Source organism: Bos javanicus, chromosome 13 (assembly GCF_032452875.1).
Source record: "Bos javanicus breed banteng chromosome 13, ARS-OSU_banteng_1.0, whole genome shotgun sequence".
Taxonomy (NCBI): Eukaryota; Metazoa; Chordata; class Mammalia; order Artiodactyla; family Bovidae; genus Bos; species Bos javanicus.
The window spans coordinates 63,646,009-63,717,838 of NC_083880.1; the positions used below are offsets into that span (position 1 = coordinate 63,646,009).

Consider the following 71,830-nt stretch of genomic DNA (forward strand, 5'->3'; position numbering starts at 1 on the left):
GATTCTGCCTGCCTAGAGACAGCCCCTTGTAGGAGCTTCAGCCCCAAGTGTTTTTCCATTTTCTCCCCTGGTGCATCTCTGTCTTCTCCACCTCATCAAGACTCTTGGAATTGCCAGAGAGCACCCCTGTTCAAATGGGCTAAAGGCAAAAAAGGAAACTGTTGTCACAGCACTGAGACGTCCAGAGGGTGGATCTAGTCGGTGTCAAGCATGGCTAGACCCATGCCCTGTGGAAAAAGTGTCACTGTGTCTCAATTCTGTGCTGGTGTCAACCCCAGGCAGGCTGCCCCTCACGGGGGCAAAGTAGCAACTCCAGACTCGCATTCCTGCCAAGCCTGGCAGCACTCCTGAAGACAGCGCCTCCGCTCCATTTTCAGCACAGGTGGGTCTCTTTTACAGTAGCCTCCACTCTGCAACAGGCACTGGGCGGGAGGGGCTGAAAATCCTACAACGCCTGGTACTGCAGCCTAGCCAATAGGCATCACCCGGGAACTTGTTAGAAATGCAAATTATATTGAATCTATAAATTGCTTTGGGTAGTATACTCATTTTCACTATATTGATTCTTCCAATCCATGAACATGGTATATTTTTCCATCTATTAGTGTCCTCTTTGATTTCTTTCACCAGTGTTTTATAGTTTTCTATATATAGGTCTTTAGTTTCTGCCGGGGACCAGCCCCGGCTGAACCAGGGTATTCGAAGGAGAGACGGCGTAGGCGAAGATCAGGAAACAATTGCTTAATTAAACGTTAATTAAGGATATAAAGAGTAATAGAATGAGGATAGCTCAGTAAAATTCAGTGAAGAAAAGAGGCTGAAATAAGGATAGCTCAGTGAGGAAATTTAGTGGAGAAAAGCGGTTGAAATAAGGATAGCTCAGTAGGAAAATTCACTGAAGAAAAGAGACTGAATAAAATTCCAAAGCAGGGAATTAATGTCACCTACGAAGGCCGCAGGCGTCCTCCCGTTCTCCCGAAGGAGAGGAGACACTAAGGCCTCCCCGGTCGGATCTTAGAAGCCCAGGCAAAATTAGTAGGCTTGACAAGCTTCCCTGCCTCAGAGGAAAAATTCAGCTAGAAGGTGAAAGAAAGAACGACATGGGGACACCAAATTCCGGTGAACAAAAGGAGATACTTTATTTTCCAAAGCAGTTTTATACCTTAAGTTGTGCATAGAGGATAATGGGGGAAGGGGTAGAGGCATGCAAAGACAGCAGTTCCTGATCCTTATCGAAGTCAGGCTTTCAAACTTATCATATGCAAAAGTTTAGGTGATTTACATCATCTTCTGGCCAGGAAGCCTGTTAACATTTTAAGAAACTTATTTTTCTCTAAAGGTGATTATTTTAAAGTCAGGCACCAGCCTCCAAAAAGCATTGGAGAAAGTTGCATTCCTATAGGGCAAAGGTGAGGTGGGCTCAATCAAGAAAAGAATTAACTCAAGGGTCCAAGATTACAAACATTGAGGCGACTGCTTACATTTCTATACACCCATTATATCAATCAATACACTGCCAAGGACACAGTAGGTAAGGGATATGGAGACTTAGCAGCAAACATTGGCCCAACAAGTGAAAAACCCTTCACCAATACAATTTCTAATCAATCTTTTAACTACTCAAAGGAATCTGTGTTTAGACAGTTTAGAACATCTCCTGCCTCTCACAGTTGGGAGGCTCTGAACAATCACATGTTGCCGGAAAAAACCTATTCAGGCAGGCTAGAGGACTTCCAAAGGAGTTTGTAGGTTGAAACACTGTCACACCCAAGAATTATTAACTGGAGCTGTAAGCTAACTCTTTTTCAGAGAGAGGTAGTGGGGGACAGCCCCCCGTAAAGTCAGAGGTGTAGGTGACAGCACAAAGCAGAAAGTAGGCAGACTCTGGTTTTGGGGGTAGATTGCTCGAGAATTTCCAGGGAGACTCCTGAGGCTTGATCCCGCCTTTGCGTATGCCGAGCCTCCTTCCTCATGACCTTTGTCATGGGCGGAGTTCCTCACGCTGGCTACCGGCAGTGATAGAATTCCAGTTGAGCTATTTCAGATCCTGAAAAGTGCTGCACTCAATATGCAATATGCACTCAATATGCAATATGCCGGCTCCCGGCAAGTTTCTTTAGGTAGATATATTCCTAAGTATTTTATTCTTTCCGTTGCAATGGTGAATGGAATTGTTTCCTTAATTTCTCTCTCAGTTTTCTCATTATTAGTGTATAGGAATGCAAGGGATTTCTGTGTGTTGATTTTATATCCTGCAACTTTACTATAATCATTGATTAGTTCTAGTAATTTTCTGGTGGAGTCTTTATCAAGCTACCAACGGTATTCTTCACAGAGCTAGAACAAATAATTTCACAATTTGTATGGAAATACAAAAAACCTCGAATAGCCAAAGCTATCTTGAGAAAGAAGAATGGAACTGGAGGAATCAACCTACCTGACTTCAGGCACTACTACAAAGCCACAGTTATCAAGACAGTATGGTACTGGCACAAAGACAGAAATATTGATCAATGGAACAAAATAGAAAGCCCAGAGATAAATCCATGCACATATGGACACCTTATCTTTGACAAAGGAGGCAAGAATATACAATGGATTAAAGACAATCTCTTTAACAAGTGGTGCTGGGAAAACTGGTCAACCACTTGTAAAAGAATGAAACTAGAACACTTTCTAACACCATACACAAAAATAAACTCAAAATGGATTAAAGATCTCAACGTAAGACCAGAAACTATAAAACTCCTAGAGGAGAACATAGGCAAAACACTCTCTGACATACATCACAGCAGGATCCTCTATGACCCACCTCCCAGAATATTGGAAATAAAAGCAAAAATAAACAAATGGGACCTAATTAAACTTAAAAGCTTCTGCACAACAAAGGAAACTATTAGCAAGGTGAAAAGGCAGCCTTCAGAATGGGAGAAAATAATAGCAAATGAAGCAATGGACAAACAACTAATCTCAAAAATATACAAACAACTCCTACAGCTCAACTCCAGAAAAATAAATGACCCAATCAAAAAATGGGTCAAAGAACTAAATAGACATTTCTCCAAAGAAGACATACAGATGGCTAACAAACACATGAAAAGATGCTCAACATCACTCATTATCAGAGAAATGCAAATCAAAACCACTATGAGATACCATTTCATGCCAGTCAGAATGGCTGCGATCCATAAGTCTACAAGCAATAAATGCTGGAGAGGGTGTGGAGAAAAGGGAACTCTCTTACACTGTTGGTGGGAATGCAAACTAGTACAGCCACTATGGAGAACAGTGTGGAGATTCCTTAAAAAACTGGAAATAGAACTGCCTTATGATCCAGCAATCCCACTGCTGGGCATACACACCGAGGAAACCAGAAGGGAAAGAGACACATGTACCCCAATGTTCATCGCAGCACTGTTTATAATAGCCAGGACATGGAAGCAACCTAGATGCCCATCAGCAGATGAATGGATAAGAAAGCTGTGGTACATATACACAATGGAGTATTACTCAGCCATTAAAAAGAATACATTTGAATCAGTTCTAATGAGGTGGATGAAACGGGAACCTATTATAAATGGATAAGAAAGCTGTGGTACATATACACAATGGAGTATTACTCAGCCATTAAAGAGAATACATTTGAATCAGTTCTAATGAGATGGATGAAACTGGAGCCTATTATACAGAGTGAAGTAAGCCAGAAAGAAAAACACCAATACAGTATACTAACGCATATATATGGAATTTAGAAAGATGGTAACAATAACCCTGTGTACAAGACAGCAAAAGAGACACTGATGTATAGATCAGTCTTATGGACTCTGTGGGAGAGGGAGAGGGTGGGGAGATTTGGGAGAATAGCAGTGAAACATGTAAAATATCATGTATGAAACGAGTCACCAGTCCAGGTTTGATGCACGATACTGGATGCTTGGGGCTGGTGCACTGGGACGGCCCAGAGGGAGGGTATGGGGAGGGAGGAGGGAGGAGGGTTCAGGATGGGAAACACAGGTATACCTGTGGTGGATTGATTTCGATATTTGGCAAAACTAATACAATACTGTAAAGTTTAAAAATAAAATAAAATTAAAAAAAAAAAAGAAAAAAAAGAAATGCAAATTATAGGTCCCCATCTCCTTGAATCAGAAGCTCAAGGTGGGCCCAGCAATCTGTGCTTTATTCAGCTCTCCAGGTGATTCTGAGGTGCTGAACTACTGGATTAGTGAGGATCCATATGAGCCAGCAGTTAGTAGAAGAGCCAGCATGTTCCCCAGAGACACACTTGCTGAAGCAGGACATTCCGTTGGACGCACTGTTGGGGTATGTTCCCACCTACTTCTGTGTTTTTCTCCCTTCTAATAGGGTATGTATGAGAACTGTGGGTGGGGGCAATCACACTACCAGAGTACTAAGCAGTGTGAATTTAGGTACCAATTATTTACGATAGTTGTCAGGAAAAGCCCACTGCCCAGCACCTGGGGACTTTTGGGACCACCTGGGAGGGTGTAACTCCTCCAACCAGGGAGGAAGCCCGCAGACCACAAGGAGTCTGGCTCCAAGCAGCCCAGGGTAACCTTCTTGGGTCACTCACGTTGGACAATTTTTTGTATTGCACCACACCAGATTTCCAGTAAAAATCCTGAAATCCTCCGGTTGAGTCTGGACCAACTTGAGCTATGTGCCTATCCCCGAGCCCATTCGGAGAGTGTATTGATGAGGTACTTAACTGAAGCTGACTGACGAGACCTAATTGTATAAGTGGACCTGGCTGCCTCCATCACTTCAAGCAGATCTCCTAGCTTTGTCTTCTGGGGTAGTCCTGAGCAGGTGTCGGGGACGAGAATCTGGATTCCTGAGGTTTCCTGAAACCTCGGGGCCCCAAAGTGGAGCTGACCCCTGCCTGCTACCTCTTCTAGTTCTCCTGGTGTATTGCTGATCCTACCAACTACACCAGTTGTCTTGCTATATCTCACTATTGGCTGAACCCAAGGTAGGCAAAGCGCAAGCAGGGGAACTGAAGAAAACTTAAGGAATCCTAAGAACTACAGACACGTTTATTCTCTCCTTACTGGCACAGCAGCCATAGCAGCAGACACATTGTATTCTCTCCTCTTGTGGTAGACACAGCCATAACGCAGCCATAATGTAGTCAACAAGGGCTGTTCAGGTGGAGCTTGTATGTTATGTTTGCAGAACAAAAGTGGCCCATGGCCAAGCAGGTACATCATAACATGCATGAGCAGTGCTGTAAGTGGTCTCAGCTGTTACATAACTATGTCTTTACAAAACGTGGAGAGCAAAAGGCCCTGGGGCGAGAGAGCCTGACCACCGCCATCTTGGCTAACTTGCTTTCCCTACACGTGGCACAAGCCAACCTGCACAACCCCACCGGTTGTTTTAGTCCCTGCTACCTCAGGCCCTCCAAGCTCGTTACTTGTCCCCAGCAGTACTTGAAAAGGGATCCCTGCCCTTCTAGCCTAGCAAGGCCCTCCCACCACAACCCGCCACATGGATGTGGTTAAGGGGCTTGGTATGTAGGAAAGAGCTCTGGCATAGAGGCAAACAGGACACCAAGGCCTGCAGGGGAAGGCTGGATGTCACTTACGCCCTCGGGGCCTGCATTTCTCCATTTACAGATGCTGGATTGGGCTCTGTAGATGCCCTAAAGTCCTGCTGTTTTAAGATCCTATGATTTTCCTTAAGTATCTAATTCTCCAAACAGTCTAAATTTCCTGCCTTCAAAACAGCTCCTTCCTCACTCACTGGTACCTGACACAGCCCTAAAAACTTGACAGAAAACTCTTTAGGGGACATCTTGATGGTCCAGTGCTTAAAACTCCACACTCCCCATGAGGAGGTGTTTGATCCCCCGTCAGAGAACCAAGATCCCACATGCTGCCCGGCCCTGGCCAAAAAAAAAGAAACTCTGTATATACATGTTATCCTTGACCTTCAAAACAACCATGTGAGATAGTTATTTCTGTTCCTGCCCAAAGTCACATGATAAGTTAACAGCAGACCCAGGTCTCCTCCCTTCAAAACCCTGTAAACTTGTACAAAATCCCCTAGGTCTTAATCTCCCTTCACACTTTCCTGTGGCAGGGCAGGGGTCAGACCAGATACTATAGCACCCTTGCTGCTGCTGCTAAGTCGCTTCAGTCGTGTCCGACTCTGCGACCCCATAGATGGCAGCCCACTAGGCTCCCCCATCCCTGGGATTCTCCAGGCAAGAGTACTGGAGTGGGTTCCCATTTCCTTCTCCAATAGGACCCTTGACCAATTCCTTATCTCCCCAAGAAGCCTCAGGAGTGGAGATGGGGGCGGCGGGGGGGGGGGGGGGGGTGCAGTAAGACACCCATCAACTTTCATTGTGAGTATCTGGTCAGTGTCACACATGTGACAGATTAGCAGACCTGAGATCAGAGGTAGGGTTGAGACCAGATGTGAAAGGAGAGGGTTTTTTTTTTTTTTAAAAAAGGGGGTTCTGAGAACTGGCAGGACACCTCCAAAGAGCAAAGGAAAAGGCCAGGGTAACAGAAACCAGAACCCCTAGGGGACCAGATGTGGGGGACTGCATGGGATCCCAAAGGAGGGAACATCTTGAAAGGTATCAATGTTTCCTGAGCCTGGGTACAGATATGCTCTAGAGAAGGGGGCATGTCTGCACACAGGCAGGAGCTCTGTGGAGGATTTAAGGTGCTGAACCTCTCTAGCTCAGATGAACAGCAGCCTCTCTCTTTTCTACTAAGAGCTTGGATTCTGGTCCTACTGAGTACAAAAGCCAGCTCACCCTCTCAAAGCCTGTTTCCTGAACTGTAAAATGGGAATTCAAGACTCTACAAGGTTATCATGAGGAATAAATAAGTGCTTACTGAGAGGAATGGCTGGTATACAACTAGATGTAAAAGAAATGGCAGAAGGCAGTAGTGGGTCTAGGTCAGTTTTGACCACTGATGTCATGATCAGCTGAGAGGTGGTTCCTGTGTCATTTGTTGCTAATAGTTGAAGTACCAAAATTTTAAAATTATTTACAGCAGAGTCATAGCATATATTCATGTAAACTAAAGCAACGTTTAAAAAAACTTAAACCGTTTTTAAAAACTAAGTTTAAAAAAAACTATGATCATGGCATCCAGCCCCATCACTTCATGGCAAATAAAAGGAAAAAAACAGAAGGAAAAGAAGTGGAAACAGTGACAGACTTTATTTTCTTGGGCTCCAATATCACTGGACAGTGACTGAAGTCATGAAATTAAAAGACGCTTGCTTCCTGGAAGGCAAGCTATCACAAACCTAGACAGCATATTAAAAAGCAGAGATAGCACTTTGCCAACAAAGGTCTGTGTAGTCAAAGCTATGATTTTTCCACTAATCATGTATGGATGTCAGAGTTGGACAATAAAGAAATCTGAGTGCAAAAGAATTGATGCTTTTGAATTGTGGTGCTGGAAGACTCTTAAGAGTCCCTTGGACTGCAAGGAGATCAAACCAGTCAATTCTAAAGGAAATTGACCCTGAATATTCATTGGAAGAACTGATGCTGAAGCTGAAGCTCCAATACTTTGGCAACCTGATGCAAAGAGCCAACTCACTGGAAAAGACCCTGATGCTGGCAAAGACTGAAGGCATAAGGAAAAGAGGGAGGGCAGCAGAAGATGAGATGCTTAGATAGTATCACCGACTCAATGGACATGAATGAATGGACTCAAATGAATTTGAGCAAACTCCTGGAGATAGTGAAGGACAGGGAAGCTTGGCGTGCTGCAGTCCATGGGGTCGCAGAGTCAGACGCGACTTATCAACTGAACAATGCAACGTCAACTACACATATGGAGTTTAAAAAAAAAAAGTGAGAATTAACTGAGCATGACACCTCGATGAGCATCCAAACTCAAGTAAGCATGAGCAAGGTCTATTGATCCTCTAGTTTTCAGCATGAAGTCTGTCAAACCACGGGCCACTGAATATGACTCAAGGGTTTTGCTTGACACCATATACTTTTAAAAAATTAGAGCAAACTAGGCTTTCTTTCTTGGAGAAGGCAATGGCCACCTACTCCAGTACTTTTGCCTGGAAAATCCCATGGACAGAGGAGCTGGTGGGCTGCAGTCCATGGGGTTGCAAGGGTCGGACACGACTGAGTGACTTCACTTTCACTTTTCCCTTTCATGCATTGGAGAAAGAAATGGCAACCCACTCGTGTTCTTGCCTGGAGAATCCCAGGGATGGAGGAGCCTGGTGGGCTGCCGTCTGTAGGGTTGCAGAGTCGGACACGACTGAAGTGACTTAGCAGCAGCAGCAGGCTTTCTTTCTATCAATCAGATGCATCTGCACTCAAATAACAGAAGAGGTGGGATTACAATGCCAGATACAGCCAAGGGCATGCCAAGCGTAATGCTATGTACATATGGTTGGGAAAGCTGATCTGTGAGGCAGGATTGGCCTCAATCTCCATCTCATGTTCTCCTGTGTATTCAACTCTCACCTCTGAAGGAAGAAATACTAGAGACAGCTCCAAACCCAACCACTACCTTCTGTCAAAATGTCATGCCTTGGGTGGAGCAACCTTCACTTAAACACTCCCCATTTGTCTCACCCAAGTGCCTGGCCCAGGACTCAGACCATCCCAAGGTGGAGTCCAGGTAGCACCACTTACTGTGTGATCGTGGGTCAGGCCATTTGGCCTCTTGAATTTCTCTACTAATTAATACCACTTCATAGCCAGAGGCTGAGAGTAAAAAAAAAAACAAGTCACAAGTATGAATGTTCAGTCAAGTGGGGTCATTTTCAGGGATCTGTGCAGCTCAATGATTAAAACCAAAGTTTCATCCTAGTGTTCAAGGTTTTCCCTGTCTCCCAGGCCACCTGTCTAGCCCTCTATCTCCTAGCTGCCCCTATTTTGCAGCCACACCCATGCCCCTAACTTGTTCTTAAGTTGTCCTTCTGCCCAAAATGCTCTTGCTTTCAATTCCTATTACAAATCTTTAGTTCTTTCAAAATCCATTTCAAGCATCATCTTTTTTCTCCTGCCCTTCAGTGCTGCCAGGCACTGAACTCTAAAGCTGAGTAGAAGGGAAGTGCCCAAGAGCTGGCAAAGTTGTTTGCATGCCCACCTTCTCCTTCTAGCTGGAGATTCCCACATGCGGGGGTTAGGTCTCAAATATCCCAAAGGCCTTCCATGCAGTCCATGACCCTTTAATAGGCTCTAGTTACTTTTCCAGGTGGGTTCTTGTTTCTCTGACTTCTGGGACCACAATAGGGGTTCAGTAAATGACCATTTAGGTCCCACTCCCCTTCCTATGATTTGAGTCCTGATGAGGCCACTTGTAATTGTGGACTTTAGGAAAGACACGTAACCTCTGTAAGTCTTCATTCTCATCTATAAAATTAGAATAATATTACTAAGCTCTTTGTGAGGACAGTGAAAATAAACTACAAAACACCTAATGGCAGGTGCTCAATAAATAACAGTCCCCAACAGAGTACTGGAGCAATCCTAAGTGGAAACGAGGAGAAAAAGAAAGTATAAATTGGAACAGAAGAAATAAATACCGAGATTACAATAAATATAAATAGGCAAAACTCACCTATTAAATGAGTCTTAGTGCTACTGCTACTGCTAAGTCACTTCAGTCGTGTCCGACTCTGTGTGACCCCATAGACAGCAGCCCACCAAGCTCCCCTATCCCTGGGATTCTCCAGGCAAGAGTACTGGAGTGGGTTGCCATTTCCTTCTCCAATGCATGAAAGTGAAAAGTGAAAGGGAAGTCACTCAGTCGTATCCGACTCTTGGCAACCCCATGGACTGCAGCCCAACAGGCTCCTCCATCCATGGGATTTTCCAGGCAAGAGTACTGGAGTGGGGTGCCATCGCCTTCTCCAAATGACTTTTAGGTTGGGTAAAAAAAGCAGGCTATTTGCAAAAGACACACCCAAAGATATAAGAGTTCTCTCATTCTACCCATTCTTTCAGCCCAAGGGTTTGCCTGCAGCTCTTATCACCCCACACTGCAACAAGCCGTCTATTACAGCACATCATACCCCTTGGCTCACACCACACATTGTTGGCAATGGATTTTCTATAAAATAAAGGCTCAAAATTATTTTAGGCACCCAAATTTTTATTAACCCACCTTCTCGCTCTCTTTTAACATTATAAACCAAATTAACCTCTTTTTGGCCCAGAGCTATGCTGGGAACCATCAATGTGCTTTTAGGTTTCTCTGGCCCCTCTTAACCGCTGGCTGTCATTCCTCTTGTCTTTTCTTGCTTAACAATATATTCCAACCCCTGTAAAATAGGAACTAAAAGTACCAACCTCATTGTTCTGAGGTTTAAGAGAATGCTAAGCACTAACCCAGGCTCTCCGGAGCATTCAAACACCCACAGTTCCCTCACACCCTTTGACAGAGATCCTTCTCATCTGTCATGGGCTGAGGAACCAATGAACCTGTAAACCAAGAACATGAGTCTAAAGTCCACAGGCCAAGTGAAGGCCTGGATGGTAAAGTGCAGGGGCTTTCTGACCACCACTGCCAACTTCCAGCCTAAGGAAGGACTGAGTGAGCAGTTGCTGAACCCCTGAGCTCATGGTTCCCTGTGGGTAACCCCCATGCACCTCCATTATGGCCCGGGCTAGAGGGGACACTTCTCAATTCCCCCTGTCACACTTGGAACAGCATGAGGGATGCAGCAGAGGCCCAAGACTGAGTGGCGAGCCCCAGGGAGTCAATGGGGGACATTATCAGACCAATCTTAAAGGTGGTGCCATTTGCTCTTGGGGAGGAGAGGTGGGACCCAGCCAAGGACAGCAGCTGGAAGGCAAAGGGCAGGTCTGGTTCTCAGTAGCGGTAGTGATCAGGCTTGAACGGGCCTTCACGGGACACGCCCAGGTACTGGGCCTGCTTCTCAGTCAGCTTGGTCAGCTTCACATTCAGCTTGCCCAGGTGGGCTTCAGCCACTGCTTCATCCAGCTGGGGAGAAACACAGGAAAAGCTGGAATCAGTGCCATGCTCTGGGACCCCTAACCTCCATCTTCTCGCTGCCCAAAGAGGCGGGAACGGTTCTATTGTGACATCTGTCGAGTGTTAAGCGTATTACTTCATCCTGTCCTCACAGTGGATGTGTGTGGGTTTGGGCTGCTCAGCTCTTCTTCAAGGGGGAATCAAACTACACCTTCCCCTCCAGGCAGCCCTGGTGGGCCCATCAATTACATCTCCTCCTTCACCCTCCATCAACCTAAGCAGCTAACCAAAATGCTTCCTGGAATTTATCAATGAACAGGACATACTTTCATGACAGGGGCTCTCAGGATTCCTAAACAGGGAGGCCATCGGCCTCCAATAGCAAGTCTATTTGACAAGTGAAGTGAATGCAGGGAGAACAAAAGGGCCAAGAAACAGACAAAGCAGAGCTCCGATGCCAATGAATCCCCGCATCCAATGTCTGAATCTGACACTCTGCCATTATAGAACCAACAGCATCCCTTTTCGGATTACACTGGTTGTGGTTGTTTTAATGTACTTCCTGAGCAGTGGTGACCACAGCCGTCTTCCAAATATATCCTTAAAAATATGTCTATAAATTCATAAAACACCTTCCTCCTTCAAGAGGTGGAGCCTACGTCCTCACCCCTCAAGTGGCTCATTTCTAATGAACAGAATGAAGCAGAAATGATGATGCGTGACTTGAAAACTGGGAGCTAAAAGGTACTTCAGCTTCCTCCTTTGCGCTGTCCCCAGATTTGGGGGAAGCCAGCTGCCATCTCACGAGGAAACTTAAGCAGCTCTATGGAGACACTCATGTGGCAAGGAACCTCCCGCCCACGTAATGTGAAGTGGCTCTTCCAGCTCCAGTCAAGCCTTCAGATGACTGCAGCCCTGCCTGGGTGACTTCTTGACTCAAGTCCCATCCCACCATCCCATAATGGCACAACCCAGATCCCGGTGGCTTCCCTGGTAGCTCAGCTAGTAAAGAATCCACCTGCAATGTGGGAGACCCAGGTTTGATCCCTGGGTTGGGAAGTTTCCCTGGAGAAGGGAATGGCTACCCTCCAGTATTCTGGCCTGGAGAATTCCGTGGACTATAGAGTCCATGGTGTCGCCAAGAGTCAGACACGACTGAGCGACTTTCACTTCACAGCCCAGACAGCTTTATGTTCCCAAGTGGTTTCACATTCACTGTTTCATTAGAGGCAAACATCCCTAAGGAGGAGGCCAGGGTTTATTTTTCTATTTAACAAATGAAGAAACTGGGGAGAGGCAGGCAAAGGCAGGAGCAGCGTCTAGCCCTAAGGCCACAGCCGTTCTAGAAGCAGAATGAAGGTCTCCAATGACCCGAGGACACAATGAATCCTCCCTTCGCTTGGCCTGGCCTGCACCCCACACTGGAGGGCACCCTACACCTGGAGGGCAGCGTGTCGTAATGGTTAACAACCCGGACAGACAGGGCTGATCTACTCTTGGTCCAGTATTTTACAGCTGTGGGGGCAAGTCACTCTCTGAACCTTAAGTTCCCTCATCTGTAGGCCGGATCTCTCATAGTTCTTACAAAGATGAGTGATATTCAAGAGGGCATGGTGCAGGCACCTTAATAAATGGGGGTGCTGCTCATGCTGTCATTATGGTTAACCAAGATACATAATCCCTTCCCCACACACTGCACGTGAGTGTGAAGCATGTCCCCAATCCATGCCATGGCAGCGATGGAGAAAGGAGAGAAGGATGGGGCCAGGTGCTGGGGTAGGAGGTGAGCTCTTTACCTTTTCACTTCCAACCCTGCTCTCATCTCAGAGGCCTGCGCCTTTTCTCACTACAGCCCTGTTTCCTCCAATTAAGATAAGGGTTCAAATAAGGCTTTTTAAACCCTCCAACAAGCATGGGGACCTGGCAGGCTGCACAGGACAGGACAGCCCCTTGAGGCCCTCACAGGTGAAACATCTGGTCAGACAAGACAGTACCTGAGGAAGCCTAAGGGGAGAGGAGTTGGCTGGCTCGGGGGACAGACACCCCAGCCTCTTCCTACTTCTCATTAGTTGGCAGAACCAGCTTCTCAAAGGGTGGGAGGAGAGATATGAAGTCTCCATCACAGCCTCACCAGTAGTCAAAGGTTGGAAGCAAGAAGTACTCTTACCACTTAGCTGAGAGGGACACTTGAGGCCCAATCAGGATAAGTAGCAAAACCAAATTTGCCCATGATGCTAAAGAGTCAGCACTAAGACACAGCATTCTGACCCCTGAGGGAGGGCAGCGCTTGGGGTGTTAGGACGAGCACTGCATTGGATGTCAGATGACCTCACTGTCATGGTTACCCTGACCTCACGCTCGCAGAATGTCAGGGGCCATGCTCAGCGTGTTAGCAGCATCACCCACTTCCAGGGCCACAATTGTGCAGCCTCTAGGCTGCATTTGGCTTACAAACAAGTCCAAGTTAACCCACCCAGCTATATTTAAAATTGAATATTTCACACAAAAATATTGATATCTGGCTTCCTCTGAAATGTCAGGAGCCTTGACCCAAAGGGCCCAGGTTGATAACAGGCAGCCAGCCCCTTCCACTGGGGCACATGTTCTTTGCTCAGTCCCCTCCAGCCCATTTATCCTTAGTGGACATGTGTGTTTGTGACCTGTGACCTAAGGAAGTCCTCACAATCCTTACAGAGGTACTATTACCTTCACGTTACAGAGAAGGAAATAGAGGCTCAGAAGTTAAGTAACCTGGTTACACAGGCTGATATTCAAACCTGGATGTGTCTCTCTCCAAAGCCCATGCTCTTCTCACCACCCAGCCCGGCTACTCAAGTTATTCCCTGCGTTGAGCCTCACTTTCCTCCTCTGTTAAATGGAGAGAATGACTTCTGCCCTGAGGGGGACGCTGTTAAGATCCTCAAGAGTGGAGGCAAGCACCGTATGAACTCAGGCAAGCCCTGCTTGGGGAGCCCGGGTCACGTGACCCTTGGCCAGGGGTGCAGGTAGGAACCCACCTTCTTGGGCAGGAAGTGGACTCCGACGGGGTACTTGTCTGGGTGGGTCCAGAGCTCGATCTGCGCCAGGACCTGGTTGGTGAAGGAGTTGCTCATCACAAAGCTAGGATGGCCCATGGCACAGCCCAGGTTGACCAGCCGGCCCTCGGCCAGCAGAATGATGCGGCGTCCGTTCTTCAACAAGTAGCGATCCACCTGCAAGCGGGCAGAGCAGCGGTAAGGACTGGCAGGCGCTGCTCCCAGTGTCCACCCCATCCTCATCCCATCCTCCTGCCCAGCAGGCCTCCCTGTCTCCAGCAGTGCCCACAAAGGGCCTAGACTGCCCTAGAACAACCTCCAGCATAGGGACTGGGACACACAATGAATTATAAAAGCGACTATTTATTAAACAACTCTGAGCTGCAGACCTCATACATCTACTGTGAGAATTTAAAGAGCTCACATGTGCAAGCACTTAGTTTAAGTACTGCCTATTAGCTAATGGTACTGTTAATATTATCACTGGCACAGGCCCTGGGCTAAGAACACACATGTAACTGTGTGTGTGTATACGATATATAAAAATTACATTTAATTCTACTAACAATCGTTTAAATTAGGTATTATCCCCATTTCACAGATAAAGAAACTGAGGTTTAAAGGGTTAAGTTCCTTGTCCAGAGCCAGACATTACAAAGTGGCTGTAATTTGAGCCTGGACAGTCTGAGGACAGATCCCAGGTTCTCAATCAGCATGCTTAGTAAAAAGCTAATTGTAGAATTTCCCTAGTGGTCCAGTAGGTAAGAATCTGCCTGTCAATGCAGGGTACCCGGGTTTGATCCCTGGTCCAGGAAGATCCCACATGCCTCAGAGCAACTAAGCCTGTGTGTCACAACTACTGAGCCTGCGCTCGAGAGGCAGTGTTCCGCAAGAGAAGCCGCCACAATGAGAAGCCTGTGTACTGCTGCATGCTGCTACCTGCAGAAGCGAAGACCCAGAGTAGCCAAAAATAAAATCCATCAGTAAGACAGATGCGGTGGTACTCAACCTCGGCTGCACCTCAGAATCCTCCAGGGAGCTTTAAAAAAGGAGGACCCTTGGCCTCCCTCCAAGATTCCAGTTTAGCAGCCTGAAACCTCTTCCTCCCATCCCACTGCCCAGGTCACCAGAGCCTCGTCATCTGTCCTCCTTGGCGGCCACCCCACAGGCACACCCCCCTAGGCGCTCCATCTGCCGAGCCTGCTGGCAGGGCTGGGGCTCCTCACCTGGGGCTTGATGTTCACCTTCTCCACAGCGTTCTCGTTCAGCCACTTGACATCGATCTCCACGTCAAAGTGCCCAATGTTACACACAATGGCATCATCCTTCATCTGTTCAAAGTGCCTGTGGGGGAGCCTCAGTCCGTGAGAGAGGGTCAGCGACCAAGGGCAGCCCCACGCCTGCCCCCTCCTTCACTCCCTAGGACCCCCACACCACACCGGCACCTACTGGCCAAGAATGATGTCAGTACAGCCCGTGGTGGTGACAAAGATGTTGCCCTCCTGACAGGCCTCATCCATGGTGGTCACCTCGTAGCCTGTGTAGAGACAGCCCCCATGGGTCAGCCAGCGTGGCCATGCCCCTCCTCTGGCCCCAGCAGCTGACGGCCAACCCCCGCTCTATCATACCCTCCATGGCAGCTTGAAGTGCGTTGATGGGGTCAATCTCCGTGATGATGACGCGGGCCCCAAATCCCCTCAGGGCCTGGGCACAGCCCTTGCCCACGTCGCCATAGCCTGCAACCACCGCCACCTTGCCCGCAATCATGACATCTGTGGCCCGCTTGATGCCATCTATGAGGGACTCCCGGCAGCCATAGAGGTTGTCAAACTTGCTCTGAGAGGAGAGGGAGTAAGGCAGGGATGGGGGCAGGCAAAGCCCTGGGGCCTCAGACCCACTCTCAGCATCTCAGCCTGCTGGGCCTTGGGCTGATCACCTCCTGGGACTTCTCCCCACCAGCTAGTGTGTTCACGTGCCCCTTGCCCCTGCTCAGCCCCATGACTTTCTCCCCAATCTTTCTCAGCCAGTCCAGAAGGCTTCCTGAGGATCAACTATGAGACCACCCAAAGAATCTGCTTCACTTCAAACCTCCCAATGCCTAGCTCTGAGGATCACTGCGTAATCCTTTGTCTCTTTAATACACTCATCACTCTGTCTACAACCCCTTTCCCCACCAAGTGAGGGCTAAATTCCTCACGGCAGCCTCCCTGGGGGCCTTCTTCAGGGCCTACTCCTGAGCTGCTCTGGAAACCAACAGCAGAAGCCATTGCTGCTCCCCAGGCTCACCTTGGTGACAGAGTCATTGACATTGATGGCCGGCACCTTCAGGATCCCTTTGGCCATCATCTTGTATAGGTTGTGGACCCCCGTTGTGGTCTCTTCAGAGATGCCTCGGATGCCTGAACAAGAGGGGAGGGGACAGATTTCAGGCCAGGAAGGAGTGGCCTCTGGGATGGGACTCTAAGAGCCTAAGAGAGCCCACAACTGAACTCACCTGAATGCCTCACCTTTGCCTTCTAAAGATGCTCCTCTTTCTGGGTTCCCATCTCTGGAACCTATACCACAGTCCACCTAATCACCCGGGCCAGCACGAGGGAGGAGTCGCCACCTTCACTAGGTCTCATGATTCTACCTCCCAACAACTCACAGACTCTTCATCCCCACTGCCCACATCCCTGCCACAACGCGTCCTCTACATAGCAGCCACACTTAACATGTATATTTTCAGAGACGTCTTTCAGTACCATCCAATTACTTCCCTTTGCTCTCAGCATCAAGCCCAGCTCTCTCGCTGAGTTTATTATAAAGTCTTTACACATCTGATCTTCACTAAGGCTCCAGTGAAGGAAGTTCCCATGCTGGCTAACTTTCTGTTTCCTGAAAGGTCATCCTTTCCTACCTCAGGGCCTTGGCACTCACTATAACATTCCCTACTTCCCTCCCCACCCTGCTTTTAACAAAGCTTCCCAGCTGTTCTCAGCCCTAGCCTTATGCTCGCCCTTGGGCCATCATCTCAGCCAGCCTTCCCCCAGCTGCCCCAGCCCAGAAGATGGGCCCCAGCACACTTACAGGAGCCTGCGGATATCCCATCTTCCACAAAATCTGCTGCTTGAGGCACCAGGAGTCCTGCCAGGCCTGCTGCTCTCATGTGGACAAGCAAGAGCCATTTAAACCACCAGCACCCAGCCCACCGACCTGCCCTACTCACCTGACAGGAGCTGCGGGTACTTGGTGTGGATGAGGTTGGTGAGGTCACCACCGTCGTCCAGAATCATGTTGAGGGGCCCGTCCTTGAAGTACAGCGTCTGTTCAATGCACCACAGGTACTCCTCATCCGTTTCGCCCTTCCAGGCGTACACTGGAGAGTGAGTGGCATGTCAGGGCTGGCCCTCCACAATGGCCCCTGCTCCAGGGACCCACCTAGGTAGACTCAAGACTATCTTCTTCCTAATTTCCATCCCCAACCACCTCCAGCCTCTCTGAGGACTCAGCAGTGCTAAGGACACAACTTGGAGCCAGAGGTATCAGAGTGTGAATCCTGGTTCTGCACTGACCAGCTGTGTGACTTTCGGCAAATCACTTCACCTCTGAGTCTCACTTTCATTGTCGATGGTAGTATAGATTAAGTGAGACGGGAGCCAAACACAGACCCCCTATATATAAGTATCTGGAAAGAATTCTTTCCTTTCTCACTCTTTCTTTTCCTACCCTCGTCTGTCTGGGCCCCCAGCTCACAGTGACCAGGGTTCCTACCCACTGTGCCTCCTTCTGGGAGGCAGGTGTGACGGGAGGAGGGACACATTAGGTGGACTCAAGAGACAAGCTCCAGGGTCCATTCTGCACTGAAAGGACCTGATGGGCCCACAGTCTCTGTAATACGTTATCCTAGGCGACGTCTGGCCAGCATCTACTAACAGCAGCTACCGTGTATGGAGCACTTTCTCTGTGTCAGGCAATACTCTAACTGCTTCTTGCCCCCATCTCATCTGTCCTCACAGAAACCCTGTGAGGCTGGCATTACCATCATCATCGCCTACAGATGCCCAGAGAAGCGGCTGAGATGTGCCCAGGTCACTCATCATGACACTCTGCTGTTGCTGTTTTTGGCCGCACAGCATGTGGGATCCTAGTTCCCCAACCAGGGATCAAATCCATGCCCCCTGCACCAGAAGCCCCGAGTCTTAACCACTGGGCCACCAGAGAAGTCCCAGCATGGCACTGCTGAGCAAGCAACAGAGTCCCGTGCTCCTGACTGCCAGCTCAGGCTCCTCCCATCATGTGGTACAACCGCGACACAGGTGCGGGGCTCCCAGGAACCTCCTGTGAGCAAAGGACACCTGCCAAGCAAGGCCAGCTTCCCCTCCCTCAAACTGGGGCAGATAATGGTCTTGAAAACAAGGCCTTTCCAGAAAGCGGCCATGGAGTCCAAACTAGGCTGAGGAGCTGGGGACACGCCGACCCTTGGTCAGTCGATGGAGAGGTCTTCCCCAACTCTTTACCTTCCCCCCGCAGCTGGTTAGAAGGAACTGTGAATGAATGTCCTATTTTATCATCGTCAGACCGAACCACTTCCCTCCCCAAGCCCAGGCAGACTTGTTTCTGTTTCTCCAGCAGCCTGTGAGAAAGTCCTTCCTCTTTGGTTGTGGTCCTTCCCCAGTACCTAGACCATCAGATACTATGCAGTGGATCTCTGGGACTCTTTTTCTGTCCAGTACCCCTCCCTGCTTCTTTTTAAGGAACTTTTTGTTTTAAGGAACTTTTTAAGGAACATCCTCTTTTTAAGGAACTTCCCCCTCTTCAACACCATGTGATTCCCAATCACTGACTTGAATAGGGCAAGTAAGTGCCTTCAGTAGGATCTGAGATGACAGCTGGACAAAACGGCTCTTTCCAATGGGTCTCTAGGCAAGGATTCTGTGGCCATGACTCTTCCCTACTGTAGGGAGGTCTGCAGCAGTAAAAGTGAAGTGATGCAAACAGAGAAAATCAGAGCCCCTTCCTGTGTTCCTGTATCCCCCAGCAAGGACTCACCTGGAATGCCAGCCTTGGCAATGGCAGCTGCTGCATGGTCCTGGGTGGAGAAGATATTGCAGCTGGACCACCGCACCTGAAAGAGCCAGCAAGACAGGGCTGGTCACAGCCAGGTCAGAAGACCAGGGTCACTAGGCAGGGCTAAGAAAAGGCCCTGAATCTAGGGATGAGAGGCCTGGGATCTACACCCAACTGGCTCTGCAACCATAGGCTGGGGACCCTGGTGAGTGGATGGGAGCCAGAGCAGTGACAAGGCCTAACATATGTGAAAACAAGGCTCTGCCATATGGAGGGGGAAGGGCTCCACAAGGAAGCAAGGAGACAAGTGAAGAAGCTGTTGTTAGCGTTAAAACAAGATATGCAAGTATAGCATTGGAGGGGATAAATATTATTCTGAAGGATTTGTTGGGAGGGTTAGTTTGTTGGAGTAAGAGACAAAAAGAAGAGTCAGGGATGACCCCAGATTCTTGAACAGAGAGAACCTGTAAGGCAGAAGCCTGTAATTGCTTACATGGGGAAGACACCAAGAAGTGTAGGAAATCATGAGTTTGTTTACACATGTTGAGGTTGCAATGTCAATCAATCAGATCTCCAAGTGGAGATGGTACATCAGTTGCTGGATATGATGTACTATATCATATAAATATTATGTTATGACATAACCACATAAACAATATTTAAAACCATAAAATCAGACCACTTAAGAGAGGGAGTGTAGAAAAGAAAGAGGTAGGCCAAGGACTGACACTGTTGGACTCACTAGTTGTTTCTGGCTGCCCCGCACCACCACCAACCCCGCCCCCCATAAAACATCGTCAGAGAACTTGGAGGAGCTGCAATCATTGGTACACATGACCCAGGCTGAACCAATCAGAGAGCACCATCTTTCCAGCAGCCATGATTGGCCAAGGGCAGGCACGTGACCCCACGAGGGCCTATAGGAGCCAGACCCTTAGATGATTCGGTAGGGCTATGGGCTTGAGTCTTTCCTGCTAGAGCTTCCCCAGTCAGGAGAATGTGAATTGAGGGTGACCAGACGCCATTTCCCAGTAAGAGCAAATCAGCAGAACAGTCACCACAAATGGTAGTGAGGGGCGCCCGTGACAAGGCTGGAGCTGGAACCCCTGCTGGGCCTGAGGGGACACAAGACTATAGAGTTCCCGGCTCCGCAAGAACTGCTGCTTCAGGCCTCACCTCAGCACCCAGGGCAACGAGGGTCTCAATGAGGACGGCGGTCTCCACGGTCATGTGCAGGCAGCCAGCAATGCGAGCGCCCTTCAGAGGCTTGGAGGCCGAGTACATTTCTCGCATGTGCATCAGGCCCGGCATCTCATTCTCTGCCAGGTCCAGGGCCTTGCGTCCCCAAGCGGCCAGGCTGATGTCAGCTGCAGGGGCAGGATGGACGAAGTTCATGAGCTACCTCATCCCATCAACCATGAAGCAAGCACCCACCACTCCGCACTCATCCCCTGTGGACTCGAAACACTAGGCTGGCTGCAATCTCACTGATTCAAGGATTTCCTGGAGCAGGGCAGTCAAAAGGTCCCTGCCTAATCGCAGCCTACGCATAGCCTTGTGGGAGAACATTTAATTAAAAAATCCCACAGGAACATAAGGACTTCTCTGGTGACTCAAATGGTAAAGAATCTGCCTGCAATGCAGGAGACCCAGGTTCAATCCCTGTGTTGGGAAGATCCTCTGGAGAAGGGAATGGCAATCCACTCCAGTATTCTTGCCTGGAGAATCCCATGGATAGAGGAGCCTGGCTGGCTACAGTCCATGGTGTGGCAAAAAGTCGGACACAACTGAGTGACTAAGACAAACACACAGAGGAACATGATTACAACACAGGTAAATGCTCCCTTGAAAAATAAATAGCTGTCAGCCTATACCTGCTTCTTACTACCCTTTCTGTTTGCCACCTAAAATTCCCGAAAGATTTTAGCTCCTGGTTCCCCATCTTCCTAATCACCACTCTTGGTGACTTCAACATTCCTAAGTGATACAACCTAACACCTTGGACTCAGCACCATTCTTTGATCTCCTTGTAGATAGAGAAATATTTCTCCACCCCTGTCATTTCTTCCCACCTGGAGGGAACTCATCTGTGTAACTAACAGCTCTTGGCCTCTCTCTGCCCCAGGGGAGGTGAAGCAACCTGTTTAATTAGTAAACTTAGAAGGAAAAAATGGGGCATGCACAGTTCAGGTCTCCCCTCTTTTGCAAGCAAGCAACAACCAACCTGCCTGCGGGGAGCGCATTCTTCCAGAGAGATCTACCCAAACCCACCTTGCCTGTAACTGGCGGGTTAACTGCTCAATTTGGGCGTTTGGTTAGCATGATCATTGGACTTTGACACTAGTCTACATCTTCGGGCTTCAATGGACGCTATTAGTTATCCCTTGATACCTACAGGGGATTGGTTCTGGGAACTTCTATGGATGCCAAAATTCTCAGATGCTCAATTGCCTTATATAAAATGGCATGGAGGTTCAGTCACTAAGTCGTGTCCAACTCTTGCTACCCCATGGACTGTAGCCCACTAGGCTCCTCTGTCCATGGGATTTCCCAGGCAAGAATACTAGAGTAAGTTGCCACTGCCTTCTCCAGAGGATCTTCCCATCCCAGGGGTTGAACCCACATCTCCTGCATTGGCAGGCGGATTCTTTACTGCTGAGCCACCAGGGAATCCTATATGCTCCATTAGATTACTCAGTATCCCATATCCTCTTACCTCTTTGACGACTTCACTACTCCACTGAAACTGCTCTTCTTAAGGTCTCCGTAAGGCCCCATAGCCATTGGTCAATTATCTATGTTTACGTTTCTCCCTGCAGCACCAACAGCACTAAGTAGTCTCTTTTTCTGAATCCCTTTCTTTCTGTGGTTTCCCTTCCACTTTCCTGGTTCCTCTTCCTGTAACAGACTCTCAAAGTTTGGAGGTTCTCACGGCTCTGTCATCTCCCTCCTCTCCTACCAGATGAGCTCATCCCGCTTTATGGCTTGAAATACCTTTTCTACAGCAGTGTCTGCCACCTGTTCATCTCCAGCCCAGACTTCTCCCCTGAACCTGAGACTCATAATTCAACTGCCTACTCAGCATCTTGGTTGTCCATCTAGATAACGTGTCAAGTTTGAGCCCTTATGACTCCCTTTTCTCACCCCCAAACTTGTTACTCCCCCAGTATCCTCATTTTAGGAAATGAAACCACCATTCAACCAGCTGCTCTAGCCAAAAACTTATGGTTTCTTGATTCCTCTTTTCCCCTCTCACCCTCTTCCAACCCATCAGCACTGTTGTCTCAACATCCCAAATATGAGCAATCCAACAGCATCTCACCACCCTGGATCACTGAAGCAGCCTCCTCACTGGTCTCTCTGCTGTTCTCCCCATGTTAGGGAAATGAAGATGGAGGTCGTCTTGTTCAGGCTTCAGAAGCAGGAGAGTAGCCCTCTGACTGACTTCTGACCCTGCATGGACTATGTGCCTGCTTTGGTTACCGGCAAGTCAAGCCACACCTTAGGTTAAGAGAGGGAGTGGGTCTTGGAATTTCCTGAGCCCCTGGACGCCCGGCCAAACCCCTATGCTGACCCCCAGACCCTTGTTTCACAAAAGGAAACAAACAGCATTGTAAAAGGGAAAACAAGAGCTGCATTTTTGCGTGCAAACTGACAATATCAGCTTGCAGCCTGGGATTACAGGCAGGAGCCCCCAAAACTGCAATCTGAAGTCTCACCTGTGGGGTGGACCACTGCCCGGGACCCTTTTCCCAATTGAGACTCCAAATTGCTGGTACTCGGGATGTCCCAGCACTGTTCAAGTTTGGACATAGGTTGTCAGCCCAATTTGGTGATGTATATGCTATTACCCCTCTCTATCATTTCTATTTCTTTGCTTTTAACAACTAATTGTTTGTGTATTAACAAGTGGATTTTTTTGTTAATGAATCCTTTGAACCTAAAATGAAAGTAAAACACCCCAAAGGCGAGGTCTTCAAGTGGCTATTTGGGATGCTGCCTGATTCAAGAATCACCTAATAAGAGTTAGATCTTTAAAAAACAAATAATACCCCACAAAAGTCAGAGAAACAAACTTAAAAATTTTTAAATGTATCACCTCCATTCTTCTGCTAAAGTGAAAAAGCCAGCCAGCCTCCAATGGCTTCCCCTAACCGACTCTTCACATGGCCACAGTGCCGTGCCCAGGTGTCTGCTCACCCTTCTTGCCCACCTCGCCACCCTTTTCTCCGCCTCACTAGTTGCTCAACCATGCGAACCTCCTTACTGTCTTCATATTCCCGCCTCAGGGCTTTAACCCAAGCAGCTCTCTCAGCCTGGAAGGCTCCTCCCATCACCTGATACAGTACCTGGCACACAGTAGGTGCTTAGGAAAGAAGGAAGAACTTGGTATACTGCTGCTGGAGGAACTGAGAGCATGCCAGGGTGACTCTAGTAGAGGGAGTAAGATGATGAGTCAGGATTTTATTCCTGTAGAGTTTTAAGGGGAGTCCCATGACCAGACTTGTCTTTTGAGAAGGCTTCTTTGGTTGCTGCAAGTATCTATGAAGCAAGAGACTCACGGAGACCTGTGAGGAGGGAGCCCAGGACTGGGGTGGTGGCTGTGGAGACAGAGAAGTGGGCAGGTCTCCTCACTTAGAAAACAGATTGTATCTCTAGTACTCAGCTGGGTTGGGCACAGAGTAGGGGTTGGCCATGTTTACTGACCATCCTTGTTGTTAAGACTGAATGAGAGAAGGTCCACGAAAGGGGCAGGCAGTAGATGGGTCACCAAAAAAAAAAAAATCTGAACCTAGTCCAACTGCAATATTTACAATGAGGAAAGGCTCAGAGAAATGTTTGCCGCGGGTCTGACAGCCAGTCAAGAGTAGGGGTGGGACTGGTGGCCAGGCAGAGCTGGTACAGCCAGAGGCTCCTGGGAGGGGCCCAGTAGTGGACAACAGTTCCTGTCCTATCCTAAGCTGCACCTCCTCTGCCACCCCCTGTCCCTCTAGCGAAAAGAACTCTTTCACTGCCCTCGGGATACAGCTGTGCCAGCCCTGGTGTTTTCATGGGTCCCTCAACTCCAAGAGCACAGGAGGGCCTGGCACTCTAAGCTCTGGGGTTTTTGGTGCCCAGGGGAGCTGAGGACTTGCAGAGGCTGCAGTAACACCTGTCCTAGGACAAGCCAAGAACATGAGCAAAACCCTGAGTGTTTCTTCATCTGCGAAGTGGGAATAATCCTAACCTTCCTTGAGCCCAAGGATTAAAGATACCATATGGGCAATGTCTGGCACAGCACGCCCTCCCTGATGGAGGCTTCCTTTCAACCCTACTTAGCCAAGTTCCTCCACTTCCGAATGTAGCCTTATCTCCTCCCACACAATGCAAAGCCCTCAACCCTTAACCCACCCATCTCTCCATAGTAATAACAAGCCTCTTTTCCAGCTCAGCCACTGGACCTTGCTTAATCTTTCTGGGCTTCAGTTTCATCCACACAACAGGGACAATAACCTACTCTGGCCCGCTGCTTGATAAACTACTATTGGTAAGTTACTATTTTCCAGAGAGTTTTTGGAAGTTTTTTCCTTTTACGGCTTCAGTTTCTTCCTCTGTATAATGGGATAAAGTCCACCCCTAAAGATCATTCTGTAAACAAATGCAAATCCCCAAATACATAAGAAGTGCTCCATAAATGTTGATGCTTTTCTCCAGGTTGAATGGTGTGCTGGATTTACTTTAAAAATTGCTAGCCAGACTGAACCGGTTTCTGCTGAAAGGTCATTAGGATTATTCCAAATGTGTTCACTTATACACAGTGGTGAAAAGATGAGCATGGCCTGGTGCATCTATTCCACCACCTCCCAGTTATAAGTTTGGGCAAGTTACCTTTTTTTCCTGTGTCTCAGTAAATCCATAAAATGAGAAAGTAACAGTCCCTACCCTAAAAAGTCATTAGAATAAAATGAATTAATCTATAAGAAAGGTACAAGTGGTGCCCATGCCACAGTAAACGTTAACGATCAGTGTATCAGCTTCAATACATAGGACGGCAGGAAGGATTTTTCTAACCACTCCAAAAGTTCGAGATTCTATGTAGGACTGTTCTTGCTGGCCAAGCGAGTGACCCCAGAGGTTGAGTAACAAGCCAAAGGTCCCCGGTGAGTGGACTTGCCCGGCCTCGGGCTCAGTCTCCAGGCCCCTCCCCCACGCGCCCTTCGGGGCCCCAGTACCCTCGCCGTCCCCGTGGGAGGCTCAACGAGGGGTGGGCACTTGCCCGGGACCATCCAGTTGGCCAAGAAGCCGGTCCAGGCCCAGGAGGCAGGATCCAGGCTCCCTAGCGTTGGTCCCGGCAGGTGCCATTGGTCCGAGGCCATGGCCAGGTGCACGCTGCCCCCTGCCCCAGGCGACTCTGCGCGGAACACGCCGCCGCTCCGCAGTCCGTGCCGCTGCACCCTGCCTCGCGGGGCACGCCGGAACTTGTAGTTCGCGGCCGCACGCCAAGACATGCTAGCTGCGGCGGGGGAACTCCAACCCCCAGGCGGCCACGCGGGGCCAAGACCGCGCTGTGCCAGCGATTCAAGAGGGTCCTTCTGAGCGCCCCAGGTCGGCCCCGCGGCCGCCGCCCCAACAGGTCCCCAGCGGGTGGGGAGCGGATGCGGCTGGTTGCACGTCCTGTAACTCACCGACTTTGTAAGGCAGCTTGTCCGACATATTGGCAGCGTTTCCGCACGGACTAATGCACACAGGCGAAAGGGGCCGGGCCTAAGGCTGGGAAGAGGCGCGGGCTGGGCGGCGCCGGGTAGGGACCTGCGCCTGGCGCCGACGCCTTTAAATATCTCCCCCGTCTTGCATATTCATGAGTCCCGAGCGAGCTGAGCTGTCGGGGCGGGGTCCAACGGACAGGGGCGGGACCGGAATGGACTTTGGTTCCTGCTGAGAGCCGTTTTTATCCCAAGCGGTCCTTCCACATCCCGCACTGGGTAGCAAAGGGATCTCGGAGAGAGGCCTAAGAACAAACTCCATGCTTTCCTTCGTTCAACCAGTGAAACCCATGTCATAACCGGGGGAAATTGAAATTCCAACCAGCTCTCTTTCCTGAACCTGTTTCTTCTGTAAACTGGGCAGTTGATACCTACCATACAGATTATAAGTAAAGCTGCAACATGTCAAGTTTCTAGCACATGTAGGCCTTCCACCCTCCTGCCACTATCCTGAATTTAGTTAAATTTGCATACGTATTTATACTTTTACTGCTGCTGCTACTGCTGCTAAGTCGCTTCAGTCGTGTCCAACTCTGTGCGACCCCATAGATGGCAGCCCACCAGGCTCCGCCATCCCTGGGATTCTCCAGGCAAGAACACTGGAGTGGGTTGCCATTTCCTTCTCCAATGCATGAAAGTGAAAAGTGAAAGTGAAGTCGCTCAGTCGTGTCCGACTCTTAGTGACCCCATGGACTGCAGCCTACCAGGCTCTGCCATGGGATTTTCCAGGCAAGAGTACTGGAGTGGGGTGCCATTGCCTTCTCCGATACTTTTACTACGTATGTAGAAATTATTAAATGCTTCTTAGAATATTTTCTGTTTAAAACCTTCATGTAAATGGTAACGTACTGTACTTATCCTTCAGCAATTTGCTTTTTTCTGTTGATATTATATTTTTAAGAGTAATGCATAGACTTAGAATGTATTCATTTTTGCTGTTGCATAGTATTTCATTGTCTACATCCCATGATTAATTTATCTGTTCTATTTGCTGACATTCAGTTGTGTATCATTCTGCCATTATTGCATAAATGGAAAAATAAACATTGTCTTTTAGTGCACCTGAGTAGGTGTCTGAGGCATAAGTGTACTTAGGGATGAAGTTTCTGAGTTAAAGGCATGTTTTTAACTTTCCTAGGTCTTGCCAAACTGTTTTCCAAAGTAATTTATCCCCTCATCACAGTGTCTGACGGGGCTTGTCACATCCCTGTCACCACTTGTCAGACTGACAAAAATATTTATCAAATTGATGGCTGTGAAACTCTCCTTGTGGATTTAATGGCCACGTGAAGACCCTTTATCATCTTTATAGGAACCCCCTTCCCCAACCTCCACCCAGCTGCTCTCTCATACTTTTTTCAGAGTTGACCCATTCTGAGTCTGTGCTTTCTCACCTCCCACTCAGTCCTCAGCTGTCTGGTCTCCACCCCCAGGTCTCTGCTGAAACTGCTCCAGCCAGGTCAGTAGGGAAGCCAGACCAAGGTGCCTCAGCCTGCATCCCAACCCACCTTCTTGCTGCACACAATGTGCCCTTGGCTTTCACTTTCCTGACTCCTCACCCACTCTCCGCAGGGTGCCTTCTCTGGTCTAAGCAACTTCCTCTCCTTTTCTCCAAGAATTAATGTTCCTTTTTTCTCTTATTTGGCTCCATCTGCCAGCCCCATCTCACCCACACTTAACTTGTTGTGACCACCCATATCCAGGTAATCCAAGTGTACATGGAATAAAACACTGCCTTACTCCAAACGTGGTCTGTTACCCTTCTCAATTATCACATGCCCTTTCTCCCCATCCCTGGAGTTAACCACTGCAGTGATTAATGTCTTTATCATTCTCTTGCTTTTTTAAAATGGATTTTACAACTTATATGACTGTCCTAAACAACACATTGTTTAGTTTTGACTGTATTTTGTCTTTGTCTAAATGAAATCATACAATGTGTTTATTCTTTTGCAACTTACTTTCTCTTTCAACATTGCTTTTGAGGGTCATTCATGTAGATATTATAGCTCTTATAATATCTTATTTATCTTATCTTATAATATCACTTATTTTCATTTATTATATCTTATAATCACTTATTATATCTTATAATATCACTTATTTTCATTTCTGTTTAATCCACTTATTTATTCATTCTATTGTTGATGGATATTGGGTTGTTTCAGTTTTTTTGCGATTGCAAAGAATACTGCTTTAATATTCTTGGGTGTGTAGATAGATACAGATATAATTTGGGAGTCAAATTTCTTAAACAAATATGCTTAGGTTCAACTTAACTAGGTAATGTTAAACTGTTTCCCAAAGTGGTTGCATCAGTCTGTACTCCCACCAGCAGTGGATAAATACTCTTGTTTTATGCCCTTATCAGCCTACCAATTTTTTTTGCCTATTTGGCAGGTATGAAGTGGTATCTCATTGTGGTTTTAATTTGCATTTCTTTGACTACCGTGACTAATGAGGTTGAGCATCTATTCATATGTTATAACCCATCTGAGAGTCTTTGTTTGTAAAAGTTCCGTTCATGTCTTTGCCTGTTTAAAACTAGGTGGTTTGTTTTTCTTTTCAACTAATAGAAATTCTTTACATATTCTGGGTATTAGTCCTTTGCTAATTATATGTGCTGCAGATATCTTCTCCAGATTTGTGGTTTGTGTTCTCACCCTTTCTCTGTTGTTGTTTTTTTTTTGATAACTAGAAAATCTTAAGAGTTTTGTGTTTGTTTTGCTATACTGCTCCGTATGTGGGCTCTTAGTTCCCTCGCCAGGGATCAAACTCCTGCGGTAGAAGTGCAGAGTCTTAACCACTGTCAGGGAAGTTCCAGATATTCTTAGCGTCAGCCGAGTGTGTGCTGCTTGGTTTTTGTCTCGTCACAACAAAGATTTGGAGTGACAGACATTAAAGCCCCCTCGGCCTGTCACAGCTCTCGGGTCTTGGACAGACTGTGTTATAGCTCTCCGGTCTCGAACGGACCGTGTTATAGCTCTTAGACAAATCAGTGTTACAGCTCAGTGTTACAGCTGTATTTTATTTAGAAGATAGCAGGAAAATCCATCTTTGAGGCGTGAGGGCACGTCGATCCAAAGACGCAAAGAGAAGAGCGCCCCAGCGCGCAGGGGAGGGAGAGGGAGGGAGGGAGGGAGAGGGGAGAGGGGAGAGGGGAGAGGGGGAGGGGGAGAGGGGGGAGGGGGAGGGAGAGAGGGAGGGAGGGAGGGGGAGAGGGAGAGAGAGGGAGAGAGCCCTTTGGCTCCTCTTTTTATATGTTTTTTCTTCCCCCTAGGCCTGCCCTATGCAAATTGGGCTTAGTCAGGAGTGCTGTTCTACCTGAAGTCCTCACTCCGGTCCTCGGTCCTGGGGTCCTCAGACCTTCCTTTGACCTTCCTCTGTTCTATTTTCCTGGGCTTTTCTCTTCCTTGTCTTTTAGCCACTGCCATTTTGGACTCCTTTTCCCTATTTTAACTACCTAACCTTAGTTGTAATGTATTCAAATTTGTCAGTCTTTTCTGTAGTGTTAATGGCAGTTTTTGTCTTGTTTTAGAAAACCTATATACCCCCAAAGTCATAAAGAATTTCTTCTGTATTGTTAGCCCAAAGTTTTATAGTTCAAATATGTATGTGGTGTGCGGGAGGAATTCTATTTCATTTTTTTTTCCCGAATGAATAAGCAGTTGTCCCAGCACCACTTAGGCAACAGTGCATCCTTCTTCCAGTGACCTATAGAGCCATCTCTGTCATCCATTGTGTCCATAAATATACCGGGTTATTCCTATCTCTCTATTTTGATGCAATGATCTGTGTATGCACTGTTGAAATTACTAAAAATTTTTAATAAATCTCATTCTTTTCAAGAGTATCTTGTGGAAGTTCCCTGGTAACTTAGTGATTAGGATTTTGGGGTTTCCCTGCCATGGCCTGAGTTCAGTCCATGATTAGGGAACTGAGGTCTCACAAGCTGCAAAGCACAACCAGAAAAGAAAGAATATCTTACACTGTCTTGGATGTTTGCACATCTATATAATTTTAGAGTTACTTTGTCAAGTCTTGGGAAAATTTTTTTTTGAATTTTTACTGCAGTTGTATTAATCTATAAATTATTTGGACTTCCCTGGTGGCTCTGATGGTAAAGAATCTACCTGCAATACAGGACACCCAGGTTCAGTCTCTGGGTCAGGAAGATCCTCTGGAGAAGGGAGTGGCTACTCACTCCAGTATTCTTGCCTGGGAAATCCCATGGACAGAGGAGCCTGGCAGGCTACAGTCCATGAGGTCACAAAGAGTTGGACAGGACTGAGCAACTAACACTTTCACTTTCTACCCAGTAATGCCCATTTTATCATCACCAGTAAAGCTAAGGGAATGTCCTGGCAGTCCAGTGATTAAGACTCCACACTGCCACTGCCGAGGCTCAGGTTCAGTCCCTGCTTGGGGAACTAAAATCCCATAAGCCACGTAGTGCAGCCAAAAGGGGGGGAAAAAATATATATATACACACACACACACACACACACACACACACACACAGGGCTGTAAAATTTGTTTCTCCCTCTCTATCTCATGACCAACAACCTGATTCCAACCCTCATCACCTCCCATCTGGATCAGTGCACCAACCTCATCAGTGGTTTTTAAGCATCCAGCCTAGCTGTGTCCCATTCATCTTCTAGCCAGAGTGATTTTATATGTATACATATATATAATTTTATATATAAAATTTTAGCTTATATCTTTATTTTGTATATTTATGTAATTTATATATATTATATTTATATATACTTATATATATATATTTGGCCATGCCACGTGGCTTGTGGATCTTAGTTCCCTGACCAGGGATCAAACCCAGGTCCACGGCAGTGAAAGCACCGAGTCCTAACCACTGGACCACTAGGAAATTTCCCAAAGTGATCTCTTGAAACTACAAATATGTCCATACCTTCCTTCTGCTTACAACTATTAATTGGCTTCCAGTTGCCTAAAGGAGGGGTCTCTAAAGTGTCTTTAATGAATGAATTAATTAACTTTTGGTTTTGCTGGATCTTCATTGCTGCATGGGCTTTCTCTAGTTGCAGCGAGTGGGGGCTACTCTTCGTTGTGGTCACAGGCTTCTCATTGCAGTGGCTTCTCTTGTCACAGAGCAAAGACTTTAGAGCGTGGGCTCAGTAGTTGTGGCACACGGGCTTAGTTGCTCTGTGGCATGTGGAATCTTCCTGGACCACAGACGGAACCCCTGTCTCCTGCATCGGCAGGCAGATTCTTATCCACTGCAACACCAGGGACGTCCTCTAAAGTGTCTTTTTGATCAATATTTTTTTCCTCAGATTCTATTACATTTTTTACAACATGACTGACCAGGAGAGGGGTTCACGAGAGGGGCTGTCAGCTTCAGCCTTTTCTGTCTGTTCACTGTTGTAACTTCAGTATTATCTGGAACTGCCATTTCTTTGCAGGAATATTTTGAAGCCTCCCACCATTTTGAAGCATTGAGTTAGGTTAATATAGGAAATCTGGTACATGATACTTATGTTTGCTTAGCCTGACAGAGGGGGTTTCCCTGGTGGCTCGATAGTAAAGAATCCGCCTGTAAGGCAGGAGACCTAGGTTTGATCCCTGGGTTGGGAAGGTCCCCTGGAAGAGGGCATGGCAACCTACTCCAGTATTCTTGCCTGGAGAATCCCCATGGACATAGGAGGCCTGGGGGGCTACAGTTTCTGGGGTCACAGAGTCCAACACAACTGAGCTACTAAACACAGCACAGCCTGACAGAAACACACACTACACCCAAGACCATACTGCAGAATACTGAAACGGGGGCTAAGAGCCCCACTGCCCACCCCCCAACATGTGAACCCCCTTCCATCAGGAAATCTCTGCTACCTCACTTGACAAAGGTCACACAAACAGACCAGGTGAGGGAAACGGTGTCAATTAATGACAAAAACCCATCCTAAGTGTCTGTCCTGCTTTGGGAGATGTCAGTTAAGGACACATTTGCTCATGTAGTATATTAAGTTCATTTGAACAAAACTTTTGGAGATTGCTGGCCTCAGGAGAAGGTCCAAGCACCTTTGCCTGGCCTTCAAGGCCCTCCCTGTGTGACCCCTGCCTGTGCACCTCACCTTGTCTCTTTGGCCCCAACAGCATCACAGTTCTCACTACAGCCACTCAAAACTTATAGATGGTTCTCCCACACCCACTGTGTTCTGTTCTGCCCCCAATATTCTCCGCTCTGTCTCTGGATGCTCCCTGATCCCAGACTTCCTGTCAAAGTCCCACTTGGCCTTTAAAGCCCAACCGTTCCTCGGCCCCCCTCCCCAGGCAGGAATAGACGCCTCCTCTGTGCTCCCACAAACCCCCTCATGCAGCTCTACCTCTGTCCTTTCCACATTGTTTCATGCCATCTTTGAGGGGAAGGGCAGACCTCTTTCTCTTTTAGCCCCAAGATCCAGCATAGCCCTGGTTAGTTTTTTATATATATTTATTTGGCTGCATTGGATGAGGGCAGGGACTGGATCTGGCTTTATTATGTAGCTGCATCCTCAAAAGCTAGCTAACTTGATCAATACTTAGTGAATGACTAAATGAAGGACCTCAACTTCTGGTTTTATTTTATTTAAAAAAAATATGTATTTATTTTATATAGCAGCCAGGTCTTAGATGCAGCACGTGGGATCTAGTTCCTCGACCAGGGATTGAACTGAGTCCTTAGTTGTGGCACGAATCTTAACTGTGTCATGCAAAATCCTTTGTCGCAACATATGGGCTCCTCTCTAGTTGTGGTGCACAGGCTCCAGAGTGCTCAGGCTCAGGTATGTGGGATCTTAGTTCCCCACCCAGGCATAGCATCTGTGCTGCCTGCATTTGAAGCACAGAGTCTTAACCACTGGACCACCAGGGAAGTACCGGCCCTGCAGCTGCTAAGTCACTTCAGTCGTGTTCGACTCTGTGTGACCCCATAGATGGCAGCCCACTGGGGTTACCTCCGTCCCTGGGATTCTCCAGGCAAGAACACTGGAGTGGGTTGCCATTTCCTTCTCCAATGCATGGAAGTGGAAAGTGAAAGTGAAGTTGCTCAGCTGTGTCCGACTCTTAGTGACCCCGTGGACTATATGCAGCCTACCAGGCTCCTCCGTCCATGGGATTTTCCAGGCAAGAGTACTGGTTAATCTTAAAAAATAATAATATAAATATTAATAAAACCAGAAATTGAGGCTTCCCTGGTGGTTCAGTGGCTGGTACTCCATGCTCCCTGTGCAGGAGACCCAGGTTCGATCCCTGGTCAAAAAGCTAGATCTCACATGGTGCAACTTAAGACCTGGCTGCTATATAAAATCAATAAATATTTTTAAAAAAATCAAACCAGAAGTTGAGGTCCTTCATTTAGTCATTCTCTAAGTATTGATCCTGTTAGTCAGCTTCTGAGGATGCAGCTACATGATAAAGCCAGACCCAGCCCCTGCCCTCACGGCATTTGCATTCTAGTGGGCAAGAGGTGGAAAACAACAAAGAAATGAGCAAACAATTTCAGGTAAGGATTTGTTTGTCCTGCCCAAAGACTTTTGCACATGCTATTCCTTGTGCTTAGAAACTTCTTCCTGACTCTTTACATGACAATTACTCTTCCTGTAAATCAGGTGTGCCAAAGTGTAGCTTTCTTTATTATTCTCTTTCTGTGTCTCATGGCTTCTGAAGTCCCTTCCAGCCTGAGACACTGTGTTTCCCATTACAACAGTGTTGTCAGCCCTACTTTGGTCCCTTGGGCTCCCATGGAAATCATCCTCAGGAATTCCCTGGCAGTCCAGTGGTTAGGACTCTGTGCTTTCACTGCAGGAGCCACGGGTTTGATCCCAAATCAGAGTGTTGTAGCCTCGTGTTCTGGAAAACAAACTCACTCAGAAGGACAATGCAGATAGTGGAGTGCAGTTTATTACACCAGCGGGCCCAAGGCAGTCTCCTCTTAGCCAAGGACCCCGACCAGCATTTGTGAAAATCTTTTATACCCCATGTGTACGTGTCTGAACCCACCACCCCAAATTCCTTGAGACTTACATAAACCAAGGAAAATACAATCCCAGTAACCCCATCATTCACGTGCTATGTGCTCATGTGCTCCAACAGTCAAACAATTAGCCAATAATCAATAAACCCGAGGTCACACTCCGATAGATACAGAAAAATTTATGGCGTGTCTGGAGGAAGGGGTGATTAGTGTATGTTTTCTCTTAGGCGATGAGTAACCTAGGTACAATCTTCAAGGTTCCCCTGTCTGGAGGGGGTCTTATCCTTCTGTTGTTGTTTTCACAGGCACTAAACACAGAGTTCAGAGTCCATTGGAAAGGTAGCCGAGCATGATCAGCATGAACAGGCCTAAGATGGAGTCCAGGCCCTATGAATTCCTTCTTCATTACCCGCTCTTGATGCTCTTAACTCATATTATGAGTATCATTCATAGGGATATATTGCACCCTGGCTCTCCGACTGCCAATTTGGGAGAATGACATCAACCTTCGGGTTACAAAGTTCATAATACATTGTAAAATTCAGGGTCCACAAAGCAGAACTATCAAGGCAACTATAACAGTGGTAAATATAGTTTTCCACCAATCGCCCTTCACCCAAGATAGGACCGAAGTCCAGAAAGGAATGTTTTCATTTGACATTGCTTTTACCTAGTTTTTCATGTCATTTAAATCAGTCGATACATTGCCAGATAAGTCAGGAATGTATACACAACATTCAACCTTAATTATAGCACAGGTCCCTCCTTGAGCAGCTGTATGTCCAAAGCCATTCTATTATGAATTACTGCTTTTCTCATTTGAATTTGCTCTTCATTTAAGGCTTGGATGGCTTTTGTTCTATCTAGGAGGACCTGTTTTGTGAAATTAGTCAAAGCCTCTGCTTTAATCATAATATCTGTTGTCCCTATAGAGGGTACGAATAAGGCAGCAATATACTCATACGATTGAAACACGGATCTTGTCCACCTAGCATATAAATAAGGTAGATATACTGCAGCTTGTTGTAGGTTAGGCTTTTGTTACACTGGCATTTATATCAAATGTAACCCCATGACCCGAGTCTATTGACTGTAGGTCTTACACCAAGAGAGCAAGGAGAGGTTATGATTGATAAGAGAGAGGAAAACCTCTTTTTGTCATCCCAGAAAAGAGCAGAGTGGTTTAAAATCTCCTTGGCAGAGCGGTGACACCCACCAAGGAAGTCCATCCATCACTGACAGAGGCATAGCCCTACATACCCAGCAGTTGGAAGTGTTGTGGAAGTCTGTGTAGGAATGTGCCCATGAGATGAAAACATTATCCTGAGTTGAAACAGAAGTTAAATTCAAAGTCACGTCGCTGAGGCCAAGCAGTAGGAGTTGATTGTGCGGCTTCATCCTGAAGGGGCTCGTCCAGGATCTTCTTTTCCTTCTTCTTAAGGATGGTCTTAGTCTCTTGAGGGTCAGCGGGGTCCCTCTGTGCAGTCCACTCAGTGTTTTTTGGGTCTGCGTGGTATGTTCTCTTCACCCTCGTATGATGGATCCAAGGGACAATACCTGCAACTTTAACTGCAGTAGGGGTAGTTAGAATAACATGAGGGCCCTTTCACCAGGGGGCTAGCAAATCATATTTCCAATCTTTGACCCATACTTGGTCACCAAGCGTAAACTCATGAATCTGTTCCCCAAGGAGGAACAGCACCCTTTCTTGTACAAACTTAGTTACCCGATTTATTACCTTACCCGGTTCCATCTGCTGTGAAATCATATCCCTCCTTACCTGAGGCAAATTTGTTGACACCTGTTTTATTATGGGAGGGGGCCTCCCATACACAATTTCATATGGAGAATAGCCTTGGGACTGTGGGGTCATCCTGAGTCTGAGCAGAGCCATCAGAAGCAAGTCCACCCAGGAGCAGTCAGTCTCTATGATCCACTTGGAGAGTCTCTTTAGTGTCCAGCTGGTTCATTTCACCATCTCAGAACTCTGGGCCTATATGCAGTGTGCAGTTTCCATTTGATATTTAAAGTTTTGCTTACTTGTTGTAAAAGCCGGGTCATTGTCTGAACCAATGCTGGTAGGAAGTCCAAATCTGGGAACTATTTCCCTAAGCAGGCACCAGGCTACTTATGCTCTTTCAGCCCAGGTAGGAAAATCTTCTACCTATCCTGAGAACGTACATACCATGACCAGCAGGTAATAGTAGTGTTGGTGAGGTTTCTTTTCAGTGAAGTCCACTCCCAGGTGTTCAAAGGGCAGCGTGCCTTTCAGCTAAATACCCGGAGGTTTTTGTCTGATACCCGAGAGGCAGCATTAACCTGTGAGCAGGCAGCATGGCCTAGGTGGGTCGCTTGGTGTGTTTGGCTTACCAGATTGTGTGCCAGCTCCTTCGGTACTGATAATTTGCCACTTGGCAATTCCCACCATCCCTTTTCAGTCTTGATGGCCCCTTCCACTTTGGCTAACCTGACAGGCATTGTCCTTGTTTTATGAGGCTAGTGCCATCAGTATATAGGACCCAACTAGGGTCTGGACTCTTGTGTCCTTCTTTAAAACAAACCCCAGATACCTTGCCTCCTCCTTGCAGATCTGGGCCTTCTTCTTCAACACCCGGTAACCTGCTTCCATCAGCAGCTGGAGCAGTGCTTTTGTTCCTTTCCAGCATTTTTCCTTGGTCTCGGCAGCCAGCAGCAGGTCATCCGCATATTGTAGGAGCCAACATCCATACTCTTCCAGATGGAATGAGTTCAGGTCAGAAGCCAAAGCTTCCCCAAAGATGGCTGGGGAGTTCTTAAACCCTTATGGGGGAGTCCAGATGAGCTGTTGTTTGGTGCCCCCAACTGTATCTTTCCATTCAAAGGCAAAGATGGGTTGTGACGCTGGGGCGAGGCGTACACAGAAGAAGGCATCCTTGAGATCTGGGTGAGTATAAACTTTAGTCCTCAGCAGGAGGAGGTTAAGTAAGGTATAGGGGGTTGGAACAGTGGGGTGTAAAGTCACAGTAGCCTGGTTGACTAGCCTGAGATCCTGTACAGGCCTATAGTCCTGTCCTCCTTTCTTTTTGACTGGCAGGATCGGCGTATTCCAAGCCAACTGGCACTCTACTAGAATGCCCACTTGTTTCAATCTATTGATGTGGGGCAGTATGCTGGCCCAGGCCTCTATCGGTAGCAGGTACTGGCGCTTTCTAACCAGGATGGTGCCTGGTTTGAGTTCTGTTATCACTGGGGCTTGATGTTTAGCCAGCCTGGGGGGGAGTGGGGTTTGTCTTCCACCCAAACCTCAGGGAATAATTGAGTTAGCTCTCTCTCATGCTCTTCTGGCCCACCCAGTTCTTCCTTCGGAGGCTCATGCAACCTCCACTCATCTTGGGGTGGTATTGACAGAGAGAGAGCAAATAAGTCATAGTGTCCATCCGGAAGGTGGGCCTCCCCTCAAGGGAGAAAGTCACTTGTGCTCCTAGTTTGGAGAGCAAGTCTCTTCCCAACATGGGTACTGGGCACTCAGGAATGTAGAGGAATTCATGAATCACTTGATGCCCACCCCATCTGACATTTTCTGGGCTGGCAGAACGATTTAATCATCTCTTCTCCCGATATCCCAGTTACAGCGGTAGTCTTTTTGGACAGTGGTGCCACAGGCTTTGTTACTACCGACAGTTCTGCTCCTGTATCCACCATAAAGTCAATGTTTTGGTCCCCCACTTTTAAGGTTACCATGGGTTCTCGGGGACCTGATATCTCTGAGCCCTGGAAGCCCTATTTAATTTCCAAGCCAGCAAGTCCCACAACTGCGGGAGCTTCCTCTTCCTTCCTTGCCTTAGGGCATTCATTCTTCCAGTGACCAAAAGCTTGGCACCAGGCACACTGGTTTGGCTGTAACGGGGCCGGGGCCTCCTTTGGGACTGGTTGAAGGGCAGAGGAGGTTTTCCGGAAGGCCCGAGATAGACTTTCCCAGAGCAGCAGCTAGCATTGTAAATCTCTTGTCTGTTCTCTTTCGTTCCCTCCGGCTCTGTGGCAGAGTGCAGTCTCTGCTTAATTCCAACGTCTCCCTCCCCTTCTTGTCAGTACTCACCGGGAGAGGCGGGTATAGTTTGGGCGGTTCAGCTGGAGCCGGATCCTAGAAGTGTTGGCCAGAGGCTTCTGTCACCGGGATCGGAGCCTGCCAAAACGGCGGCTCTAAGAACTCCGGGAGAGCTGGCGGAAGAGCAATGGCTGCTGCAGGAACTTCACTTGGCCCTGGATTGGGCATTAAGGCCGCCTCCGGTCCTGGTGGAGCACTGGGAGGCAGGCGCGTCATTATCCAGTATGGGGGAGGGGTCAGGTCATCCCCGTCCAAATCCTGTAGAATTTCCTTTTTTTTAATCATCAATTTTTGTGCCATTAATATTTTTCTCTTTCCCTTCTGAATACAGAACCTTGTCCAAGTAGGAGAGTCTTTTGAACTAACCCTAGCCATGAATCAATATACGGATGTTGATCCAGGTGTCCTGGCTCTCCTGTGACTACTGTATAGACTGCTTCCACTATTTGTAAGTTCATGGTGTTCTCTGGTGACCATCCTACTCCCATAGGGGGCCATTCAACCTCACAGAGTGTGTGGAGGTGGTTAGGCTTCATCTTCACCCCATAGTCTCTTCCAAATCCCTTCTTTAAAATTTTTAATCATGCACTCCAATACAGTTACCTTAGATTCACTTCCCCCATCTTGCTTACCTTCTCAGACCTTCTAACTTTTCCTTTTCGTTCTGTCTTTGAAGTTCTCAGTACCCTATGTACTTCTGATATTTCCACTCAATGACACTTAAATTGCCATTCTGCCTCCTTCCTAATTGGGGTAAGAAGAGCCTTACCTGCCAGATCCCAGAGGGAGAAGGGGGATCGGCTGTCTTCACCTGCCGGTCAGCACAGCTGAACCAGAACACCACGTGGTCCAAGACTGTTTCTTCCTTTAAGTCTGTTCTGCCTTGGTGGGCTTGATCAGGTGCGGATGAAAACACAGGTGGGTTAAATATCCCATGTCCCAGGCCATCTCCGGAAAAGCCAATTCATACTCACTTATGTATCCCCCTCCTTCTAGCCTAACAATTCTGAGGGGGTCAAGAATTTTACAGCAGACGGGACACCTCCTGGGAGAGGGCAGAATACAAGCAAACAAGGACCAATTTCCTATCCTAAAATCCCCTGGCGATCGCTTGGTAATAATTTTCCCTGAGATGGCGTGGACACACCTCCTAAAATGACCTTCACAAATTTCCTTCCTAAACCCTAGCACGCTTGTCGACCTGTGTACCAAGCAATCGCTGCTGCCTGCCTATTCCAGGCTCCTGTGGGTCCGTGCCCCTTCTCTAGTCCCTCCCAGCGGGGTGATCAGGCCCCCTTTTCCACCCTGCTAGGTGGGTTCCTCCTCACCTGAGCGCTCAGTTCCCCTGCTGCCGTCCACTACCTGCTAACATGAAAGGTCTGGGCATTGAGAAGCAGAATCCTTCCAGAAGGGCAAGGTTCCTTTCCCCCCTCTAGAAGATTCAAGCTGCAAGGCCTCAGGGTAGTCCCAAATGGGACTTGTCTCCTTGAAGTGAGGAGTTTCCTGGTCAGTGAACCAAATGTTGTAGCCACGCGTTCCAGGAAACAAACTCACTCAGAAGGACAATGCAGATAGTGAAGTGCGGTTTATTACACCGGCGGGCCCAAGGCAGAGTCTCCTCTTAGCCAAGGACCCCAACCAGTTTTTGTGAAAACCTTATATACCCTAATTGTACTTGCTCAAACCCACCTCCCCAAATTCCTTGAAACTAATCTGGACAAGGTGAAAGAGAGATATGATCAAAGGTAACCCATGATTCATGTGTTACAAGACTAGATGAACAGTGGACATTTATCAATAGGACTGTGGTCATATCCCAATAAACATAATGGAATTTACCACTTTGTTCTGTTACAGAGTTAATTAGCATATTCTTTTAGGCAACAGAGAGTCCAAGTACAAGACCTGAGGGTCTTTTATTGGGGGGGGGGGGTGTCTGGTTTTCCATTGGTATGCCACTTCTATAGACACGGGGCACAAAGTTCAGAGTAGCCTAATGGTCGCAGCCTGGCCTAAGATGGAGTCCAGCTCTGTCTGTTTCCTCCTTCAGAATGAAGTGTGTTTCTGTTACCCATAGCTGTCTACATAACTTTTGATGCCCAGCGCAAAATGAAAATGCAAGGCCCTTGTTCGAAAAAAACTCTGTCAGGGAGGGGAAATTGTGGTCTAGTGGTTAGGACTCCGTGGTCTTGCTGCTGAGGACCTGGTTGAGGAGCTAAGATCCCACAAGGTTTGTGGAGCAGTCAAAAAAACTGTCTTAAGCACTGCGGGGAGGGGGGATTGCCATCAAAGATGTGCTGTGCTGTGCTGTGCTTAGTCGCTCAGTCATGTCTGACTCTTTGAGACCCCACGGACTGTAGCCTGCCAGGCTCTTCTGCCCATGGGGCTTCTCCAGGCAAGAATACTGGAGTGGGTTGCCATGCCCTTCTCCAAGGGATCTTCCAAACCCAGGGATCAAACCCAAGTCTCCTGCTTTGCAGGTTGATTCTTTACGAGCTGAGCTACCAAGGAAGCCCAACAAAGATACTAAAATATAGATACAGAGCTTCCCTTCTCTTCCACAGTCTCTGTCTTGACTTATGTTTTTGTTAATTAATGTCACCCTAAGTGAAATAAATATTTTTAAATTTTACCATTCTTTATATTGTACAATGCCAGTTTTAAAGGCAAATAAAAGAGCATTTAGTTCATATGTAGAATCACAGTTTGTGTTACATAGCTTGTATATGTGATAAGGACAGAGTAAAGGGACAAAGTAGGTGATTAAAGAGTTAATACCACTAAGGGAGTGTAAGTAGAAAATTTATGGGAGACCCTCATAAGTTAATGATTACTCAGTAAAGCAGGTTTGTTTAGCAAGAAAACCATGCAACAGAATCATCTCCCAAAACAATAAGACAATGGTGGCCCAAGCCCCACCTCCTGCTCAGTGAGCTCAGTTAGGACACACTGTCTGCACACATGAAAAACAATTTATGGATCTAGCTGGACCATGTAGGGACAAGAAAACTCTCCTGCCCAACCTGGAGGAGAAGCTGAAGATGGAAGCATGACATCTACTACTCAAGAAAGACAAAGAAGATCTTCTCCCCATCCCCACTTTTCCTTTGGTTATAAAACTGTAGCCCACTCTTTCACCCACCCACTTATAAACCTCACAAGCTCCTATTCTAATCATTTTGCCTCTCACTGAGTTCTTTCTGTGCTGAGACATAAAGGGCTATCATACTGGAGCTCTTCAGAGCCCCTGAAGTGCCACCAAATATGCTTATGTGTTTTGTTCTAACCAGAAAGAGGAAACACTGCACAAAAGCCACTTCATTGGGGACTTCCCTGGTGATCCAAACTTGACACTTTCGCTGACACTAGCTGTGTTCAACGCTGGTGGGGGAACTATGATCCTGCAAGCTGTACAATGCTGCTAAAGAAAAAAAGCCACTTCATTTTACTTTTTGATATGTGCATATTTTATCAACACCCCGCCCTCAGCTTACTGGTAAGTGAGTGAGGAGGGACTGAAAGGAAAAGGAAGTATGTATTTCCCCATCTTTCCTTCTACATTGTCAGTATGTTTGGCTAATACAGAGTAAGTAACACGAGAAAGATGTGGTAAGGTCCTTGGTTGTTAAGGTTTTCCTGTGTTCAAATCAAGTTCTGGTTTGTACTGGTTCATAGTCTCTTTGAGTCTTGCTGAAATCCACACATCATGCGCCACTGGAATTGTGTCCATGGGACTTTGAGACCATGATTTTCATGCAGAAATATACTGTATTATACCATTCATTTGAGGGGAATAGGGGGGAATTATTTACCCATTAGCATCCACCTGCAATACAGGAGACCTGGGTTGGATCCCTGGGTTGGGACGATCCCCTGGAGAAGGAAATGGCAAACTACTCCAGTATCATAAAATTCATCATTTTAAAATGTACAAGTCATTTTGGTATAGCCACCAACATTGTGCAACCATCACCATGATCTAATTCCAGAACATTTCATCGCCTCGTAACTGTAAGTCACTTCAGTCGTGTCCGACTCTGTGTGACCCCATAGACGGCAGCCCACTAGGCTCCCCCATCCCTGGGATTCTCCAGGCAAGAACACTGGAGTGGGTTGCCATTTCCTTCTCCAATGCATGAAAGGGAAAAGTGAAAGTGAAGTCGCTCAGTCGCGTCCGACCCTTAGTGACCTCATGGACTGCAGCCTACCAGGCTCCTCCGTCCATGGGATTTTCCAGGCAAGAGTACTGGAGTGGGGTGCCATTGCCTTCTCCGTCACCTCGTAAAGAAACCCTTTATCTACCCTCTAGCAGTCAAAGTTCCTATTCTTCCCTCCCACCAGACCCTAGCAACCACTAACCAATATGTTTTTGATTTTAATAAGTTTATCTGTTCTGGACATGTCATATAGATGCAATCATATAATATGTGACCTTTTTTTCATTTTTAGTTGAGGGGTATTGTGTCTAAAGTGATATGCACAGAACTGAAGTATTATCTAGATGAATTTTGACATAGGCATACACCCACGCAAGAAAAGAAAGTATGTTTGAGGATAATTTTTTAAAAGTGCGCATAGATGGGACTTCCCTGGTGGTCCAGTGGTTAAGAATCTGCCTTCCAATGCAGGGGATGCAGGTTTGATCCCTCGTTGGGGAACTGAGATCCCATATGCCTTCTGCAACTAAAGAAGCCTGCACACCGCAACTGGCACCTCAGCAAAGACCAACACAGTCAAAAATTTTTAAAAATAAAATAAAATGCACACAGAGTGGATAAATCACAGCACTCTCATGGAGTAGTATGCCTTTTCCATTTTTCATTATTAGAAGTACAGCAAGTTGTTCGTTCATGCAGAACTTCCCATGTATTTTGGATAATTTCCTTGGGAAAAAAATTCTAGCATTTGGAATAACTGGACCAAAGGAGAGAAGCATTTTTAAAGATTCTCCTGATTTTATTGCCATGATGTTTTCTAAAAGTTATCTGCAGTTTCTGAGTTTGTCACTGCATGTTTATTATTTTTTATATTCTTTGTTTTCTTTTTTGCTGATTTAGTAAGTGAAAATGATAAATAATTTACATGTACATTTCTTTGTCATTGGAACAGAAGTTTCCTGCTCCAGAATAAACCTAGTGGGAACCTCCCACTGAAAGTTTATAACTGCACATTTGATTCTGTGCAGTACAATGTGAGATACTTTATACAATATGTGACTTTATATGTGTTTCTTCAGAGTTAATTTCCACACCCCCTGACTGTCACATCTCTCTGGTAGAGTTGAGTGCCACCTGCTCCTTTGTCTCTCATGCCTCTTACCTGATCTTTAACACTCCTGCTGTGAACCTTGCGGAGGCGTATCACCTCTCTGAGCCTCAGTTTTCTTGACTGTAAAATGGGAATCATAGTAATCATAAAAATCATCATAATAAATAAATTTAGAGAGTTAGTGCTAATCAAAAAATACTTAACCCACATAAGTACAATGCTATCATTATAAAGCACTGTTTAGTCCACTTTCTCACATTGAAAAGTTAGTAATTTTTTAATAACTTTTTTTATTAAACATGCACTTTTTGAAATGTAGACAACAGAAAAAGATTTTAAAAAGCTATAATTCAAAGATCATTACTATTCCCATTTTGGTTCAATTTCCTTCTGGTCTCTTCACTTAGGTGTAGCATGCATGCTAAGTCGCTTCAGTGTCCAACTCTGGGAGACGCCATACCAGGCTCCTCTGTCCATGGGATTCTCCAGGCAAGAATACTGGAGTGGGTTGCCACGCCCTCCTTCAGGGGATCTTCTCGACCCAGGGATCAAACCCATGTCTCCTGCGGCTCCTGCATTGTAGGTGGATTCTTTACTGGTGAGCCACCCAGAAAGCCCATAATTAAGTACACATGTTTTAGATATTTGAGATCATACTGTATAGAGACTTTCTTATACTTCTTTTTTTCCACTTAACATCACATGAGTTGGCTGCATAAAGCTCTCAGCGTGTGCCAGGTTGTATTCAAAGTCCTTTGTAAACCGTAACTCATTTAATCCTCATAACAATATTAAGTAGTTTTTCTGCAAATGAGGAAACTGGCACCAGGAAGTTACATAACTAGGCCATAGTTACACAGCTAATAAGTAAAGGAGCTAGAATTTGAACTCAAGTAGTTGAACTCCCGAGAAGGAAATGGCAACCCACTCCAGTATTCTTGCCTAGAGGACCCCGTGGACAGAGGAGCCTGGTGGGCTGCTATTCATAGGGTCGCACAGTCAGACATGACTGAAGTGACTTAGCATGCATACATGCATTGGAGAAGGAAATGGCAACCACTCCAGTATTCTTGCCTGGAGAATCCCAGGGGCAGAGGAGCCTGGTGGGCTGCTGTCTATGGGGTCGCACGGAGTAGGACATGACTGAAGCGACTTACCAGCAACAGCAGCAGTTGAACTCCAGAATCTGCTCTTAATTCTTATCTTATACAGTTTCTCTTGCTACAGAGTATTCCAATTTATGGAAGTACCACAATTTATATAACCCAACCGCTCTTGCTTCAGTGTCAGTATTAAAAACAACACATTGGGACTTCCCTGGTGGCCCAGTGGATGGAAATGTGCCTTCCAACGCAGGGGACGCAAGTGCCATCCCTGCTCAGGGAACTAAGATTCCACATGCCACAGAGCAACTAAGCCTGTGAGCCACAACTGCTGAGCTCATGAGCCATAACTAGAGAGTCTGCGTGCCACGAAGAAAAGATCCCTCATGACTAACACCTGACACAGCCAAATATATAAAATAAATTTAAATAAATAAACAACCTATTAATGTGTCCTCCTCTGATACACTATGGCTTCAGATAAATTTATAGAAATAGAATTACTTGTTTAAGAAATACCAATATTTGTCAAAGTCTTGATACAATTTGCCAAATTAATTATCTTCCAGAAATTTGGTTCCTGTTCTCTATACTCTCCAAAATTGAGTATAATTGTATATTTCAAATGTATTCTAATTTATTGGTTGAAAAACTTTGCCATATTCTCTCCAACAAGCAGCAATATCATTTTTAAATGAAACTTCTCATTTTGAGATAAATACAGGTTCACATGTAGTTTTAAGAAGTAGTACCAAAAAATTCCACAGTCCCTTTGCTTGGTTTCCCACAGTGGTAACATCTTGCAAAACAATGTACAAAATCACAACCAGGATATCGACAGTGATACAGTCAAGATATAGAATGTTTCCATCACCATAAGAATCCTTCATGCCACACCCACTCTATCCTATTCCTACCTGCTTCTGAGCCCCTGGCAACCACTAATCCATGTCTATAGATCCACGTCTATAATTTTGTCATTTCAAGATTGTTATATAGATGGAATCATACTATGTAGCCTGTTGGAATTGGCTTTCCCACTCAGCATGGTTCTCTGGAGATTCACCCGAGTTACTACGTCTGTCCATAATTCATTGCTTTTTACCCCTGAGTAGGATGCACAATTTTGTTTAATCAGTCACCTACTGAAAGACATCTGGGTTATTTCCAGTTTTTGAATATCACAAATAAAGCTGTTATGAATATTTGTGTATAGGTTTTCATGAAAATGGAAGTTTTCATTTTTTTAGGCATAAATGCTCAGAAGTGCAATTATTAGGTTGCATGGTAACTTTTAATTTCATGAGAATAAATTGCCAGACTGTTTTCCAGAGAGGCTGTACCACTTTATTTGCCCACCACCACTGAAGGAATGATTCAGTTTCTCCACATCCTTGCCGCCACTTGGTGGTGTCCCTATTTTTTATTTTAGCCATCCATTCTGATAGATGTATAGTAATACTTCCTGTGGTTTTTAACTTGCATTCCCCTACTGACTAATGACTGGTTCCCTGCTGGCTCAGCAATGAAGAATCCACCTGCAATGCAGGAGACAGATGTTCGATCCCTGGGTCGGGAAGATCCCCTGGAGAAGGAAAGGGCAACCCACTGCAATATTCTTGCCTGGAGAGTCCTATGGACAGAGGAGCCTGGCGGGCTACTGTCCATAGGGTCGCAAAGAGTCGGACACAACTTAAGAGACTAAACAGCAACAAACATTGGCTAATGATGTAGAATATTTTTTTCATATGTATATTTGCCGTTTTTACATCCTCTGTGGTGAAATATCTTTCATGTCTTTTGCCCATCTTCTAATTGGATTGTTTGGAGTTTGTTTTTTTTACCGTTGAATTTTCAGAGTTTTTTTTAGTGTATTCTAGATATTAACCCGGAGAAGGCAATGGCACCCCACTCCAGTACTCTTGCCTGGAAAATCCCATGGGTGGAGGAGCCTGGAAGGCTGCAGTCTATGGGGTCACTGAGGGTCGGACACGACTGAGCGACTTCACTTTCACTTTTCACTTTCATGCATTGGAGAAGGAAATGGCAACCCACTCCAGTGTTCTTGCCAGGAGAATCCCAGCGACAGGGGAGCCTTGTGGGCTGCCGTCTATGGGGTCGCACAGAGTCAGACACGACTGGTGCGACTTAGCAGCAGCAGCAACAGATATTAACCCCTTGCTGTATGTATAGTTTGCAAATATTTTCTTCTATTTTGTAGCTTGTCTTTTTATTCTCTCTCTCCCCCTCCACTTTCATTTATTTTTGTGCTGCACACACAGATTTCAGGATCTTAATTTCCCAACCAGGGATTGAACCCAGGCCCATGGCAGTGAAATCACCAAGTCCTAACCACTGACTGCCAAGGAATTCCCTTTTATTCTTTTAAAAAAATGTATTATGGCTGCATCGGATCTTAGTTTCAGCTCATGGGCTTCTCTCTAATTGTGGTGCGTGTGCTCCAGAACACGCTGGCTCTCTGGCTGAGGCCCTGGGGCTCAGTTGCCTGGAGACATGTAGGATCTTAATTCCCTGACCAGGAATCGAACCTGCATTCCATACTTTGGAAGGTGGATTCTTAGCCACTGGGACCACTGGGGGAAGTTCCCCTTTTATTCTCTTAACAGGAACTTTGCAAAGCAAAAGCTTTCAATTTCGATACACTCCAATTATTAATTTTTCATTTTATAAATTGTGCTTTTTTCCCCTGGTAATTCATAGTGTATTTACAAAATGAAAAGTTCTCTATCGAAATACACTTTCCACTGGGAAAAATAAATAAAACAGACAAATGGATCTAAACAAAGTAAAAATTAACTTTATTAGATTTCAGTGTAGAAGATAGTCCATAACAAGTGTATTCGCCCTTACTTCCCCAAAACTGATTGTTTTCCAAGTTAAGATTTTTCAAATACTTTAAAATTGAGATTATTATGTTGACATTTGTTTCTTATTCCACATCATCTTCAGCCATGCTCTGAGCACTTACAATTCTCTGATTAATTGTTAGCAGCTTAGAAGCCCCTGGAACACTGGTGGTGGAAGTTTGCTGCAGCACTTGCAGTAACTGCTGTGGCTATCCACCCACAGCAATGCATTTGTCAGATGGTCCAAACCCTTCTCATATTCAGCTTGAGCTAGCAACTCTTAACCAAGCTGTATTTCTTCGAGAAAGAATTTCTGAACAGTTTCAGCGTCTTTGAGGTCAAGTAACTTGGAAAGTCCAGCTCTCTCTTTGGCAAATTTTGTCTCTTCATTCTTGCAGCCTATTCTTGAAGTTGGAGTCACATTGGGTGGAAAGGATCCCACATATCCCATCGGAAAGGACCCCTCCCCACACCAGCGGCACCGGCACTGTTCTGGTCCACCATCTTCTCTTCACTGAGGAGTAGGGTGGGTGTCCAAGAAACCTCGGAGAGGATCCATGCGTTTGTTCTTAAGACTAAGAATTTTTTGTCTAGCTCTAGACCCCAAAGATTTTTTTCCTATGATGTTTTCTACAAGTTTTATAGTTTTACGTTTTAAGTCCATGATTCGTTTGGGGTTAATTTTGGTATGAGACATGGGGTTTAGTTTGAGGGATTTTGGTCATTGCTGTCTTTTGTTTGTTCATTAGCTTGTTTTGCCCATGAATATTCAATTGTTCCAGCACCATTTGTTGGCTGTCTTTCCTCCACTGAACTGTTTTCGCACTTTCATGAAAAATCAACTGGGCACATCTATTTCTGAGTTCTCTATTCTATTCCATTGATCTATATGTCTGTTCCTCTGGTCTTGATTATTATGGCCATATAAAGTGAAAGTAGAGAGTGATAAAGTTGGCTTAAAGCTCAACATTCAGAAAACGAAGATCATGGCATCTGGTCCCATCATTTCATGGCAAATAGATGGGGAAACAGTGGAAACAGTGTCAGATTTTATTTTCTTGGGCTCCAAAATCACTGCAGATGGTGACTGCAGCCATGAAATTAAAAGATGCTTACTCCTTGGAAGGAAAGTTATGACCAACCTAGATAGCATATTGAAAAGCAGGGACATTACTTTGCCAAAAAAGGTACGTCTAGTCAAGGCTATGGTTTTTCCTGTGGTCATGTATGGATGTGAGAGTTGGACTGTGAAGAAGGCTGAGCGCTGAAGAATTGATGCTTTTGAACTGTGGTGTTGGAGAAGACTCTTGAGAGTCCCTTGGACTGCAAGGAGATCCAACCAGTCCATTCTGAAGGAGATCAGCCCTGGGATTTCTTTGGAAGGAATGATGCTAAAGCTGAAACTCCAGTAATTTGGCCACCTCATGCGAAGAGTTGACTCATTGGAAAAGACTCTGATGCTGGGAGGGATTGGGGGCAGGAGGAGAAGGGGACAACAGAGGATGAGATGGCTGGATGGCATCACTGACTCGATGGACGTGAGTCTGAGTGAACTCTGGGAGTTGGTGATGGACAGGGAGGCCTGGCATGCTGCGATTCCTGGGGTCACAAAGAGTTGGACACGACTGAGCGACTGAACTGAACTGAACTGAATGTCTTGAAAGCTGGTAAACTGATTTTTTCCATGTTATTCTTCTTTTTCAAAATTGTTTCAGCTATTCTAGTTCCTTTTTCTTCCCTGGTGGCTCAGATGGTAAAGAATCTGCCTGCAATGAAGGAGACCCAGTTTCGATCCCTGGGTCGGGAAGATCCCCTGGAGAAGGGCATGGCATCCCACTCCAGTATTCTTGCCTGGAGATTCCCATGGACAGAGGAGCCTGGTGGGCTACAGTCCATGGAGTCGCAAAGAGGCAGACACAGCTGAGCGACTGACACACACACAGTTCCTTTGCCTTTCCATTTAAATTTAGAATGATCTTGTCTGTATCTACCAAAAACATCTTGCAGGGATTTTAGTAGGAATTATATTAAACTGGTGTCAATAGGTGTCAAAGGATATTGACTCTTCCAGTCCATGAACACAGTATATTTCTCCATTTGTGATTACTTTTAATGTTTATTTATTCAACTGTGTGGGGTCTTAGCTGTGGCACCAAGGATCTTCAATCTTTATTGTAGCATGCAGGATCTCTTAGTTGCACCATGTGGAATCTTGAGTGGTAGCTTTTGAACTCTTAGTCAGAGCATGTGGGATGTATTTTCCTTACCAGGGATCAAACCTGGGACCCCTGCATTGGGAGTGCAGAGTCTTAGCCACTAGACCAGTAGGAAGTCTCTGCTCTTATCTTTAATATTTCCTTCTTCTGCTTGTTTTAGGTTTATTTTGCTCTACTTTTCTATGTTCTTGAGATGGGAGCTTAGATGATTGATTTGAGACTTTTCTAATGTATGCATTTAGTGTTGTAAATTTCCTTCTTGGCAACGCTTCCACGCAAATGTTAATATGTTCTACTTCTATTTTCATTCAACTCAGTGTATTTTTTAAATTTCCCTTGAGACTTCCTCTTTGACCTAGGGACTACAGATATCCTCCCTTTTTTGAAAATTTACTATATGCTACTTCACTTTTACCAACTGAGCTCTGCCTGCAATGCAGGAGACCTGGGTTCGATCCCTGGATTGGGAAGATCCCCTGGAGAAGGAAATGGCAACCCACTCCAGTATTCTTGCCTGGCTACAGTCCATGGGGTCACAAGAGTCGGATATGGTTTAGTGACTAAACCACCACCACCGCTTCACTTTTATGAAAGACCTACTAGTACCTATTTTTGCTAATTAAAGAAATCCCGAAAAGTGTTTTCACTTTTACAAACAAAAGGAAAACAGCAAAGATAGCATTCAGCCTTTGTTTTGCAGAGAACTATTATAGATGCAGCATGCACACTAAGCAGGGAAGACGACACTGCCAAGCTCCTTCCCCAGGAACTATACTTACCATCTCAGCATCAAGCCACCGCAGCTTTGGCCTGTGTCTATGAGCATCTGAGCTTTATCTCTACTTATTTTGTGCATCTACTAGCAAAAGGTTGCAGGGAGTTAGACATGACGGAGCAGCTAAACTGAACTGAACTAGCAAAATGTGTCCTAAGGTAATTGCTTTTTTGCTTTACACTATTTTGGCTTAGAAAAGGTTTCATAGGAAGGCTCTACTTTCAGACTGTAGGGGAAACCTGTGTTTAAGAAATGTGTTGTTTAGTTTTCAAGTGTTTGATTATTTTCCTGCTAGTCTTCTGTAATTGATTTCTAAGTCTGATTCCATTGTGTTCAGAGGACGCACTCTGTATGATTTCAGTTCTTTTAAATTTGTTAAGACTTGTCTTAAGACCCATAACCCTGGATGTGGTCAGTCACAGTATATGTTCTCGGGCACCTGAAACAAATGTGTGTTCTGATGTTGGGTGGATTATTCTAACGTATCATTTAGCTGCTTTGGCTGATGATGCTATTTAGGTCTTCTCTATCCTTCTGTTTATCTGTCTAGTTACTCTATCAGTTGTTGAGAAGTGTGCTGAAGTCTCCAACTATAGTTTTAGATTTGTCTATTTCTCTTTTCTGTTCTATCAGTTTTGCTTCACATATTTTGCAGCTCTTCTGTTTCCTGCATATGCATTTAGGATTGCTTTGTCTTCTTGGTGGACTGACCCTTTTATTATTATGTAATGAAAAACAAACAAACAAAATCTGGGAGGGGAAAAGATTCCTTATTAGGGCCAAAGGGATTGGAATCCAGGTTCCCCTGCTGGTTTGAGCGGGGGTGATTCATTTAAGTTTACTTATCAGACTGATAAAAATTAAAAAGTGTGATAATTATTAGTTATCTCTTGGTGAGGCTATGGGGAAGTAGCCTGCCTTATACATTGCTTTTTGTGTTGTACATTGGTCCAGCTTTCATGGGCAACAGTCTGATAATAGCTAACAAGATTACAAATTCACATACCCTTTGACAAGATAGTTCCACTTCCAGAAAATTTTCCCAAATATGTAAGCACTTGTGAGCGAAATGACGTTAAGAGCAAAAGACTGGAAAAAAAAAAAAAGACTGGAAATACTCTAAACATCCTTCAGTAGGATACTTGTGAAATAAAGGATGGTACAGTCCATGTGGTGGAGTACTTTGGCAACCACTTTTTAAAAAAGATGTTTACCTATATAATATGGAACGATCGATTGTCAAGATAAAATGTTAAGTGAAAAAAAGCAGAGCAGTGTGTCTAGTGTGTTATTGTGTAAATGAAAAACAAAAAAAGAAAGGACACACAAATAGGTTTTTGCCTTTATGTGAATGTAGAGAGAGATAGAAAGATATCTGGTTGGTTACACACACACTGCTGCCAGTGGTTGGTGGGGTGAGGGGGCTTGTCCCCACCCATTCCGCTGAAAGCCGTAGTGGACAAGTAACTGTCAGACACCCTTCTCCCAGGTCAGGCGTCATCCTTGGGCTCTGAGGAGGTCGAGGGGCACCGGAAAGAGTAGGTAGAGATGGGGCTGGCCCTGTGGCCTTGCTGCCCGAACTTTGAACCTGTCCTTTGGGTGTTTGCTTTTGCAAACAATTAGATCCCTAGCTTGGAGGGTGGAGAGGGGCGGAGATGGAAGGAAGCCTGCCTATTGGCCAAAGGGTCCTCTAGCCTGCCTTGCTCAGACTCTGGACTAATTGGAAGGCTGTGAGATGGGGGCAGGGGGTTGGATTCCGAATGCTGAGGACCCCCCACTGATGAGGAGGAGATAGAATAAGACCTCACCACTGCTTAGCTCCTGTGGTGTTTCCCCTGCTCCCCAGCTCCTTCCATGCCTCCAACTCCAGGCCCCCTCAGGTTTGTAAATGTTCCTGGGGTCTGGATGTCACTGCTGGGCAGCAGAGTACAGAAATGGGGGGATTTCTTAGAGAGATTGAAACAGCCCCTCTGCCACCCTGCTCCTCAGTCCTTCTCATCCCAGACTGTTCTGGATGGTGAGGGGGCCAGTGAGAGTCCCAGGAGCCGGCTGTGCCCACCTGCAACTCACTTCTCCCCTTGGAAGAGCCCTCCAGACTCAAAGAATACAAGAGAATGTTCCTCACTAGCAGAGTGCCCCGAGTCTCCATCTTCCTGCCTATAAAATTGGGATAAGAAGAAGGTACGACTATACATCATGAAGTTGAGATTGTCTGATTGTGTGTCTGACTGTCCCACCACCCGCAGAAGCGACATGAACATGTACGGCTTTGCCCACTGCTGTGTTCCCAAAGCCCCGCTCCAGGCCTATCGCACAGAAGGCACCCAGTATTTGTGAAGAGAATTAATGCTCCCAGATGTCTGCCTGGGAGCCCACCTTGTGGTGTCTCTTCAGCCCATAGACCTGGCTGTCCTTGGGGTGGGGGACAGGAGCTCCCCAAACTCGGGTCTTTCATGTCCCTGATAGAGACTGAAGCCTTCACCAAGGGGGCTGGGTGTCCTCTGGGGTCATTTCCCACTGCAGTCCGGCTTCCACAGTGCTTTTATTCTAACACTCGTTGGGAGCATAGTCCAGGGATCCTAGGAATCCAATAGTCTGGGATGCTGCCACTGCTTTTTCTTTCTCAGACTGATCCTTTCCCTCGAGGAGAGAGAGACATTGCCTAAGGCCTCCCATAGAGAAATACTGACGCCAACTGAGAGCAGCCAGGCTCAGTCTGGTCTAAGGTCAGGGAGGAAGTCCTGAAGGGAGATCTGAGGCGGGCAGATCCGGCAAAGCGGGAGGAGGCGGCCCCCAGCCTGCTGTCCTCCCCTGAACTCCTTTGGCTGGGAGTCCTGACAGCAGCCCCACTCTGCGGTCCGCCTCTATCCGGCCAGAGCCAACCTTTACCCCATAGTGCCAGAAGAGGGCACCCTGCTTCTAGCTTTGGCTTAGCCTGCCGCAGTCCTGTGATCTCACGTACACTTCCCAGGCGCCCTGGGAGACAGGCAAAATGCACTTTATGCCCTTAGCTCCTCTCACAAAAGGAACTAAGCCTCACAGTCTGAGGGACATGGTTAGTGAGCAGCCTTTTGATTTGCTTTGAGTGCCTTTAGCTAACCGTGGAAGCATCTGCTCTGGATGTTGATAGTGACACCCTGCATAATGACATTAGTCAACATTTGAGTATTTCGTATGCTCCACCCTATGCATAGGTACCACAGTGATACCCATTTTTTTAACTGAGGCTTATGGTGGTTGACCTCCCCAGAGTTAGGAAGACCAATGATGTCTGATCAAGAACCTGCTGATGAGCCGTGAGCTACTCTGCTGTCCAGCATGTTCACTCCTATACCCCAGCACCCTTTGGGAGTGCTAGGACAATAGAAGGAGCAAGGGAAGACCCTGCTCCCCCGGAAGTGCCATCTTGGTGAACACGGGTGTGTTTATGCATGAACACAGTACAAACCCTCACACACATGTCCATTCTCACCTGTATTCTTTCCCCACTATCACATACAAATACACACACACACATTCACACTCTCACGTACTCACTCACATGTCCAGATACTTGCCTGCACTCTGTTGGGTGTTAAACAAGGATGAGCCCTTGACCCGTGGGTTGAGCCAGTGATCTGTGAGCTGTTTATGAAGTTCCTCCCTTCCTCTTTCCTTGCATTCATTCCATAGTCTCAAGGGCAGGCTACTGGGAAACACAGATGACTCAGACCTGGCCTCTGCCTTCAAGGAACTTCCTTCCTGTTGGGCAGTAAGACTCACCAGCCACTTCCACACACATTATCCATGCCAAGGTAGGTCTGAGCAGAGCGTCCAGAGTGGACTGAGAAGAGAGCTCATTAGCCTTGGGGCGTGGGTGTTTCTCAGAGGAAGAGGTGGCAACCAGGGTCTTCAGAAAAAGCCAGACAGGGAAAGCAGAAAGAAACCTGTCCAGGTGTGGGAACATTTGTATAGTTGTGGCAGAGTGAAAAGGGGAGGGGGAGACAGCAGATTACATCATGAACTGTTTCAAACCCTCATTGCAGATAACCTTGTTTGACCCCCTCAACAACCCAATGAGATAAAAATCATTGTCAGCTGTATGGGGTTTTTTTTGGCCATACCACACAGCTTGTGGGGATTCCATTGCCCCATCAGGGACCGAACCTACACCCTCAGCAGTGAAAAGGCAGAGTCCTAACCACCGTACAGGAAGAACTTCCAGTGTCCCCTTAGGGATTGCACAGTTTTGCTTTGGGCCCACAGCTTTGTAAAATGTGTTGTGTGTGTGTGTTTAGTTGCTAAGCCGTATCCAACTCTTTTGCAACCCCATGGACTGTGGCTAGCCATGCTCCTCTGTCCATGAAATTTCTTAGACAAGAGATACTGGAGTGGGTTGCCATTTCCTACTCCAGGGGATCTTTCCTATCCAGGGGTCAAACCTGCTTGGCAGGCGGATTCTTTACCACTATGCCACCAGGGAAGTCCAAAATGTATTATATGTACTTCCCAATTTCCCACAAACAATGGAAAGCTCAGAAGGCTGTAAACTCCTCCAAGGCAGCCACCCAGTCTTGGGCATCTGTGCATCCCAGAGTCCAGCTCCAGATCTGGCCCAGGGCAGCTACCTGGTTAAAATTTGTGGACTGGAATGGATGATACAAAAATGTGAGCAGAGATTAGAACGTGGTAGTCTTCAGGATGTTTGCCTCCTAAAATGTTGTTTTCTAATGTTTTGAATTAGTTACTTACGGACTTTTTTTTTTTTTTTTTCAATTGAGGGAATTCACATGGCATCCCTGGTGGCTCAGACAATAAAGAATCTGCCTGTAATTCAGGAGATATGGGTTCAGTCCCTGGGTTGGGAAGATCCCCTGGAGAAGGGGAAGGCTACCCACTCCAGTATTCTTGCCTGGAGAATTCCCTAGACAGAGGAGGCCTGGTGGACTACAGTCCATGGGATTGCAAAGAACTGGACACAACTGAGAGACTAACACACATGTCAATCTATGTTTCTACCTTCTCTTTTAAAAATGATCAGATCTGGGACTTGCCTAGTTATCCAATGGCTAAGACTCTGAGCTCCCAAAGCAGGCAGCCTGGGTTTGAACCCTGGTCAGGGAGCTAGATCTTATACGGTGAAGCGAAGAGATTGAGTGCCACAATTGAAGATCCTTCGTGCCATAACTAAGACCCAGCACAGCTAAATAAATATTTTTAAAATAAGTAAATATATAAAAATTATCAGATCTGGCAGCTAAGACTACGTTGTCATGTATTAGCAGTTTGTAGGTGAGCTATATGTTTGCTGTTCTCTTTAGATGGTGTATAAGCCCTCCAGGCCAATATATATATCTCCACCCCTGGCCCACTTCAGTTGTCCTGGCAATCTGACCTCTGACTTGAAGTTTTCTCAATGGTCCAGGATCATCCTAATGAACATGGGACGCCATTCTTACTTGCAGAGCGTCCACTGAGTGGTTTGTCCCTATGCCAGGTGTCCCGACATTACATGGCTTGCTGAATTCATGTGTTGGTTACAATTCACCTATCTTCTGGCTGCCAACCTGGATTCTAAAAATTCAAGCATTAATAATAGTCCCTTAAACTCAAGCTTCTGGGATGGGTCCTCACAGTCTCCCTGTCAGGTCAGTAGAGCTGAGATCCTACACATATTACAGAAGAGGAAACTCAAGGGATTGCACTTGCCTAAACCATCACAGAGACTGCAGTGGGTGAGAGCAAGCCTGGAATGATGAGCCAGTGGTCTTGTGATGTGAGGATTGGATGATGAGGGCTGTACTCTGAGCTCCTTGATCTTGGGGGTGGAAGACGAGGATCCAGAAGGAGGACAAAGAGCTTGGCATCTCACCCATGGTGGTCTGAGGCTAATTGTGGGTAATTTTCTGCCCTGGCATCTGGCTGTCTATTGCTGTGAAACAAACCAACCATGTTCAGTGGCATAAAATAACAACAATCATTTTTTACATTATTTTTTAGATTAGGGATTTGATTTGGCTCAGCTAGGAAGTTCATTTTCTCTCTCTCTCTTTTTTTTTTTTTTTGGTGGGGGAAGTAGGAAAAAAAAAAATATATATATATATATAATTGGAGGATAATTGCTTTACTCGGCAGTTCTTTTTCAGGGTCTCTTATGTGGTTGCAATCAGACCATGGTTTGGTTGGTGTCGCTTGAAGTCCTCTTCATTCTCATGATTGCCAGTTGATACAGACTGTCAACTGGGATCTGGGTGGGCTGCCAGCAGGAAACTTTCATATGGTCTCTCCATGTGGCTTGGGTTTCCTTATAGTCTGGGAGCTGGGCTACAAGATTGAGCATGCCAAGAGACAGGCAAAAGTTGTATCACTTAAAAACAACAACAACAACTATTCTTATTTTTATTGCACTTTTTTTGTATTTTTATTTTTTATTTTGAGTTTGAATTTTTAAAATTTTATCGGACTATAGTTGATTTACAATATTGTATAAGTTTTAGGTGTACAGCAATGTGAAGCTATTACACATAAACATATATCCACTCTCTTAGATTCTTTTTCCATATAGGTCATTACAGAGTATTGAGTAGAGTTCCCTGTGCTGAACAATAGGTCCTTATTAGTTATTAATTTTATATATATTAGTGTGTATATGTCAATCCCAATCTCCAAATTTATCTCTCACCCCTTAAAGCTGTTCTTTTTTTTTCTTTCTTTCTTTTTCCTTTTGGCTTTGCTGGTCTCTGTTGTGGCAGCGGTCTTCTCTAGTTGCAGCACATGGGCTCTCTAGCTGTGGTGCATGATCTTAGTTGTCCCATGGCACATGGGATCTTCATTTCCATACCAGGGATCGAACCCAAATCCCCTTCATTGAGAACTGGATGCTTAACCATTGGACCACCAGGGAAGGACTCCCAAACCACCATTCTTAAAAAATAATTTTTATCCAGCTTCACTGAGATATAGTTGACATATAACATTGTCTAAGTTTAGGGCGTAAAATGTGATGATTTGATACAGGACATATTGGGGAATGATTACCACAATAAGATTTGTTAATACATCATTCACCTCACATAATTAGTGATAGTTTGGGAGGTTGTGGTGATGGTGGTGGTGGGAACATTTAAGATCTATTCTGTTAGCAACTTTCAAGTATATAAGACTAGATCCCCAGAACTTATTTTCATCTTATAACAGGAAGTTTATGCTCTTTGACCAACATCTCCCCATTTTCCCCAACCTCAGCCTTCCAGAAAGGCAACCAGCATTCTACCCTGTGTCTGTGAATTTGACATTTTTAGATTCACATATAAGTGAGACCATATAGTGTTTGTCTTTCTCTGACTTATTTTACTTAGCATAATGCCCTTAAGAGTCATCCATGTTGTCCCTAATGGCAGTATTTCCTTCTTTTTTATGGCTGAATATATACATATATACTTATATATAATATATGGGCTTCCTAGCTGGTGCTAGTGGTAAAGAACTCGCTTGCCAATGGAGGAGACACATGTTTGATCCCTGGGTTGGGAAGATTTCCTAGAGAAGGGAATGGCAACCCACTCCAGTATTCTTGCCTGGAGAATCCCATGGACAGAGGACCTTGGAGGGCTACAGTCCATGGGGTTGCAAAGAGTTAGACATGATTGAATTGACTTAGCATACACGCATGCAGGTATAATACATAGCATACGTAATACATTTATATAGGTATATTATATTTTTTATTCATTCATTCATCAGTGGGCCCTTAGATTGTTTCCTTGCCTTGGATGTTGTATGTAGCACCTTTTATGATCTAGTTTTGGAATTCACATGGCATTATTTCCACCACACTGTTAGTTGAGGTAGTCACAAAGACCCACCCAAGATCAAGGGTAGGGGCCACAGACTCTCCCTCTCGATTGGAGAATGGCAAGATTCTAAAACAGCAGGAGGGATGGGAAATATCATCAGATGCCTGGATTAGAAATCCTAACTATTATTTATGGTTTTGAGTCTAGGTTTTCTGATCTATAAATGAGCTAATAATAGCGCCCATTTCACGAGACTGTTGGGAGGATTGAATGAGATAAGCACCCAAAGAGTAGGGTACGGGGCATGTAGCCAGTGCTCAGTGAATATCACTGTTGCTGGGACAGATCCTCTGTCTAAACTCTGACCAAGATAGTTTATACCCCTAGGCCATTGTTTGCAAGTATGTGAAGAAGTCTGAAAGTGTGTTCAAAGATGGGTGGCTTTGTTAAATGGCTGTTTGTTGTTCAGCTGTGTCCAACTCTTTTCGACCCCATGGACTGCAGCACGCCAGGCTTCCCTGTCCTTCACTATCTCCTGGACTTTGCTCAGACTCATGTCCATTGAGTCAGTGATGCCATCCAAGCATCTTATCATCTGTCTCCCCCTTCTCCTGCCCTCAATCTTTCCCAGCATCGGGGTGTTTTTCCAGTGAGTCAGCTCTTCACAGCAGGTGGCCAAAGTATTGGAGCTTCAGCTTCAGCAACAGTCTTTTCAATAAATATTCAGGATTGATTTCCTTTAGGATTGACTGGTTTGATCTCTTTGCAGTCTATACCCCATACAAAATGTTTTTGGTGTTAAAAATAAATTAATAACAAGAAAAAAATGTTTGTGGAAGTGGGTTCATGTGCAAAGCCCACAGACACTGAATGAATGAGTGTGTGTGTCAGTTTAAGTACGTTTATAGGTGGAACCTGGGCAGAGGTCTGCCTGTGCAGGACCATGACTGCAGGAGTGCGTGGGACAGGGGAATGAGAACGACCGAAGCCAAGTGTGTGTGTGTATCTGCAGGTGTGTGTAATTAGTCCTGGGGTGGGTTCATTGAGTCATGAAGGTGTGTAAGATAGGGCCCTGTGAGATATGGCCAAGCATATGTGTTAGATCATGTGGATATGTGTGCATGAGAGTGCATTCCAGAAGGTGTCTGTCCATTATTGATACTTGCAAAAAATGAGAAAATGTAGAAATAAAGAAAGCTTTCAGAACTTTCCAGGTATGTTCGAATGAAATGAACCCCTGGGGACTATACCAGCTGGAAAGATGAGTTGAGCCGGGTGAAGGTGGGTAGAGAAAGGCTTTTCTGAGGTTCCTAACCACAATTGGGCTGGGAGCCAGAGGTGCTGTTAAGGCTGCTTCCTGCACACAGTTGGCTCTTCAGCTTGGTGGACAGTTACCTATCTGGGCCTGCCTGGTTCTAGGATTAAGATGTGGATACATCTTCTGGGGACTTCTGTTCAATCCACAATACTTCATTTTCTTGAGCTCTAATTCAGGGTCACGAGGGCTCCTCCTGGTTTCAGTTTCTGCTTGGCCATGCCGCACAGCTTGCAGGATTTTAGTTCCCCAAATAGGGATTGAACTTCCTTATCCCCATTGCTGCTAGTAGATAATTTGTTCATTCAGTCAACAGACATTTGTTTATTTGTTTGTGTATTTACTTATTGGCTACACTGGGTCTTAGTTGCAACAAGCAGGATCTTTCAATTGTAGCGTGAGAATTCTTTAGTTGTGGCATGTGGGATCTAGTTCCCCGACCATGGAATGCAGACCCGAGCCCTCTGCTTTGAAAGCAGAGTCCTAGCCACTGGACCGCCAGGAAAGTCCCAAAGGAACTTTTTTCTTTCTCTTTTTTTGCCACACCCCAATGACATGTGGGATCTTAGTTCCCTAACCATGGATTAAACCCGCACCCACCGCAAGGGTAGGAGGCAGAGTCTTAACCACTGGACCACTGGACCACTGGGCAAGTCCCACAGTTATTTATTGAGTACCTTCTGTGGGCCAGGCACATGTGCTAGAGGCTGGGGATAGAGCAGTGAAGAAAGCCCCTGTTCAAGAGGGTCTATGGACTACTGGGAGGACATTATACATGTAAACACATATATCATGCACAAGTATAACATCAAGTAGGGGTGACTTCCATGAAGAAAAAAGAAAGGGATGACTCAGGAGGTGGGAGATACTCTAGAGAGTGTCAGAGCCTCTCTGAAGGGCAGAGAGCTGAGAGTGTCTGGGAGACGGCAGAGGGAACAGCAAGCACAAACACCCTTAGGTGAGAATGTACTGGCACGCTCCAGGAATGACAAGGCAGCTTCTGAGGCCGCAGTGCAGTGAACTGGGGGCAGAAGGAAGGAAACCGTGGGTCATAAAGCTGCTGGGAGAGGGAGGACCGTGAACTTTTGCAAGAGTGGACAACTCTCCTTCTCCACTGTCCTCATGAGATAACTTCCTGGGGCTGCTGTAACACATTACCATGGACTTGGGGTGTAAACAACAGAAATTTATTCTCTCACAGTTATGAAATCCAAATCACAGAAGTCCAAAATCAAGGTGTCAGCAGGGCTACTCTCTCTGAAGACTTAGGAGGAATTCTTTCTTGCCTCTTCCAGAGTTCAGGGGTTTGTGGCTGTACAGAATTAGTCTCTGCCTCCGTCTTCACATTGTACTCTCTTCTCCCTCTGTCTCTTTCCTCTTTTTTGTCTCTTCAGTACTTGATACTGGATTTAGGATTTAGGACCCACCCAGATAAACTCTCCTCCTTAACTTAATTGTATCTACAAAGACCTTTTTCCAAATAAGGTCACAATTACTGGTTCTAGGATTAAGACGTGGATACATCTTCTGGGGACCTCCGTTCAATCCACAATACTTCATTTTCTTGAGCTCTAATTCAGGGTCACGAGGGCTCCTCCTGGTTTCAGTTTCTGCTTGGCCATGCCGCACAGCTTGCAGGATTTTAGTTCCCCAAACAGGGATTGAAGTCAAGCCCTCAGCAATGAAAGCATGGAGTCCTAACCACTGGACTGCCAGAGAATTTCCTTCAATTTCCGCCCTTGTAAAAGAGGACAAGTGCATAGATTTCTAGGATTGTCAAGAGGGAGAGATGAAATCATGAATGTAAAGTGCTTTCTACAGTTCTTGCATATGGTAGGTGCTCAACTTTGAATTGTTATTTGGGACATATTTACATGAAATTAATCAAATTTCTTGATTCTTTTGAGTACAGAAAGAAAGTGAAAGTCTCAGTCATGTCCTACTCTATGTGACCCCCATGGACTATACAGTTCATGGAATTCTCCAGGCCAGAATACTGGAGTAGGTAGCTTTTCCCTTCTCCAGGGGATATTCCCAACCCAGGGATCAAACCAAGGTCTCCCACATTGTAGGCAGATTCTTTTACCAGCTGAGCCACAAGGGAAGCCCAAGAATACTGGAGTGGGTAGCCTATCCCTTTTCTAGTGGATCTTTCCAATCCAGGAATTGAACCAGGGTCTCCTGCATTGCAGGTGGATTCTTTACCAACTGAGCTATCAGGGAAGCCACACTAAACATGATGGCAGCCAAAAAGGAAGGGATAGGCCCAGCATTGGGTACTCCCTCTGAGTCTTCTCTGGTTGGCAAAGTGTACCCACCATCATCTTCACCCTTTGTGATGGCTAGTTTTATGTGTCACTTTGGGTGATGGGTGCCCAACTTAAACATTATTCTTAAACATTATTTCTGGATGTGTTTCTAAGATGTTCTAAGTGTTTCTAGATGAGGTTACATTTGAATCAGTGGATTCAGTAAAATAGATTGCCCTCCCAAAGTGGGTGAGCATCACCCAATCCACTGAGGACATGAACAGAATGGGAAGTGGAGGAAGAGAGGATTCATTCCCTTCCTGACTGCCTGCTTGAGCTAGACATTAATGTTCTGCCATTGGACTATAGTACACCACCAGATTTCTTGGGTCTTCAGTTTGCCGAGGAGAGATCACAGGACTTCTTAGCCTCGATAAGAGCAGCAGCCAATTCCTTATCTGTCAACTTACTGACACTGGGTTGTAGTGAAGGAAACTACCATTTGTTGCCGGACCCAGCAAGGAATATAGGGGGCTTCTGCTCAGAAGACTCTCTAATGGCTTTCAGGGAATTGTTTTTATTTTTTTATTTAAAAAAACATTAATTAATTAATTTATTTGTCTGCTCCAGGTCTTAGTTGTGGCACAGGTGATCTTTAGTTGAGACATGTGGGATCTAGTTCCCTGACCAGGGATCATCCTGAGTCTGCTGCTTTGGGAGCTCAGAGTCTTAGCCACTGAACCACCAGGAAAGTCCCCCAGGGAAGTGTTTTTAAAGGCAATATATCGGGATGATATGCAGGTGATATGCATATTATATATAGGTGATATGCAGATATGCAGATGATATCACTCTAATGGCAGAAAGTGAAGAGGAACTAAAGAATCTCTTGATGAGGGTGAAAGAGGACAGTGGAAAAGCTGGCTTAAAACTCAAAATTCAAAAAACTGAGATCATGGCATCCAGTCCTATCACTTCATGACAAATAGAAGGGGAAAAGTGGAACCAGTGACAGATTTTATTTTCCTGGGCTCCAAAATCACTGCAGATGGTGGCTGCAGCCATGAAATTAAAAGACACTTGCTCCTTGGAAGGAAAGCTGTGACAAACCTAGACAGCATATTAAAAACAGAGACATCACTTTGCTGACAGAAGTCCATATAGTCAAAGCTATGGTTTTTCCAGTAGTCATGTATGGATGTGATAGTTGGACCAAAAAAAGGCTGAGTGACAAAAAACTGATGCTTTCAAACTGTAGTGCTGGAGAAGACACTTGAGAATCCATTGGACTGTAAGGAAATCAAACCAGTCAATCCTAAAGGAAATCAACCCTGAATATTCATTGGAAGGACTGATGCTGAAGCTGAAGCTCCAATACTTTGGCCACCTGATGTGAAGAGCCAATTCAGTGGAAAAGACCTTGATACCAGGAAAGATTGAGGGCAGGAGGAGAAGGGGACGACAGCGGATGAGATGGTTAGATGCCATCACCAACTCAATGGGCATGAGTTTGAGCAAAGTCCAGGAGATAGTGAAGGACAGGGAAGCCTGGCGTGCTGCAGTCCGGGCTCTCGGAGTTGGACACAACTTAGGAAATGGCAGCCCACTCCAGTATTCTTGCCTGGAAAATCCCATGGACCGTGGAGCATTGTAGGTTGCCATCCATGGGGTCGCAAAGAGTCGGACACGACTGAGCGACTTCCCTTCCCTTAGCAACTGAACAACAAAAACACAGGGGTGAGGGCTTCAGGATTCATGACTTTCCTGTGATTGGTTTGTGGTGAGGTAACAGGGTGGTGCTTCAGGATCTCAGCCATCGGCCTTCTGGTTCCAGCCAGTTTGGGATCTAGTGCTTGTGTTCCGCAGTACAGTCACCATCCTCCTAAAGAACAACTCAAGGATAGCCTTCCGACTATTACTGAGGAGGAACTAGAACTCTGTTTTCTCTCTGAACTACTGTCCTTACTTTTATTGTTTTTCTCTTTTTCCTTTGTTTCTGCATTACCTCCCTTCCATATTAGTAGCTGCCTGTGCCTTTGGAACTCAGGGAAGCCCTAGGAGACAAAAGCCTTTTTCTACAAACAAGAAATAGGGGGACTTTCCTGGCGGTCCAGTGTAAGACTGCACTCCCAATGCAGGGGGCCCAGGTTCAGTCCCTGGTCACGGAACTAGGTGCTGCAACTAAGAGTTTACATGCCACAACTGAAGATCCCTCATGCTGCAACTTAAGACCTGGTACAGTCTTTTTTTTTTTTTTTAAAGGGCTTCCCTGGTAGTCCAGTGGTTAAGAATTTGCCTGTCTGTTCAGGTGACACAGGTCTGATCCCTGGTCCGGGAAGATCCCACATACCACGGGGCAACTAAGTCTATGTGCCACAACTACTGAGCCCATGCTCTAGAGCCCATGCTCTGCAACAAGAGAAGCCACCACAATAAGAAGTCTGTGCACCACAACGAAGAGTAGCTCCCTCTCACCACAGCTAGAGAGAGCCTGCCTGCAGCAATGAAGACCCAGCACAGCCAAAAATAAGTTAATTAAATTAAAAAAGAAAAGAAATGGGAACACAGAGGGACTTTTGACCCAGGAAGGCCCTGCTCAGTCTCTCTGTCTCTCATAGCCTGTTGCTTCTATATCTCTGGAGAACCGCAATACAGATTTTGATACTGACGGTGGTTATAGAGAAACAGACCATTAAGGATGAGTTTTCTGAATTGGTTCTGGGATTCCTGAAATTGGCTCTCTAATCTCTTACTACTCTATTTTCAGTAGTAAAGAGAGCAGATCATCTTTGGTGTGATTTGACAATACAGACACACAAATTACCTGCACTGGAGACTCCTAGTCAACCAGTGAGAAGCAAGGAGCTGAGTGACTGTGTATATGAGAGTTGGGAACAGTTTTGAAAAAATTATTATTACAATTACCTTTGGATGTCACTGGACTCACTGGGGCCAGAAAAGAAGGAGTTCAGGGGTTCAGATTCCCAGCTTCCGGTCCTTAGGTTGCATAAATGACCTAAAAGTTTCTTTGTGTGGCCTGATGGAATGAATCCCTTGTCTTCTGTTGCCAAGGGGCTGAAAGTGTTGAAAAATCAACGGGCAGAACCTCCTCCTGAAACTGGCTGAATTACAATGTAAATTGAACTCCCAGCCTCAAACGGGGTCTACTGTTCAAATCAGGGCATTGAATGAGAAAAAAAAAAAAACAAAACTGAATCCTGTAAGTTAGTATGGATATGTGTGAAAGACCCTAGTGAAGCTGGAGACATTGAACTGCTAAATTCTTTATATATAATTTTATTTATGTATTTAGGCTGCACTGGGACTTCGTTACTGTGCCCGAGCTTTCTCTAGTTTTGGTAAGTGGGTGCTACTCTAGTTGCAGGGTGAGGGCTTCTCATTGCGGTGGCTTCTCGCTGTGGAGCACAGGCTCTAGGTGCACGGGCTTCAGTAGTGTGGCACATGGACTTAGGAGTTGTGGCTTCCAAGCTCTAGAGCACAAGCTTAATAGTTGTGGCACAAGGGCTTAGTTGTTCCGCAGCATATGGGATCTTCCCGAATCAGGGACCAAACCTGTGTCCTTGTCTCCTGCGTTGGCAGGCAGATTCTTCACCACTGAGCCACCAGGGAAACCCCGAACTGCTGAATTCTGATGGGTCTTCCTTCCCAATAGAAGAGATGACCCCAACCCCAGTGGTATCTGTCTTTGCAAATCCTCTTGAGGGGATTAACTCCACAGATTGCTTTCTAATGTCCTCCCCTGAGGCAGTCGCTATGCAAGACAATGCTGATTCTCTTCAGAACCCATCCCATCATCCTTCTTTGTTTCTAGACCTATAACTAGACTCAAGTTCCAGCAAGCCTCTGAAGGTGAAATACAATGTGTGCACCATGGACTTAATCAGCTACCTCAGTTGGAAAACTGCCAGTGTGAGCCAAAGAAGAAGATGGAAAGGAATGAAGGAAGGTGGTTGGACTTCTCAATTTTTTATGGAAGGGACCATAAAGCTATTCAGCTGCCAATATGCTCTATTCTTTAAAGAATCCATGATCCTGCAGGTGATTCAGAGACCACCAGAGGTGCCTCTTCAATTTCCAAAGGAGGGAGAGGGGGCACTGCCTCATTTTCCATAGGCCAGATGACCTCTGTCCAAAACTGTGGGGGCTCAACCTTTGTCCAAACCCTGGGGGCAGGACCCCACTGGCCCAGCAGAACTGATGGGTAGGATGGCTGCCCCGGTGCGCTGGAGGGCAGAGTACAGAGCCAAAGAGGATTATTTTTGAAACTTAGGGTCTCAAAGAGATTATCTTGCTAGATTTTGGAATCACTTGACACTCTTCAGCTCTTCCTTATTCCCCATTCCTCCCGTTTGGAGAGAGGAAAGTCTGTCCTGTGCCTGTCTCACCAATGTATTTTATTATTATTATTTTTAATGATATATGTCTTTAAATATTTATTTGGTTGCTCCAGGTCTCAGTTGCTGATGCGAATTCTTAGTTTCAGCATGTGTTGATCTAGTTGGCTGGTCAGGGATCGAATCCAGACACCCTGCATTGGGAGCACAGAGTCTTAGTCACTGGACCACCAAGCAAGTCCCCACCAATGTATTTTACAAGCCCATACCTTTTTGGTTTTACAGATTCACATGTGTAGAGCAATTTGCCTCTTCAGGTTGAGTCATACCTGGAGTTGTTGCTCGCCAAAATCTTGGCTTTCTCTGCCCACCAAAGCTGAATAAAAAATATGGAGACAGAGTTTGGAGGAAATAGAAAAGTGGCTTTAATTCTCAACCAGCACAGAGGGGAACATAGTAGGATCATGCCTAAAGAGCTATACCCCCCTCCATGAAGAGTCTAGGGGCTTACATAAGATGAGGGCTCACAGTCATGAGTCACAATGAGGAACAAAGGTGATCTTGATTTCTTCCTCTTGTGTTGTTTCCAAGACAGTCATGGGCTGGTGTCAGTACCCAATAATTGAGTCTTGCAGTTCAGTGGCTCTGCGGCCTTCTTTCTGACATGTAACTACAGGGGTAAGGGTGTTGTAAAGGTAAACACCAGATACAAGATGTATTGAGCATACAGTCTAAGGAAAATAGGTGCAAAGTGTAGCTCCTGCAGAGTTAGGGTGCAGAAAAGCAAATTTAGTCAGACATGTAAAGTTAGGAGCAATTAAAGTGAAAAAACTAGGAATGTTCAGGCCTGCTCATGGTTCTCTTTATCTTCTTTGTTCTCAGCAAAGAGAAAGAAAAAAACTCATTTCTCTCTCTCTTTTTTTTTTCCTTTTCACTGAAACAGGGTCTCACCCATATCTGATTTTAGATGGTATTTAGATGAGACTTTGGATTTTAGACTTTGGAGTGGATGTTGGGACCAGCCTCTTGGGGCTATGGACAAAGAATGCTGCCTTGCCGTTTCTGTAAGCAAAGTAGGTTGCAGCCGGAAAGCCATCAACTACTCCAAAAGGCCCCAGCGGTGTACCCTGAGGGGAGTTCAAGATGAAGAAAAACAGATTGCCCAATGCCACAAGCCACTTAGCCACCCCCAATAGCGCATCCTAAGGGAAATTCAAGATGGAGAAAAATAAGACCCTGGCCCTGTATAGTTAAGATGTACATCAAGGAATAATTTCAATGAGCCCAGACTCTTGCATCTTCCCATACATAAAAAAGCACTAAAATGATTAACCTGAGATGTCTGGGCTGGGAGGCCATTGTGATTAGCAATAATCTTTTAATGTTCTGCTATATGTCTTCTTTTTCTCAGCAAAAATGCCTATATATCCTGGCTCCCCGCCTCTTTGGAAGAGTCCCTCAGAGCTATCTGAGAGGTTGTATTCTGGGTGCAAGTCCTCCGAAGAAAAGCGTAATTCTCTACTTGTAGGTTGTGCATTTTTTCCCCAGTGGACAGGCTGTTGAGGATGAATGAATGTTTTGCATGTGAGAAGGATATGAATTGGGCTGGGTGGGGGCAGGAGCAGAATGCCATGGACTGAACGTTTGTGTCTCCTCTAAATTCGTATGTTGAACTCTCCCAGTGTGATTATACTTAGAGGTGGGGGTCTTGGGAGCTAATTAGGTCATGAGGATGGAGTCCTCATGAATGAAATTAGTACTCTTACAACAAGAGGCCAAAGAGCTAAGTTGGAAAAGAATTTCCAAACCTGAGGCAGAATGAGAGGAGACTAGGGTTTATTAGAGCAGGAGAGGGGGCTTCCTGGGTAGTTCAGCTAGTAATGAATCCACCTGCAATGCAGGAGACCCTGATTCGATTCCTGAGTTGGTAAGTTCCCCTGGAGAAGGGATAGGTTACTCACTCCAGTATTCTTGTGCTTCCCTGGTGGCTCAGACGATAAGTAATCTGCCTGCAATGAAGGTGACGGGGGTTCGATTCCTGGTTGGGAAGATCCCCTGGAGGAGGACATGGCAACCCACTCCAGTATTCTTGCCTGGAGAATCCCCATGGACAGAGGAGCCTGGTGGGCTACAGTCCATGGGGTCACAAAGAGTTAGACAGGACTGAGTGACTAAGCACAGGACAGAGCAGGAGACTCTGTTAGAACAGTGGACTGGCTCAAGGTGGAGCAAACCCAATTCAAGGGCTAGTAGCCCGTTTTTATAGCCTCAAGACAGAGAAAATTCCTGCTGGAAGGGTGGCATTAGGTGATTGGTTAGGATGCTAAAGGGTGGGTACTTTACTTAATATGGGGTGAGGGGACTGGCCAGTTTAGATCAGGAGGCTCATGGCAACAGTTGCTATGGGGCTTGGTTAATTCCGGAGATTTTCGTCCTGTGACCTTGGTATAGGGCTCCACAGTTCAAAGAGGGCGTGACCAGTCCATGGACATTCTTCTGATGGGTTGGTGGTGAGGTAAGCAGGAGTCAGTATCATCAGTCTTCAGGTTCCAACTGGTCTGGGGTCTGCATGCTTATGGGCAGCATACCTGGTTAATCACTAACTTCTCCCATAGGAGATAGGAGAGGGTTTCCTATCTGCAAAACAACTCAAAGATATTGTTGTGTGTATCCATTGATGGGAAACCAGGGCCTTGCCCCAAGGGTGCACTATTATTTCTCTTGATGTTTCTCCCTAGTCTCATATGCCCTCTCTTCCCTAATTAACAATTGCTTGAATCTGCCCTTTGGAACTCAGGGAAGGTCATGGAGGCTGAGTGAAGGCTATTTCCTGTGATCAAAGAAACGGGGGACAGGACTTCCCTGGTAGTCCAGTGGCTAAGACTCACTAAGTGCCTAAGTTCTCAATGCCAGGGGGCCCAGGTTGGATCCCTGGTCAAGGAATTGGATCCCACATGCCTCAGCTAAGCATTCTCATGCCACGCAACTGAAAGATTCTGCATGCCACAACTAAGACCAAATAAATAAATAAACATACTTTTTAAAGAAAGAAAGAAATGGGAGATACAGAAAACCTTTAGCGCCCAGGAGCTCCACAGGGCCCTGCTCAGTATCAGAATTGTAAGAAATAAATTTCTGCTTTTTACAAGCCACCTTGTCTATGGTACTTACTTCTGGCAGCCCAAACTGATGAAGACACACTTAATCTGGGAAACACAAAGGAAAATTACAACAAGAAATAATTTTACACCTATAACATTGGCAAAAAATGAACAGGTTCTCATTTAAAATTGTGTTAATGAAAAATCAATTAACAATCAAGCTAAGAATAAATGAGAATTTTTATTCAAGCCAAATTGAGGATTATAATCCAGGAGACAGACTCTCAGAGTCTGTTCAATCTGTTAGGAGCTAGAGATGTAGTTGTACACATTTCTGAAACAAAGAATTATCTATCATATTGACAGGTTAATGTCACAATCCATGCATGGGCTGGAAAAGAATTTCCAGATGTGAGGCAGATGAGAGGAGAATAAAGTTCTATTACAGTGGGAGATGCTGTTAGAACAGTGGGCTGGTTTAAGGGAGAGCCGAACTTTTCACAGGCGAGTAGCTAATTTTTATAGCCTCAAGACAGAATGGTGGCATTAGGTGATTGGTTAGGATGCTATAGGGTGAGTATTTTTACCTAATATGGGATCGGGGAACTGGTTGGCTTAGATCTGAAGGCTCATGGGAAGAGTTGCTATGAGGCTTGGTCAGTTCCAGTGATGGTCCTGTGACCTTGGTGTAAGGCTCCACAGTTAACATTATACATAGAGTTTATTAGAGATGTTTTGGTCAGGTATGCACAAAGTAAGTGGATACCTTACTTGACTGAGTAAAGTAAGTGGATACTTTACTCGGTCAAGTAAGATGGGTTCTTTATACACTAGCACCACCTGAGAAGCCCACTTAACTATATGGTCTGTCTTAATCAAAACACTAGCAAGTCTGTCAGCACCAAGTGTTGACAAGGATGAGGAGCACTGAGACTTCTCAGGCTTTGTTGGTAGGGGAGGAGTAAATTGGTGTAACAAGTTTGGACAGCCATTTGGCAATAATTTGCAAAATTAAATGTGTGCATGCCCTTTCACTCACCAGTTCCATTCCCAAAACTATTACTGGCAGAAAAATCACACGTGCAGAAGAAGACGTGTATAGTGCCATAGATTGCATCAGTGTTTGTAAATGCAAAGTGGTAGGAGCAACCTGATGTCCGTCAATGGGATAATAAAATATAATGTACTCATGGAATGTAATTATATATACCATGGGTTATGAAAGAAGAGGTAAGAGAATCATAGACAGTAAGTCTAGGAGGACCTCAGAAATCAAGTCCAGGTTATATTTTAGACATAATGAAATTGAGGCTCAGAGAGTTTGGTTGATTTGTCTCTAAAGTCGCATAGCAAATTAACAGAAAAGTCAGGTTAGGCCTTAGGTTTTTCCAGCTCCCCACCATACTCATCCCTACGGATAGAAAAGGAAATTAGTTAAAATCCCTGCCTGGGGAACTTCCTTGGGGGCAGTAAGCACAAACAGGGGGAGGTAAGCACAACCGTGCCTTGGATGTAGTGACACTCTGCCCAAAGGGACATCCAGTGACAAGCTCATGGCCGGATTGCCCCATCACAGATTTCATGACACCTTCACCACCTCTCTGAGAGCACGCCAGGATTGCTCAGGAGCCCTCTGCTGGCTCTGCCACAGAGGGGGCTAGGGCAGAATGAAGACACTGGCTCCAGGCTCTTGCACTAAGATTCTCATCCTATCAGGAGCTGAATTCTGTTCCCACCATGGTGTGCTCCTGTCCCACCTCCAGCACTCCCACCTTCAACCACACCATCACCCCTTGCTGCTCCAGGCCTCCCTACCCCTGTCCCCTCTCACATCAGCCTCCATCTAAATCTGTCCTCTATACCCTCTATACCCAAGTAAGACGGTAGGCACTGAGAGAGGGGATCAGAGGACAGACAGACTGAAACTACAATCACAGACAACTAGCCAATCTGATCACATGGATCACAGCCTTGTCTAACTCAATGAAACTAAGCCATGCTGTGTGGGGCCACCCAAGAGGCGAAGTCATGGTGGAGAGGTCTGACAGAATGTGGTCCATGGGAGAAGGGAATGGTAAATCACTTCAGTATTCTTGCCTTGAGAACCCCATGAACAGTGTGAAAAGGCAAAAAGACAGGACACTGAAAGATGAACTCCCCAAGTCGGTAGGTGCCCGATATGCCACTGGAGATCAGTGGAGAAATAACTCCAGAAAGAATGAAGGGATGGAGCCAAAGCAAAAACAAAACCCAGTTGTGAATGGGACTGGTGATAGAAGCAAGGTCCAATGCTGTAAAGAGCAATATTGCATAGGAACCTGCAATGTCAGGTCCATGAATCAAGGCAAATTGGAAGTGGTCAAACAAGAGATGGCAAGAGTGAACATCGACATTCTAGGAATCAGTGAACTAAGATGGACTGGAATGGGTGAATTTAATTCAGATGACCGTTATATCTACGACTGTAGGCAGAAATCCCTAAGAAGAAATGGAGTAGCCATCATGGTCAACAAAAGAATCCAAAATGCAGTACTTGGATGCAATCTCAAAAATGACAGAATGATCTCTGTTCGTTTCCAAGGCAAACCATTCAATATCACAGTAATCCAAGTCTAATGGCAACCCGCTCCAGTGTTCTTGCCTGGAGAATCCCAGTTTCAGGGGAGCCTGGTGGGCTGCCATCTGTGGGGTCGCACAGAGCTGGACACGACTGAAGTGACTTAGCAGCAGCAGCAGCAGCAATCCAAGTCTATGCCCCGACGATTAACGCTGAAGAAGCTGAAGTTAAACGGTTCTATGAAGACCTACCTACAAGACCATCTAGAACTAACACCCAAAAAAGATGTCCTTTTCATTATAGGGGACTGGAATGCAAAAGTAGAAAGTCAAGAAACACCTGGAGTAACAGGCAAATTTGGCCTTGGAGTACAGA

The 71,830-nt window shown here is 46.0% G+C and overlaps 1 protein-coding gene and 1 long non-coding RNA gene across 2 annotated transcripts; both read right to left on the reverse strand.

The window, feature by feature from the left end:
• Window positions 1-10,103: 10,103 nt before the first annotated feature.
• Window positions 10,104-25,935, reverse strand: AHCY (adenosylhomocysteinase). The gene is made up of 10 exons (XM_061437325.1): window positions 25,717-25,935; window positions 20,228-20,418; window positions 19,034-19,109; window positions 17,211-17,360; window positions 16,289-16,401; window positions 15,631-15,838; window positions 15,452-15,539; window positions 15,229-15,346; window positions 13,985-14,179; window positions 10,104-10,976 (listed from the first exon to the last, which is right to left on the reverse strand). Exons 1-10 carry the CDS (start codon window positions 25,742-25,744, stop codon window positions 10,845-10,847), a joined length of 1,299 nt encoding a protein of 432 aa, XP_061293309.1. The 5' UTR covers window positions 25,745-25,935; the 3' UTR covers window positions 10,104-10,844.
• A 7,760-nt stretch (window positions 25,936-33,695) lies between these two features.
• On the reverse strand, window positions 33,696-39,543 carry LOC133259625 (uncharacterized). Its single transcript, XR_009740468.1, has 2 exons — window positions 35,571-39,543; window positions 33,696-35,359 (listed from the first exon to the last, which is right to left on the reverse strand). It is a non-coding gene; the product is annotated as an uncharacterized LOC133259625 (long non-coding RNA).
• Window positions 39,544-71,830: the final 32,287 nt, after the last annotated feature.

What these genes read in the sequence shown, in the direction of transcription:
- AHCY (XM_061437325.1), bottom strand. Translation starts at nt 25,744, where the DNA reads ATGTCGGACAAGCTGCCTTACAAAGTCG. An exon ending in TGCCAAGGCTGGCATTCCAG is followed by an intron (nt 17,361 to 19,033) that starts GTGAGTCCTTGC and finishes CTCACTCTCCAG; the next exon opens with TGTACGCCTGGAAGGGCGAA. An exon ending in GTACCCGCAGCTCCTGTCAG is followed by an intron (nt 16,402 to 17,210) that starts GTGAGTAGGGCA and finishes CCTCTTGTTCAG; the next exon opens with GCATCCGAGGCATCTCTGAA.